General features: G+C 38.0%; 7 protein-coding genes across 9 annotated transcripts; 2 read left to right on the forward strand and 5 right to left on the reverse strand.

Annotated features, from left to right (window-relative positions):
* Positions 1-1,632: 1,632 nt before the first annotated feature.
* On the reverse strand, positions 1,633-8,939 carry LOC147760436 (uncharacterized). 2 transcript variants are annotated; one of them, XM_086993972.1, is made up of 6 exons: positions 8,416-8,939; positions 7,052-7,364; positions 6,452-6,517; positions 5,746-5,835; positions 4,022-4,162; positions 1,633-3,476 (listed from the first exon to the last, which is right to left on the reverse strand). In XM_086993972.1, the coding sequence occupies exons 2-6, from the start codon at positions 7,355-7,357 to the stop codon at positions 3,216-3,218; spliced, it is 864 nt and encodes a 287-aa protein (XP_086850098.1). In that variant the 5' UTR covers positions 7,358-7,364; positions 8,416-8,939; the 3' UTR covers positions 1,633-3,215. The 2 variants fall into 2 exon arrangements, with proteins under 2 accessions (XP_086850098.1, XP_086850097.1); XM_086993971.1 differs by having other exon boundaries at positions 7,052-8,939.
* Positions 8,940-9,479: 540 nt separating this feature from the next.
* Positions 9,480-19,659, reverse strand: LOC147760437 (uncharacterized). Its single transcript, XM_086993973.1, has 6 exons — positions 19,203-19,659; positions 17,725-18,043; positions 17,210-17,275; positions 15,352-15,441; positions 11,621-11,761; positions 9,480-11,272 (listed from the first exon to the last, which is right to left on the reverse strand). The coding sequence occupies exons 2-6, from the start codon at positions 18,034-18,036 to the stop codon at positions 10,865-10,867; spliced, it is 1,017 nt and encodes a 338-aa protein (XP_086850099.1). The 5' UTR covers positions 18,037-18,043; positions 19,203-19,659; the 3' UTR covers positions 9,480-10,864.
* Positions 19,660-22,726: 3,067 nt separating this feature from the next.
* Positions 22,727-24,103, reverse strand: LOC106177261 (D(3) dopamine receptor-like). Its single transcript, XM_013559987.2, has one exon. The coding sequence runs from the start codon at positions 24,101-24,103 to the stop codon at positions 22,727-22,729; it is 1,377 nt and encodes a 458-aa protein (XP_013415441.2).
* Positions 24,104-25,822: 1,719 nt separating this feature from the next.
* Positions 25,823-30,574, forward strand: LOC147760438 (uncharacterized). The gene is made up of 4 exons (XM_086994582.1): positions 25,823-25,913; positions 27,540-27,730; positions 29,214-29,335; positions 30,347-30,574. Exons 2-4 carry the CDS (start codon positions 27,541-27,543, stop codon positions 30,557-30,559), a joined length of 525 nt encoding a protein of 174 aa, XP_086850708.1. The 5' UTR covers positions 25,823-25,913; position 27,540; the 3' UTR covers positions 30,560-30,574.
* A 1,052-nt stretch (positions 30,575-31,626) lies between these two features.
* LOC147760439 (uncharacterized) lies at positions 31,627-45,001 on the reverse strand. 2 transcript variants are annotated; one of them, XM_086994291.1, is made up of 7 exons: positions 44,804-45,001; positions 43,354-43,610; positions 39,493-39,506; positions 39,034-39,099; positions 38,488-38,577; positions 34,169-34,300; positions 31,627-33,434 (listed from the first exon to the last, which is right to left on the reverse strand). In XM_086994291.1, the coding sequence occupies exons 2-7, from the start codon at positions 43,601-43,603 to the stop codon at positions 33,021-33,023; spliced, it is 966 nt and encodes a 321-aa protein (XP_086850417.1). In that variant the 5' UTR covers positions 43,604-43,610; positions 44,804-45,001; the 3' UTR covers positions 31,627-33,020. The 2 variants fall into 2 exon arrangements, with proteins under 2 accessions (XP_086850417.1, XP_086850418.1); XM_086994292.1 differs by lacking the exon at positions 38,488-38,577.
* A 9,929-nt stretch (positions 45,002-54,930) lies between these two features.
* On the forward strand, positions 54,931-59,840 carry LOC147760440 (uncharacterized). The gene is made up of 5 exons (XM_086994583.1): positions 54,931-54,992; positions 56,343-56,533; positions 57,989-58,110; positions 59,121-59,229; positions 59,525-59,840. The coding sequence occupies exons 2-4, from the start codon at positions 56,344-56,346 to the stop codon at positions 59,151-59,153; spliced, it is 345 nt and encodes a 114-aa protein (XP_086850709.1). The 5' UTR covers positions 54,931-54,992; position 56,343; the 3' UTR covers positions 59,154-59,229; positions 59,525-59,840.
* Positions 59,841-60,323: 483 nt separating this feature from the next.
* LOC106174150 (adrenocorticotropic hormone receptor-like) lies at positions 60,324-61,409 on the reverse strand. Its single transcript, XM_013555570.2, has one exon. The coding sequence runs from the start codon at positions 61,407-61,409 to the stop codon at positions 60,324-60,326; it is 1,086 nt and encodes a 361-aa protein (XP_013411024.2).
* Positions 61,410-71,718: the final 10,309 nt, after the last annotated feature.

Below are 71,718 nucleotides of genomic sequence, written 5' to 3' on the forward strand. Positions count from 1 at the left end.
TCCGAGAGTCTGCCTGTACGCAAGTTAGCAGAGTTACCACGCAGCCAGCGTTGGATCGAAATGATCAGATACATTATTTGTCCATCAAATAGTATTTCTATTTTGATGACAGCTGTTTTGGCGTGATAGTGCTACATATACCTGGTCCCGAATCAAAATCAATGACAAATAAGTATTGTGCATGAGTAATATATGTTGATGCGATTTACAAGCATCAATAGACCATACATAACAGAAAAAATATAAAAAGGTTATAAAACTTCAAAAAGATGTGATATCCTGTGCATATTATATTTTAAGTGTTTAACAATAAAACTACATATTATGTTTAATATTATGAAAATAAACACAACTTCAGAGCAATTGAATCTATCATGTATTTTATATTAGCAGTAAAATAAAATTTAGTTTTATTTTGAAAGTCGAGACCTCGAGGTAATGCACAAAGCTCACTTGGTGGAGAACTGTGTGCAACAAGGATTGCACTACTTTTCCGTAAATATTCGCCCCCTCCATATTGTTACTTCCCTTTCCCATGAAAAACCATTTATAATTATTTCACTTTTGCTTGCAGTGCCATTGCCATCACCATGTATTTCACATTGAATATCTCTAAAATCTAAGAATTCTACAGTTAATCCGTCCGAACCTGGACTTTTATCATTTCTCATTTTAGTGAAGAATATCCTGGCTTCAACATTACTTATTAGGTCTTCTACTGTAAGCTTTCCCTCTCATCTGTAGTCAGTTTTGGTACATTAAGGTCTTTCAATTTTATTTGCCAATCAATATCAGCGTACTTTTTATTTTCTGAGTACAATTATTCGTAAAACTTTTGTTTCCTTTAATATTTCATTCTGTTCAGTAATTTATTTATTTTCACCAACCTGTAGTCGCGGAATAATTTTATCTGTAAATCTTCTTTTTTCAAGGCTGAAAAAATATTTTGTGGGTTTTTCTCCCTCAGTCAACCATTTTTCGCGCGATCTAATAATACTACCTTTTAACCTAGCTTGCACTTCTCATCTCAACTAACTTATGTTTTTTTCTTTCTAATTCCAGTTGAAGACGGGCATCACGATTTTCAAAATCTCCTGTTTATTGCTATATTTCTTCCACAACCCCTTTCTTTTTCTTCTTAAAACATGCATACGAAATAGTCGTTCCTCTTAAACGTCAAAGCAAAAGTTTCAGCAACATCTGGTCATTCAACGTAAAATGTAATTCCTGGTCAGGAATGTTGTCAATATTTTCAAGATTATACAATGCAATGTGTATTTTAAAAAATCTCGTATGGATTTGTTAATTTTTGCAACATAGGTTAGAAAACCTGTAGGCCCGCCCCTATAAGCTTCCACAATTAGGCCTGTATTTAAAATGAGAGTTTCAAATACTTTAAGACTGTGTAAAATGAACTTTAGACTGCGTAAAATGAACTTTACTCGAATATTGAATTATATTTTGGCAAAAGGCATTTGAAAAGAAACGAAAGCGATTTAATGTTTCAAGGCAAATGCAAAACATGACTGTGATCAATGTGATTAAACAGTCCTTAACAAAACATACGTTCTTCTGGTCTTCCTGCATGAGAGAGAGAGAGAGAGAGTTAAATTAAATAAATAAGTAAACCCGACACATATATTATGTTTAATTATTTTTAGTTACATCTAAATTATCCACATAGTTGAGCTCACTGAATGCCACACACACATACACATATATATCTGGAATACAAAATATAGTTTTGTGTATATTTAACGCCATTCATGAAAATAAGTCACTGATGCATCTGCTTTAACTGCACAATGCTGCTTTTATTCCACACCAGGGAACGCATCCACGTGTCCAGCCTCGTGGTCTTCAAAAGAGCGACAAAAAGGGCGAAATCCTCTCAACCATAGTCTGTTTTCGGTCTACTCCGGTGTACATGTACATAACACGTATAACCACCACGTGATCGGTTGCCACGTCAGCGTGACCTTTTCAACGGTCCAGCTTAATATAAACCAAGGACAAGAATATTCATGTTGGTCGGTGACCATTTCACGGTTCCTAGATATCATTTCACACTGCGCATGTTCGAGAATGGCCTAGTGGGAATAATTGTGCCAGTGCCCTTTCTTCACATATTGTTAAAATACAATATGGGCTCCAACTAGCCTATCTATAAAACACCTGTCACTTCTGCAGCTGGGGGCGTTCCATGTATTACACATTTATACGAGATAAACTTGAATATCTATATTACAGGAATGTTTGTTTGAGGCACACCACAATTTTAGACTCGATACAGCATGAACGAAAATTAAAAGAAAAGATTATTTTAAACTTCCAAGGCCTAAGAATAGATTTACTTTATCCCTAAAATACCAGTATTCCTCCTCTAAATTGTTGGAAAAAATACGCACACATATACCTTTGAGTTCTAAGTTCCTAATATCAGTGACTTTATATATATATATATATATATATATATATATATATATATATATATATATATATATATATATATATATATATATATATATATATTTAAGAGAGTTACAAGATAATATTGGAACTGAAACAGTAAACGGTGTTAGGCGTAATACAGCAGAACGTCTCGACCTTGTAGGAATTGCGACATTTGCAAAATAAAAGAAGTAGATCAAAGAGTACTTCAGCGACTTATAGGGTGTGTTCCCAATGAAACTATTGTTTTACGCAGATCGATCCGACGCCGCGGGGGGTTTCGAGCAGCTAAGGGGTGATTTATTCGGCTTTAGGATGCTTTTTCACTTCGTTCTGAGTGCGATCGAACGCACACGATAGTTAATCACCCCTTAGCTGCTCGAGGAAGCGTGTCATTCAGTTAATCATATATTGCACTCAGCGAGAGTCCCCGAGGAGTTGGATCAATCTATGTAGGACGATAGTAACATTGGGAAAGCATACATATAAAATACATTAACTGTAAAAAAATTTCTATGTACATGTGCTAATAATTTGATATTGCAAACGCCATATAAGGGTTCTGATTTGACAATGGAATTGACGTTGTCATGACAACTGTCAGAATCCTGCTACTGCTTGGTTTCAGTGGGCGGTGCCATATTATAATCGGCATGAACCGGGGCGACAGCATTTTCTATCTCCTCCTCGATGTCACTGTCTTCATCCTCTAATTTCTCCTTTTCAGTCAGTGCACTCGAAGGGCGCTTAGTGACAGTAGTTTTCTATGTGGACACTGCCTCAGGAAGCTTTGGTTTCTCTTCACTCCAGTTAGCTTCGGCAACAGCTTGCTGGTAGTTTAGAGGATGGTAGGACGGCCCTCCGCCTGGCTGGTACGGGTCATACGGTGGGTAGTATCCCATGGGGGGAGGCGGCGGTGGCAGTTGTTGCTGTTGTTGCTGTTGTTGTTGCTGTTGTTGTTGGACGGTACTTATCATTGTGATGTTCGGCTGAGGCGGCGCACTGCCCGCTATGAAGATAACTTGCTGAAATGACAATAACCAAAACTTAGAGAGCATTCACATCGAGAAGAGCCGAGGTCTAGCACGGCCGAGACCTAATTATGGCGGACCTACATGAAAGGAACACTGCGTAATCCTTTAATGGTCTCTCAATGTAGGTCCGCCATATTTAGGTCTCGGTCTTGCTAGACCTCGGCTCTTCTCAATGTGAATGCTCTCTAAAATGCTAAATGTAATCTCTCTCTCTCTCTCTCCCTCTCTCGTGTGTGTGTGTTTTTGTGTGTGTTTAACTACCAAATATACAGAATGGAAAAAAGTAATCGTTACTTTCAATCAATAAAAGTTCGTCTTAATTCAAAATAAGAATAAAGTAACTTTTCTATAGACAACAGCTTTATGTTGAAATAGTTTTTACCTAAAATATTTATTGGATATATTGGAAATATTGGACGTAAAAACTATTTCAATATTAAGCTGTTGACAGAAGAAAAATTACATCATCCTTACAACATAAAACAGCTGTTAAAATTCTTAAATTAATTATTTTGGAATAGAAAGGCCATACATACCGGTTCTGGTTGGTCTATGGTCGAGCAGCAACAGCAGACAGAGGCGGACACTATGGCTACTATCCACTCAATGAAGCCCAGCCCTCCCGCTCCCGCCCTAAACACGTACAAGTATATATTCCCATAGGTATGGGAAGTAACCTGTAAATAAATTAATGCATGGGTATTATTATCACATGTGTTCAACTGATGCTTGAACGTGAAATATAATGACTTAAACCCGTGGTCAAGATATATATACTGTGTAATGCGATCTGACGCACACCTTGAAAACGGGTAGTGTGGTCTGATCTACCGGTGAATTCAGGATCATTCGGTGCCGAGTCTGGTAGTTGGGTAGGCCTGAAACATGTAAGCGACCAGTCGACTAAATACTGTCAATCGACCGTGCAGTTGCAAGTGGTATGCTACTGGTTATAGCAACCTACTGACAACCAAGAAGAGACCGATAGGCAAACTTCAGGATACCGATATTTTTCATTTTTAGTCGCACTGGTTGTCGGTGCACAAAAAATGGCCTTCATGTGTCAATTAGCAACCTTATGCAACCACTTTAAAACCTATGGCAACCTTCTTGCGACTGAGGTTGCAAAGAGGTTGCCAAAAGGTTCCAAGCGCAGTGTGACCCAGGCTTAAGACAAGAGTAGGCTGGTTATGTGCGAATCGGATCCAGACCCCCAATGGACACCTTAACCCCCAAATCTGAACCTACTTAACAATGGGTGGGATATCCATAAAAATGGATAACTGAAGGATAACCCTGCTAACAAGAATGATCTAATACTATCTTCATGTATGCACCGTTTGTGGAACGCCATCACTCAGCAAAAAGTTATATGACTTTTTGACTCCACTTATAACTAGAAAAGCACTCAGAGAGAACAGACCTCCGCCAAGGCAGCAAAGTCTCCATCCAATGCCGTTTCTCCTAAATTTTCGATATTTTTGATTATTGATTGATTATTGATCCGGATCACCACCAAAAACTAACCATCTGTTCCTTGGCCCACTTTTGACAATTCCTGAAAATTTTATCAAAATCGGTCCATAACTTAGTTTTTTGATTATCGATTATTGATTGATTATTGATCCGGATCACCACCAAAAACTGACCACTTCTAAGATAACCCATTTCTGACCTACCCTGAAAATTTCATCAAAATCGGACCATAACTTTTTGAGTTATGTTGATGATTGATTTTGATTATTCAATTGATTGATTACCACCAAAAATCAATTATCTCTTCCTTGGCCCACATCTGACAGTTTCTGAAAAGTCATCAAAATCGGTCTATAACTTTTTGAGTTATGTTGATGACAGACAGACAGACAGACAGACAAACAAACAAACAGACAAACAGGGGTGAAAACATAACCTCCTTGGCGGAGGTAATTACAGATGCTTTTGGTTTTGATACAGTTAGGTGAGGTCAACTGGATATTTAGTCGGATGTATATTGACTGAGTGGATCGTTTATTATTGAACGTATTTTCGGTTAAGTTTAACAGATCAGTTTTAAGAGTGCAACGTACTCTTATAGTCACCAGCTTTTCTGTATTCTACACAACGACCTGAAGAAGTGGTCCATGTACTTAAAGTTTATATCCTCTGATATCAGGGGTTTGTTAAATAGCATACAAAATTAAGATAATTTTGTAACTGACTACAAGCGAATCCTGTGGTCAGAGAATAAAAAAATGTTGTCACTTTGAGTCATACATACTCTGAACAAAGGCAAAGCTCCGGACATGCCCATCAAAATCGGACCGAAGATAAAGGCAGTGAAGATTGAAAATGTCTGGAAAGAGTTACGCTGAAAGAGAAAGTGAAAGTGAAAGAAGCATACATAATATACATATATTATCATAAATTTTCTTTAGTATAGAAATCTGTTCATACCGAGCGTAATATATCTCAGCGACACTGCTGTATTGGAATGTTTTGGGAGGAATACATTCCGTCATGTTATATGCCGCAGCCGACGATGGATATTTGATTGGCCGTCTTTAGGCCAGCCCGGGGGGGGGGGGGGGGGGGGGGAGAGGGCTGTAATGAAAGATGACTCTCTTACAAGGTGTATGTAAAGACCAGGCAGTAGAATGGCCAGATTATCAGTACAGATGTGTCGCTTAGATACATATGTATATCGTAAAGATGAACAATGCAAGCATCTTTAAACGTAACAATCTGTTTGAGTTAATAAGTAACATTCAGTTTGAGAAGATACGTCTCTCTCTCTCTCTTTCTCTCTCTCTCTCTCTCTTAATCATTATTGCTTAAGCTAATTACTCAACTGATTCTTCGTCAGAAAAGTTCATCTACTTTGTAAATAAGCTATTCAATCGACCAATAAGTTAATTTATATCAATTTATTCATTTAACTATATATCTTTTCATTCATACAGTAAATCATTTCTGTTATCACTCACCAGACATCGTTTGGAACCTTGTCGTTCTCTCGTGATGCAAGCGCCGAAAATACCGGTGAAGAAAAACTGAAAAAAGAGGGCTATATTGAAGATAGAATTTTGTACAACGTTTGGTCTTAGTCTAAGAAAATACAATTTGTCGACCTCTATAAATCAACTAAACCTCTAGCCATACTTTCTAGGCATCAAACTTCAGCACAAGTATCCAACAGCTAAGGAACCGAGAAGAACAGGTACGTTAAGACATAAAAACACTGCTACATGTACGAAATACATGTTCTACCAATAAATCCTTGGACATTCTACAAAGAGAAAACACATCTTCCCTTGCATAAATGTCTGGTTGATAATCTTTCAATAGCTAATTATGCTGATATAAACGTCGTATTTCAATTGCCTTAATTAGACCAGTTGTTAGTCTTGAAAAATTAATTATGCAAATATTAATAAAAATGTACATTCCATTTTTGTCGTTTTTTTCTTCTCGTTATTATATCATGTGAAGTATTTGGAGGGTAGCTCAGACAAGTCTTGGTTAAGGTAAAAAAAAAAAAACGTAGAATAAATTAAGGTTTAGGTTAAGAAATTTATAAAACTTACCCAGGCACCGCACCATATCGGAGCACTCACCATAGTCAAGGTGCGAGATAGACCAGAAGCATAACTGGTGAACGAGTACGAAGTGGAGAACGAGTTGTAGCTGCTATAATAATAATATCTGTAGGCATTTAAAGTCAAATAGTTTTGGTCCGTTTCAAAATGGTTCAGATAGAGGTCGGCCGCGCCACACCCTATTATGAGGAGTCCCAGCGCAATCTGAAATCCACCCAAACATTGGAGGGACCCGTAAGGAAAACGGTCTGGGGGCTCCCCCGCCGGAACCACTTGGTTGTGGCCCACGTGCATTGTGGGTCTGAAAGAAAATGGTGGTGTATTTACAGTGTGCTGTAGATGTTTTATTTCATTTTGATTTTTATAAACTGCCATTATTTACGGTGAACACTATATACACGTATGGACTTAATTGCCACTACCTTAGAAAATTATCGATACCCCAATCTCTCTCTCTCTCTCTCTCTCTCTCTCTCTCTCTCTCTCTCTCTCTCTCCACAAGTATACTGGTGTATAAACAAAAATACAGGTAATACATACAGTGTATGTTTAAGTGCAAATTAAATAATACGTATAAATAGAAAAAAAGTTTATGATATATACGAAAAAATATAAATGAGATTTATTATGAGAAATTACACCTACCCTGTTTTCGTCCTTAAAATTTTTAATTAAAACTATTCAGAATACTACTACTAATACACTATACGCTCAAAGATTTTTTTCACATAAAATTGCACCTATGGCTTACTTGCGACTTAAATAAACGACCTGAAAGATGCTTAAATGAAATCCAACGCTGCACTGTTTTGGTTACTTTTGTTCTGATAGCGCGTCAGACACAATGCGAAATCCGGGGTTCGATAAAACCATCGACAGCAAGGGCAGGTATGGAAAAGCGAAAGTAATTGTCGATATCACACCTGAACTTAACGTTTGAGTTTAGATAATTTTATCTTTCGATTAATTTTTGAAATATCTGATACATGTTTACACTTAAGATATGACCCATTAATTTATCCCCCGTAAACAAAAATAGACTGTAAAGAAAGGTACGTTGGGTTGGCTAGGTGTATTTCAGTTTGATTCCGCCATTTATTATTTTATTTTTTTTATTTTTTTGCATAGCTGATATATTGTTGGATTTTGTCAATCCTACAATGACCATTTTACATCATTTGTAACACCAAAGAGCGACTATTACTACGTAAAATTCGATCAAACACAGTTTTATCAGGAGTCACCACACCCCAACCAAAACATGTCCCATACAACCTCTTATGCAGTTACGCTTTTTTTTCTTGAACCAATTAACTGAAAAATAATACGTGTGGGGATAATAAAACGTTTACCTTAATTCTTCTTCTGTTGCTGAAAGAGAGACAGAGAAAGAGAGAGAGAGGGAGAGGAGGAGAGGGGCGTAGTAGTAGAGATGTCATCTTGACTTTCCTGAGTTTTTTCAAATTTGATCGTGTAGCCGGTTTTCCTCTGCGTCTTAACCGTCTTCACCGCCTAGCCAGCCAGTCAGCGCCCTATCTTCACAGAATGGTTTCAAGTAATACACGACACTTTAAAACTAATTCCCACTTATGAGCACACATGAATGTTGCACCATTTAGTTATAAAGCTTGTCCTCAGCCGTGCCTTCAGTATTCAGCCTCAACCGATTCATAAGACATGACCTAAATCTTTGTTGAATCAATGACTGTCGCTTCGTTGGTAAACATGTCACAAAGGCAATACTGTTTAGTCTCGATGACTTGGAGACATGAAAAAAAGTTGTTCTCGAGATTTGCATCCATCAATCAGTTAATTACATATTCTTGTTAAGAGTTACAAGTATACCGAGCTCGAAATATGGAATTTTTTGTCGTCGGGGTCAATGTTTTGCAATACTAAGCCCGCGCGGTATGAACTGCACATAATGCAGGGCGCGCATTGTATTGAACACTAACTATTACAGGTTACAGAAAGAAGTGCACGTGCACAAGTCCCGAGTGACGTCAAGTGAATATAGGAGTAAGGGCATAATGGCAAAGTCAGCTTGGAAAAACTTCTTGTGAGCTGCTGTGGTGTCAGTGGCACAATAATTGTGCGTACCACATTTTTTTCAGTGGGACCGATTTATGTTAGAGTTCTCGTTAACATTTTACATTTTATTCATTTCGTTCAATTAGGCTCCTCTATATAGCTAAAAGAATTGTATATTTTAACACTTAGGGCGTGTTAATGAAAGCTAAGAAAAACAAGAGATGAGGTGGTTGGCCGAGCTTCAAATAATTCAGTTCCTTAGTTAAAGAAACAGCAGTCTTTATCACTACGTTCGTATATATATATATATATATATATATATATATATATATATATATATATACGTTCATACATAGTAAAAGTAAATAGATAAGTAAGCCCGAAACATGCTTCATGTTTATTTATTTTAACTTATATATAAATCATCCGCATAGTTGAGCTCTCTGAATGCCACACACACATACACATATATATCTGGAATACAAAATACAGCTTTGTGCTTATTTTACGCCATTCATGAAAATAAGTCACTGATACATCTGCTTTAACTGCACAAATTAATGCTGCTTTAATTCCGCACCATGGAACGCAACCACGCGTCCAGCCTCGTGGTCCTCAAAAGAGCGACAAAAAAGGGCGAAATCCATTCAACGATCGTCTGATGTTTTCGGTCTGCTCCGGTGTACATGTACATAACACGTATAACCACCACGTGATCGGTTGCCACGTCAGCGTGACCTTTCAACGGTCCAGTTTAATATAAACCAAGGACAAGAATATTCATGTTAGTCGGTGACCATTTCACGGTTCCTAGATATCATTTCACACTGCGCATGCCCGAGAATGGCCTTGTGGTTAAAATTGTGCCAATGCCCCTTTGTTCACACATTGTTAAAATAAAATTTGAGCTCCAACTAGTCTGTCTATAAAACACCTGTCATTTCTGCAGCTGGGGGCGTTACATGTGTTACACATTTATACGAGATAAGCTTGAATATCTATATTACAGGAATGTTTGTTTGAGGCACACCACGATTTCAGACTCGATAAAGCATAAACGAAAATTAAAAGAAAAAATGATATTCAACTTCCTAGGCCTAAGAACAGTTTTCTTAATACCTGAAGTACCAGCATTCCTCCTCTAAATTGGAAAAAATACGCACACATACCTTTGAGATCTAAGTTCATAATATCACCATAAATGTCACCAGTGACTTTATATACCTGTATATATTTAAGAGTGTAACAAGATAATATTAGAACTAAAAAAGTGAACGGTGTTAGGCGTAATACAGCAGAACGTCTCGACCTTGTAGGAATTGCGACATCAATTACTCATTTGCAAAATAAAAGAAGTAAATCAAAGAGAAATTTAGCGACTTATAGGGTGTGTTCCCGATGAAACTATTGCTCTACGCAGATCGATCCGACGCCGCGGGACTTTCAAGCAGCTAAGGGGTGATTAACTCGGCTTCGGGAAGCTTTTTCACTTGGCTGCTCCAGGAAGCGTGAAATTTAGTTAATCATATTATATTCAGCCAGAGTCTCTGAGGAGCTGGTCAATCTACAAAATGTATGTAGAACGATAGTTTCAATGGGAAGGCATCCATTGAAGTGCTTGAGTGCGCCCCATGTTAAAAATGTATAAAATGTTTAAAATAAAAAGAAATCGCTATGTACATGTGCTAGTAATTTGATATCGCAGACGCCATATAAGGGTTCTGATTTGACAATGGAATTGACGTTGCCATAACAACTGTCAGAATCCTGCTACTGCTTGGTTTCAGTGGGTGGTGCCATACCATAATCGGCATGAACCGGGGCGACAGCATTTTCTATCTCCTCCTCCTCGATGTCACTGTCTTCATCCTCTAATTTCTCCTTTTCAGTCAGTGCACTCGGAGGGCGCTTAGTGACAGTAGTTTTCTCCGTGGGCACTGCCTCAGGAAGCTTCGGTTTCTCTTCACTCCAGTTAGCTTCAGCAACAGCTTGCTGGTAATTTGGAGGATGGTAGGACGGCCCTCCTCCGTACGGGTCATACGGTGGGTAGTACCCCATAGGGGGAGGCGGCGGTGGCAGCGGTTGTTGTTGTTGTTGTTGTTGCTGTTGTTGTTGGACGGTGCTTATAACTGTGACGTTGGGCTGAGGTGGCGCACTGCCCGCTACGAAGATAACTTGCTGAAATGACAAACACCAAAACTAAAATGTTAAATGTATATAATTTCTCTCTCTCTTTCTATCTTTGTCTCTCTCGTGTGTGTGTTTGTGTGTTTGTGGTCGTTAACTATTAAATATACCGAATGGAAAAAAGTAATCGTTACTTTCAATCAATAAAATTTCGTCTTAATTTAAAATCAAAATGAAATGTTTTTTTTTTTTCAGACAACAGCTTTATGTTGAAATAGTTTTTACCTCCAATATTTGTTGACGGAAGAAAAATTACATCATCCTTATAACATAGCTCAGTTGACGAAATTCTTCTCTAACATAAATTAAGTATTTTTGGAATAGAACTGCCACACATACCGGTTCTGGCCGGTCTATGGTCGAGCAGCAACAGCACACAGAGGCGGACACTATGGCTACTATCCACTCAATGAAACCCAGCCCTCCCGCTGCCGCCATAAACACGTAAAAGTATATATTCCCACCGGTGTAGGTAATGAGCTGTAAATAAATACACGGAGTATTATAATCACATGTTTTCAACTTATGCTTGAAAGTGAAATATAATGGCTAAAACTCGTGGTATAGATATATACGCCTCTATCAAAAAGTTTCACCCTCACCATAATTATGTATATTGCAACAAGGGTACTAGTAAATCTAATTTTACCATTATGTCACAACTACGCGACTGGTTATTTTGTAAATGAGATCTGAATAGTAGAACATTGACCTCCATAGCGTGCCTACTGAAATACCCAAACACGAACTATTTTATGTTCGGCTCCTAAGCGAGAGGGATGCATTTTTTTTTAACGTTTTGACCCGATAAATAGCCAATAGCCAGAAGGTTGGGTTGTTCCATGAGTACTATTTCAAAGGGCAAGACCATATACCGGCTATACCTAAACAAACCTTTGCAATACTGCCTGGGTATGGTGTACCGAATGAAACCACAAACAGAGAAGACAAGACGCCTTTCTCGTAAAAAAACGATTCATGACATTTAGAACTTGACTGCAACATTTAACAAGAGCGGGGCAAGCCATGTTTCTGAAGACGTCTGCACAATGACCGTTATTTTGGCAGGGTTTCTGTTAGGAGGGTGAGGTGCCATACCGGAACTCTGGCATGGACACCAACCAACAACTACACAATGCTACTTGACCTAGACGAAAGCAGGTTAAGCGTTTTCAAAAGTGATGGCCGATGAGGGATTTGGAGAACAGCTGCCAAGAAGTATTTTCCAATGTTCGGTCTCTATTCGATAGAACCCCCACCCCGACCCCACATAAGTCATGGTATGGTGTGTATTGCCTACCATGGTATGGGCAAGCTGGCAGTGGTCTGTGTGAACCTTAACGCAGTTCCATGCATCCAATTACTGAAAAGTAACTTAAGGAATTCTGTTAAGAATATCTTTTCGGGCCATGACCACCCATTTATGTTTTAGCATGATAATGCCACTGCACGTACAGGCAATGTATAACAGTAGGCTGGTCATATAGTATATACAAACCAGACCCGGACCCCAAAGGACAGCTCATCCCCCAGATCAGAACCTTATAAACAATGTGTGGGATATCCACGGAAATGGATAATTTAAGGATAATCCTTCTAACAAAAATTATCTCATACTATTTTTGCACCTTATGTGGAAAGCAATCACTCAACAAAAACAAACAAACTTGCAGACGCTTCAGGTACGTCCTCCAACCCAGAAGTTACTGTAATAAATAGTAAAATATGCCTCTGATTTTTTTACAGAGTTTAGCTCATTTATTGGTTATATATAATCAGTAAATTATAAACTAGAGGATCAGAGAGGCGATACCGCCTCCGAATATTGTACCACCAGCTGGAGTAAGCGCGATCATATAGACCCCCACACACACAAAAAAGGGACACCAACACCAGTCTTGTGCTTGACAAGCTGTAAAAAATGCAATCAACAAGAATTCTCAAAATATGCAAAATATATATATAACTAAAAATGGTACAATCAAAGTTCAGTTCATAGTAAGGTAGGTCAAAGATCAATTTCAAGGTCACAGTAAATTTCCAGTATATGACTTCCTATTCAAGCTCAATAGCAACTATGGACCTATCTCTGCCAGTTTTGGAGATAAAAGGGAACCAAAATTTGTAAACTTCAATTCATGATAAAAAGTAGGTCAAAGGTCAATTTCAAGGTCACACTTAGATTGCCAGTATATGACTTCATATTCAAATTCAATAGTAACTATGGACGTATCTTTGCCAGTTTTGGAGATAAAAAGGAACCAAAATTTGCAAAGTTCAATTCATGATGAAAAGTAGGTCAAAGGTCAATTTCAAGGTCACATGTACATTGCCAGTATATGACTTCCTTTTCAATTTCAATAGTAACTATAGACCTATCTCTGCCAGTTGTGGAGATATAAGGGACTAAATGTTATAATTTTGGAGTTACAATAATGTGCCATAAATTTCCTACAGAAAAAATTAATTAAAATAAAGAAAAGGTCATTTTGGTCAAAATTCTTGAAATGGGAGGTGCTCTGAAGTTCCAGATGTTCAAATTTGATGAAATTATGTCATTTTTGACCACAAGTTGTCTGCCTTATGTTTTATTTTTCCGGAGTTCAAAATTTATTATCCATTACCGTACTGCACATTTTGCTTTCACCACCAATATGTACATTTTGATACAGCGTAACTTGAAAACCGTATGGAATACAAAAAAACGGAGACCACTTTTAGTGTTGGGCTTTACATGCTCTACAAAATGCAAAAAAGAATGGGTCTCTAGCATTAACGGTTCCCGAATTAGAGACAGTTTTCAGTTTCGGTATCTTATGGCCGCTACTCCCGTGAAAATGCACCGATTGACCCCAAATTCACGCAAATGAAAGATGACCCAAAGGGTAACACTTTCCAGTAATATTATTGGTTAAGTGTGTGTGGTGTCTGAATAACAGCGCAAATAATTTTTTTTCGTAAAAAAATTCATTTTTTTGAAAATTTGGGCCCGTTTGACCTTGAAATGAAGGTCAAAGGTCAAATCCAAGGGCATATTTGAAATCTACACATATGACATTTGGAAAGTCGTCTGTATAAATTTTTTCCCATAATTCCTTCCGTAGGGTAGATAATTAGCATTTAATTTTGCCATTTTTGGACAAGGGTGCATTGCAATGAGTGCCACACCTAGACCCCAATACCGACAAAGCCCAAATTTTACGTGGAACGATTTGAGATTATAGGTGACCTAAATCCAAGAGATGGGTATGGAGGCCCTTACCGTCTAGGAGGAGAAGCGGTAACGGTAACATGGCGGCGGAGCCGGCGGAACGGACCGGACGGGACTTAAACCATGTGTACCGCCAGCGCCAACGCTGGTGGTACAATAAAAGCTATTAAACAATGATATAATATACAAATTTACAATAATGCAATTGCCAGTAGATGTAGCGGTGTCGTTTAGATCTAGTGCTCATTCCCAATGAAACTACAGGTCTACGTATAACGACCCAGCTCCGTGAGGACTCTCGCCGAATGCAATCAGTTTAACAAATTAACACGCGCCTTTTTGCTTCCAGCGTACTCTAATAGTCACCAGCTTTTCTGTATTCTACCCAAAGCCCCCAAGAAGTGGTTCATGTACTTATGAGATAATAACTGTTTATTTTGGCCAAACAAAAAAATAATTTTCCTGGAGTAAGCAACAATTTTCCCATACTTACCAATGGTTAATGAATCCATTTCTACATTCAAAGTTAGTCTTTTTTAAGAGATTATTACAGAGTATAGCCATCTATGAAGGTCATTTTATCCGATGACAAGCTCAGATATCAGAATAAAAGCTATAACTGCCGTTTTTGTGGTAAAACTGAATATATTAAATTTCTATGTGTTTTTGTAATGTTTTTAATGTGAAATATAGATCTCATACAAAGAGTTGTTATCCCTGTTTAATGCGTTTAATGGTTTATACCCTTGCATATCAGCGGTTTGTTAAATAGTATACAAAATTAAGATAATTTTATAACTGTCTACTAGCGAATCCTTTGGTCAGAGAATATAAATGTTGTCACTTGGGGCATACTTACTCTTAAAAAAGGCACAGTACCCGCCATGAACATCACAACCGGAGCGAAGATCAATGCTGTGAAGATTGAAAATGTCTGGAAAGAGTTACGCTGAAAGGGAAAATGAAAGTGAAAGTAGCATACATAATATATACACACTCTGGACAAAAGAAGTGTCACCCCCTAACTCAGAGTAATATAAGTAGGCAGATGTTACCTGGTCTACTTATAATGTGACTAATGAGTATAAAACCGCTATACCATGGAATTGTATTGTTGGTCTTGTACATGTACAGCAAATGTTATTCCTGTCTTCCTCCAATATGGCAAGAAACAGGCAATTATCTAACAGTTATAGGTGCAAGTTATTAACCTGAAGAGGCGGAATATAAGCAATGTCAGAATATCGATACAATTGAATTGTTCAGTCAGAACCGTGCAGAGGGTCTGGTCTCGGTATAGAAACACTGGATCAATACAAGAGACAAATTGCCTCTGATGGGTCGTCCAAGAAAAAATACCGGCCGTGAAGACCGACGACTGATTTTGATGTCCAGGTTGTCAAAGTTCGACACTGCTTGTCAGTTGACAACACAGTGGAACAATTTCACACATAAGAATGTGTCTATGAAAATTGCTAGACGTCGGTTACATGCTCAGAGAGTGTACAGCAGGGTAGCAAGACTGAAACCTCTTATATCGTTACAAAACAGGCAACGTAGAGTAAACTAGGGTCAACAGGATCTGGAACTGGACAGTTCATGACAATTGGTCCTATATATTTTTTCTGATGAAAGTCGCTTTGACAGACGGGTACTATGCTGGCAAACTGCTGGTAAAGCATTTGAACCACATGCAGTGAATTTTCGAACCCGGAGCAGCAAATTCATCATGGTGTGGGGCTGCATCAGCATCCATGGCGTGGGCGAATTGATAGTGGTTAATGGAAACATTAATCACTAGAAATATATCGATGTTTTGGAGTCAGGCTTGCTACCATCTATTACTAACATGTTTGGTGACAGAAATTATCCATTTGTTCACCAGGATGACAATGCTCCTTGTCACAGGCCCAGAGCAGTTGATGATTGGTCTGACCAACAGGACATTCACAGGGTGATGTGGCCTGCCCAGAGTCCGGATGCAAACATAATAGAAAATGTGTGGAATGATATGTCAAAACTTTTTACAAATGTCCGTCTAACCAGCAGAGAAACTCTGTTATATTCGGTGTTTCATGCTTGGGTGAGCATAAGCCCTGAACGCATCAGACAATTATATGAATCCTTGCTTCGTAGACTGGCACCTATTATTAGGTCACGTGGCTATGCCACTAAGTACTATATTAATTTTGGACTTGATACTGCATATTTTGATAGAATGTATATTTTGTTCTCATTTTGTGATTTTTTTGTGAAATTTGATGTTAATAAAATGATACCAGGAGCATATCATTCCACAGTCATTTATCTCCCCCATAGTATTGGCCCAGTAGGGGTGACACTTCTTTTGTCCAGTGTGTGTACATTGTATATCATCATAAATTTGCTTCAGTATATAGAGACCTGTTCAAACCGAGCGTGACATATGTCAGCGCCACAGCTGTATTGGTATGTTCTGGTAGGAAAACCATCCGTCATGTTATTACGCCATTGCATGGGAGATTACTTAAACAATTCTTCACAGCCGACGGTAGGTATTTGATTGGTTGTCTTTAGCGTGAGGAGGGAGGGGGAGGGGGCTGTATTTCAAGATGACTCTCTTACGTATAGATCGGGCAATAGAATGATCAGGTTCTCAAAGCCTATCAGTTCAGATGTGCCGCTTAGATACAAAAATGACCCTTGCATCTTAAAAAATCATTACTAATATCACTCACCAGACATCGTTTGGAACCTTGACGATCTTTTGTGATGCAAGCGCCGAAAATACCGGTGAAGAAAAACTGAAAAGGAGAGAGAGATTAAAATCAGAATTTTCTACAACATTTAGTCTAAGACTAGAAAAAATAAACGTTGCCGACTGCTTTCAATCAAAAAGGATATAGTTTAATTGATTGATAGTAGATTTTCAAGTTTGCATTGATGGGTATCTAATTTTTTTTCTGTCGGAAGACGGTCAAAAATGGAGGATGGATCAAGAAAGATTTTGGAAAACTGTCAGAAAATAACTCTGGATCCGCCCCTGTAGCCATCAAACTCCAGGACAAGTATCCAACAGCTAATGATCCGAGAAGAGCAGGTAAGTTATGTAATACAAACACTGTTACATGTTCGAGATACCAAGACTTGGCTAAGTTTTGCGTCTGCATACTTTAAAAGTAAGAAAGGTAGAATAAATTAAGGGTAATGTTTAAAATATCAAAGTAAATAAATAAATAAAATAAAAACTTACCCATGCACCGCACCATATCGGAAAACTGGCCATTGTAAAGGTGCCAATCAGGTCAGATGTATAAGTGTAGTACGAGTACGAAGTGTAGAACGAGTAACCGGAGTAGTAGCTATAATAATAAATCCTTTCGGTATTTAAAGTCAAGGAGTTTTGGCTCGTTTCAAAATAGTTGAGATAGAGGTCGGCCGCGCCACACCCTATTATAATGAGACCCAGGGCAATCTGGAATCCACCCAAACATTGGAGGGAACCGTAAGGAAAATTGTCTGGGCGCTCTCCCGCCGGAACCACTTGGTTGTGGCCCACGTGCATTGTGGGTCTGAAAGAAAAATAGTGGTGTATTAACGGTGTGCTGTAGATGTTTTATTGTTTATTTTGATTGTTTATCTTGATTCTTTTTAAACTGCCATTATTTACGGTTAACATTATATACACGCATGGACTTAATTGCCACTATAGCTTAGAAAATGATCGAGGATTCATCCTCTCTCACTCTCTCTCTCTCTCTCTCTCCTCACAAGTATACTTGCGTATAAACAAAATACACGCAATACATATGTTTAAGTACAAATTAAATAATACGAATAAATAGAGGAAAAAAAAAGGATTATGATATAAACAAAAAATATAAATGAGATCTACCATGAGAAATGACACCCACACTGTTTTTGTTTAAATTTTAAATTCAAGAACTATTCAGAAGTACCACTACTAATACACAATATGCTTATTTTTTTCACATAGAATTGCACCTTCGGCTAACTCGCGACTTAAATAAACGACTGGAAAGATGCTTAAATGAAATTCAACGCCGCACTGTTTTGGTTACTTTTGTTCCGATAGCGCGACAGACACAATGCGAAATCCGGGGTTCGATAAAACCATCGATAGCAAACACAGGTGTGGCAAAGCGAAAGTAATTGTCGATATCATACCTGAACTTAACGTTTAAGTTAAGATATTTTTATCTTTCGTTTTATTCCTGAAATATCTGATATTTGTTTACACTTAACAGAAACCGTTAATTTATCCCCCTCAAACTCGGACAAAAATCGACAGTAAAGAAACCCACGTTGCGTTGGCCAGGGGTGTTTCAGTTTGTGTCCGCCATTTTTTTTTCATAGCTGATATATTTTTCAAATGATGTAACGTCAGTATAACATTTTGTCAAGCCTACAATGTCCGTTTTACATCCTTTGCGACATCAAAGAGAGAATATCACTTCATAAAATTCGCTAAAATTCAGTTTTATCAGGAGTCACCACTACCCAACCAATACATGTCCCATACCACTTCTTATTTAATTACGTTTTTTTTCTTGAACCAATTAACTGAAGAATAATACGTGTGTAGATAATAAAACGTTTACCTTAATTCTTCTTCCGCTGCTGATAGAGAGAGAGAAGGAGAGTGAGAGAGAGGGAGAGAGAGAGAGAGAAAGCGAGGGACGTAGTAGTAGAGATGTCATCTTAACTTACCTGAGTTTTTTTTTTTTTTTTTTCAAATTTGATCGTGTAGCCGGTTTTCCTCTGCGTCTTAACCGTCTTCACCGCCTAGGCAGCCAGTCAGCGCCCTATCTTCACAGAATGGTTTCAAATAATACACGACACTTATAAAATACTTCCCACTATGAGCACACATGAATTTTGCGACACTTAGTTATAAAGCTTGTCCTCAGCCGTGCCCTCAGTATGCAGCCTCAACCGATTCATAAAATCTGACCTAAATCTATTAAATCAATAACTGTCGCTTCGTTGCTAACCATGTCACAAATGTTTAGTCCCAAGGACTTGGAGACGAGATAAAAACGTTGTTCTCGAAATTTGTATCCTCTAATCACTCAATTACATACCCTATAAAGAGACACATTTATTCCAAACTCGAGAAATGGATTTTTGTCATCGGAATAGATATTTCGCAATAATAAGCGTGTGGTATATAGGCCTACTAGGCATAATACAGGGCGCGCATTGTATTGAACAATGGCTTTTATGAATAAAAGAAAAAAGTTCACGTGCACAAGTCCCGAGTGCCACCAAGTGAATAAACGGGGAAGGGTACAATGGCAAAGTCAACTTGGAAAAAATCTTGTGAGCTGCTGCGGGATCGGTATGCGTGCCAGGGTTTTTTTTTTCCTTAGTTTAGGAAACAGCAGTCTTTATCTCTATGTTACTTCTTCTCTGTCCTCTGTCATAATTATGATTTGGGGATCCTTTTAATTAATTTTAGCAAAACACAAATAAACAAACTGTAGTTATTTAACGAAAACGGTAAAATAAAATTAACAAGAGGAGTTGGAAGCTCAGTCCTTGAGGCAAAAATATTTGTATAACTTTTAGTTCTTGTCTACTTTTAGAGAATACATGTGCAGTGCAGAAAGGGTGGGGGTAAAAAAAGCATATTATCAACAGAGGTAGACATTTGTTGGCACCGACCTCCCAGTATGTGATATCTTTATCGCACTTGAAGGGAAAATTAAATTAGCTTGGCTGTGATCATAGTGTGCTTGCCAGGCAGAATTAAAATGAGCGCAGAGGGTAATATTAGATGACACCCACTCAACACACGCGCAGGCGCACTTGCACTTTTGACTGTCGTGGTTGAACAGATCAAGCTCCAGGATGAGGGTAACCTGATATCACCCGGGATGAAGGCGGATTTAGTGGCGGATTTAGGGGGGGGATGTCAGGGAGATCCCGACCCCACCCCCTTAGATTTCTGAAACAATTCACACCAATGGTCCCCTCTTGAAATTAGAATTAATTTTGACTGGCTTAATCACCGTTCTCAACCGTTCGCCCTCTCAAATATCTTTTTTTTTTTTGGGGTCCCTTAACCGGGCTTCGAACCCCACGCCAAGGGGGAGGAAGGGTTGGCTTCCCATCCGCAGACCCCCCCCCCCCTTTAAAAAATCTTGGATCCACCCCTGCATTCCCCAGCACCTACCGGCACCCCCCTCCCCTTAATCCTGCACCTTCGTGTACACTTATACATGTATAAAGCGGTTGTGCATAATGTTATCGGGTCAGTTCTTGACACCCCGGGGCCAAGACAGGTGCGCGGAGGATTAAGTCAGTCACCGCCAGGAAATCTTTGTCTAAGACAAGCTTAAGTGCTCCATGTTCTGCGATAAACCCAGTTCAAACTTAAAGGGCGCACTTGTGAAAAGAAATCAAAACATTAAAATGAAAAGACGATATTTCATATTTATTCTAGAGGAACATACAATGAGAACTATAATTCCTTGGTGCATTTGATACGAAACGTACACTGTGACAGCAAACAGTGCGCTATATCGTTATACGGTATACCTGAGGTATCAATTGAGGTAGCAATAAAGCTAGGTAGTAAATGAACATGAATCCTTGAAAACACTTTTTCACGCAACGAATAAAAAATTTCTACCAGTAAAGTGATAATAGATAACATATGAAACTTTATAAAGGATGAAAATCAATTTATCAGACTCACATGTATAGTGCTTTTAGGCATCTCGGGGTCACTGCAGCATGACAAAAATCGAATTATTTCTGGATAAAAGAGAACCAGTTGGGTTTAAAAAAAAAAAAAACAATCAACACACTCATAAATAGAAATTACATATTAAATTAATAGTTAACCCTTAATTTAATGCCAACATTTTTAGCAAAGTTCGGGTTGGCTTTGTATTCGCAGCTCGCCACATACATGTAATACCTGTAAAATGGGTTAACAGACATGCCCTACTTGTCTTGTGATAGATATAAATTATTTTTTTCCTAGCGCTACTGCGTTGCATTTCACAATTTTCCATCACGTTTATAATACATCTGGGTGAACGCATTCAACAGAATGGTTTATTGTTCATAAAATATGCATGCAGTTGTTCAAAATAATTTATTTTCCTCCCCGTTCTTATCAATAACATCCATACAGAACTGTTTGGATGTACTGTATTTCAGTAAGAGATGCGTCAATAAATAATACTGTATACCTTTTCAGCTAAAAACATGTACAATTTTTTTCAAACTTGGATGATCTATTTCTAATGAAATCATCCTAGTACTGGTGGTCTAATAAGAAAGAAGACTTAACATTGCGGTGTTCATGTACTTCATGTTTTCATGTCCTTTTTTATGGCAAACACAAAACAACTACCCACTTTTGAAATTAGACCCTGACAAAACCCTGAGATTCCAGCTAAATAACAGGTGTCTCTGTCTGCAAAACAAGATTGTTTTTCAATGCACAACGGTACACGAAATCATGCTGAAGCGTTACAAGTTCAAACGTCATTGAGCTCTATTAACGACTAGTGACAATAGCGTGCGGGGTTAATGTGCATTTTTGGACGGTCAGGAGGAAATGCTGAATCCCTAGTATTTTGCTAATAATCTCACCTTCATTCATATTCTCTTTTAAATTATTTTTTTTGTCTTTTTATGCGCATAAACTATTATGCTTGAAACCCGTTCCAATACTTGAAACGACATAAGGCAGACAGATTGAAAAATTTCTAGAAAAATAAATACGTTCAAATAAATAAATAACTACGTTTAAATTAAAAAAATAATTCAATAAATACGTTCAAATAAGTAAATACGTTTAAATGAATGAATAATTTAACAGATATTTAGTAAATATATAATGAACAAAGCAAATATATACCGAGTATATAATGTTGGCGTCCAGAGCGGGGGCCACAGTGGGCCACGTACATGTATCATCTCTCCTAGTCTGTGGGGTAAGCGGGGACATCCTCCCCCCCCTCCCCCCCCCCCCCCAAAAAAAAAAAAAAAAAAAAAAAAAAAAAAAAAAAAAACTTATAGCAAATTCAATCATTTTTCCATTCAACACAACACATAGTAAAATGTCCTAACATTCTATTTTATATGTCAAGGCAACCACCCTTGATCTCCCCCCTCCAGCCCCCCCCCCCCCCCCCCCCAGCCAAATTCTGCAACTTTGACTACTGCCGTACATTTGTCTACAGGTGTATGCTGTATATCCCCGGAAAGACTGTTCAGCGGCCACATTTCAACAATTTCAAGAATGCTGTTCTGATCCTTGTATTTAATATGCCATATATGATCGGGTTACTTATGGAACTGAGGAACATTATTTCTAAACTGACGTTATAAAGCACCTCAAAAGTCAGCCTACTGAAATATTTCTCCGTCAAATTGATAACAGAGAAGGGGAGATACAGTACAATGAGAGTCACCACTACCACCACCGTCATCTTGGCGACCTTGACCTCCACGTCGATCTTTTTCGTCTGTGGATCTCTTCTCTGCTGGGAGGAGGAGGCGGGCCCTCCGTTAGAGCGTCCTCTGGCTGCAGAACCCGTGCTCCAAATCCCATTCGGTGTTGGAGTAGCCATCTCGGTGTCTTTTTCTCCGCGGGCTTTTACCCCATCAGTCGTCGGCCCAGCTTTCTGCGATTCTACCGGTGGCAATGATAATACAGTCTCACGGGAGACCTCAATTTTAGCAGAAAGAGTCATACTTTGAGTTGGAATCTCTGTTGGTCCATCAGTCGTCGTCTCTTTCATATTCGTGTCCCTAAAATGGGAGAGTTTCCTCTTCTGTTGTCGCACGTGGTAATAAATGGCAAAGTAAAGGAATAACGCTGCTACAATGCAGACAGGGATGTGGGGTACATGAACATAGCGCATTAAATCTCCTTGCACTTGATTAGCGCGACAGTCCACCCCGGGGTTCCACGTGTTCCAGCCAAATAATGGCGGTAGGTTGATGGCTATCCCGTACATCCACACACAAAGTAAAGCAACAACGAGCCGCCTGTTGGTCAGTACAGCGACGCATTTAAAATGATGACATATCTTCAGGTACCGCTCAACTGCGATGAAGAACTGATGGAGAAAAGACAAACTCACCATTCCGGACACGAAGCCAGTCTTTGCAAGGCAAAAGTATTTGTCCATTGTTAGATACTGCCAACTGGGGACCAGGAACACCAAGTAGGCCAGGACTAAATGGCAAGGTATCCCAATTGATCCGGTTATGAAATCCACGCAGGCTAAGCTCACAATGGCGAAGTTGCTTTGACACCGGATCTCCCTGAATTTCACATAGGATGCGATCATCAGACCGTTTCCAAACATCATGGCCAAAGCCAGTGTAACGTCGATGACGATAAAGGGAACGCACGTGAATCCTGTACAGGAGACTGGCATCACAGTTGTCGTCTGGTTGGACTCCGTTGACGAAGTTAAAGAAATGTTCTTTACCATGTTCTGGTTCTCCATTTCATGCGCTTCTGCTTCACTTTCTTTCAATGTCGTTAGTGATGATATGGAATGTATGCTCCTGTGAGCGTTCCTTGGATTGAGCGTACCTGTCCCCGTTTGCCCTGTTGTCTGACCCTTAAACCCCATGCATAATACCATATACTGAGACAAATATACTTCCAAGAGTGAACCCCTGTTGGTCAAAAATACACCATTGTTATAGCATTGTTATAGCAAAGGTGTTGCGGAGAACAGGTGACAGTGACGGCAAATGCTGTCTGCGAAACAACGAAAAGATATAATGGACTTAAAACCATATGACTGTTATATTTTGCCAAGAAAACGGAATCAGGCCAATGGCTTAAGGCCTGTAATACGCTTTTCATTATTTCATTGGTAATTGGACTGCCACTCTTCTAAAGCCATAGAAATGAAGGCAAGCGGCTGTTACGTAATGGTGCTCTACACGTACGTACAGGGTTTTCGCAACGTATCTGATTGTTTTTTGGACAAAGAAAGGCAATTCCCTCGCGAATTATTGCTCGAACCGACCTTTTACTTTGATTCCAAACTGTGACCGTCAAAATATAGACCGATCATTATTTGAATTTGTATTGTTTATATGGCTTAAATCGAGGAAAATTGACATTCGGTATAAATATAAGTATCAATATATTTTCTCTCTAATCAATGCCATTACGGAAGGTGGAATACCATTAATTCCACTGAAAGAAGATTAAAATGACCGAAAATACACCAAAGGTGCCAATTAAGTATACTGTAGAATGAGAAGATTTAGAACGACAATAATACCATAGAAAGAACATTTAATTAATGGTCTGAATGGCGTGTACTGTGTCCTTAGAAGAGTAAGGTTATGCCAATAGGTAACAGCATGAACAGCGCTCTATACACGCTCTGTATACATGTACATGTACATGCTAATGCCGTGTGGAATGTGTGCTTATTACAACTCTCCAAATCCTTATTAAAACCGTTCAAAAGAAATCAACGGTCAACGGTCTCATTTTTACGTTGCTGCTGTTAATTTGTAACCTTTTTTATTTGCTACTCATATAACAGATAAGCAAAATCATATGTAGATCAGAAGTAGCCCTTACCGCTACTTGCAATATCAATGTGAATTAAAGTTAAAGACACTGAATCTCTACCACACCATATACGGTACGTTTAACATTGGCTGACCCCTGTCAGAATAATTATGCCGTTGGCCCAAAGTTGGCAAATGGGTATGGTTGGGGCATATCAAAATGGATAACTGCAGACATATAATTGGACAACATGTCTAGCTTGGTGATGACGCCATTTTTTGACATTCGGTGTAAAAATCCACGCTGATTGCACAAAGTTATTCCGAGAAACACCATGCGGCGTTAATGGGATAAAGTCTATACCGTAGGCCCCCATCTCCGTGCCCGTGCCCAACAAGTACCCGTGTTTAATTGCAAATAAATTCCGTAGGCGTGTGCCCACGATGTATGTATCATGTTCTGAACAAGTAACTTTGTGCGTAGGCGTATTGGTGTGCGTAAGTTACGCTCAGTTACGTGGCTGTTTAACACAAACGCCATGACAATGTTTTGGAGCAGGCATCTGGATAAATTGCAATGCATTTTAGACTACGCTCCTTAATTTTCTGACGGGTAAAACGAAATTGTTAAAAAGTTATGCATATGTTGGTGGAAATTAAATTGTACCTGATACCGCGTTTCGCAAGTGGCTGACGTATTAATAAAAATTAAGATGATATTCGGAAATTATTCTTCTGCTGATTAGCTATTAATCATCAAAAAGCAATATTTGAAGCTGACACTGCCAATCAGTTTAGAGCCATTGGGGCCTGTATTAATTGTCCACGTGTATTTATACGTGAACGGAACTCTTGGTTCCAGTCGTTACTGCAGCGTCGGATAGTCTTGACATCTTTGCTAGCGAGGTATGTATGCTCATATTGTACTTCAAATGTGTAGCGATATTGTTAAGACTAATGAAATTCTGAATATGTTTAATGCTGCACACGTTTGATACATTATAATATTTTTTTTTTTCAATTTGACACAAAAAGTTCGTAACTTTAGTCAATTCATTTCTTTTTTAAATATCGCTTTGCAGAATCATATATTTCTATGGATTATTCAATTATTTTTTTTCACTTTCTGTGTCCTCTTTTCGCGGTTCACTTGATATTACAAATTCGTGTATCCAATATAACGTTTTACTGACAAATATCATGCTAAATTATTTTCTAAAAAATCATTTAAGGCATTTTAATTGATAATTTATATAAGATGTTTTTACTCGCTTTTTTTTTTCCACTACAAAAGGATTACGATTCACTTGCGTTAGAAAACTATTTCAGCCACTCAATTCTCATAGCACTTTATCTAAACGTGAAAGACGTGTAATGCTCAAGAATGGGGGAGTTTATTTTGTTTATGCAACAAACAGAATATATTAAATGCGTGTCAATACGAACGTTACCAATTGGTTTCTTTAATACCCTTGGTATCGTGACTTTGTATGGTTTCTTCCTTTTCATGATAGCAAACTTTCATGTTTCCATTGATTACGTCCAGAAACTGCGTGGAAAATTTAAAAGTGGAGTATAATGATGGCAACGTGTGTAAAATGTATCTAGAAAGTTGTTTTAATCTAAAGCCATTTTGTCAAGGATAGCGTTTTTAATAGGTTTAAACTTTTGGTATTTTTACGAGCTTTTCGCGCCAAAGCCGATTTTTAGAAAGAAAAAAAAAATTAGTACATGTGTGACGAGGTTACTGACTTTGTCTTGGTGACGCGAGGTAATAACTAAACAAGTTCATGTTTTCCCATATTTTTTATTATCGCTTTCTAACTACGCTATCTACAGTTTATTCCTCATCGTTTCAACCTCTTACATCGTTCTCTCCGTCTACATTACATTCTTCGCTTAAGTACAATAAGGTCGTGTCAATCAACTAAAGTGACACTACAAAACACTCCCCGCTCTTATTCGCTGCATGCTGTCACTTACTAATGTACACATGTTCTTGCAAACCACTGCTTGGATTTAAGCCTGATGTTTTGTACCTATATTAAATAAACAACTAAGCTGTAAATGGATGACCATCCATTTAGGACATCATGTCTCCCTGGCGTTTCAGGAGGAAATATGCTCGTTAGATGCTATAATTTGAGGGATTTTATCGTTTCATATCTCTGAAGTACGTGGGAAAGATTTGCAGTATTTTTGTACATGAAATGATAACCACATGGCACTTTGAAACGCGTAAATCACAGTCTTAATCAAATGTAAATTAAATAATTATAAAAAAAGTATTATGGATGGAGAGCTACATAGTGGTGGAAATGGTATACATAGTATATGCGTATGCTCTAGTAGACACTTTGTACTGAACATAAGCGCTGAAATTGAAACTGATAAATCAAAATACAGAATCGAAAACTCAAGTAGTTTTCTGAGATATTCTATGCCAGTAAAAATCCTTACGAAATTTCGTTCAACTGTTAACCATACATTTCTTTCTCTGGATGACAAAATACTTTTCCTCATGCTGTTTAGGATGGCTTCATTTAGAACACTATCAGCACTGTTGCTGCTGGCTCTGGCAAACCTCGGTTGCGTCTTTTCTTGTTCCTGCATATCACGTGACCCTGAAGAATGGTGGATATTTTGGAGCGGGGCGCCAGTTACAACCGATTCCAAATGGGGCCCATACGACGATTACGAATGCAGGGGAGACTTTGATTTTGGTAAGTTTGAATTGAGCATCAGTTTGGATTTGGATATATGTATACTGTATTTAATATGTGATACGACCAACAGTGGATTGGGTATCTCATCATGATGTCAAAGGCGGATACAAACATCGAGAGAAGGCTTGTGAGGTTTCATCACGAGCACGCAAACATATACTCGGACATAAGCACAAAAAATTAAAAAGTTAGATGAATATTTCGTACAGTTAACGTTGTGGACAGTGCTGCTGATCATAGTGAAGGTCAGCCAGAGCCTGAGTTCTGTCTACTGGTGTTCTAAGTACGCCCAGCGTTATCCTCCCCCCCCCCGCCCCCCCCCCCCCCCCCCCACCTACCCAATACCTTTTGGCGGGCATGCTTTCCGCATGAAAAAAATGCTACAAGTGCATGCTTTTCGTTTTTTTCTACTTTTAAAATGTTTGTTTTCTTTTTATCTGCCATCCAAGTATCATTTCTTAAACCTTATTAAATATTTTGTTCTTCTATATACACTATACTTTCGTCTGGTAGCTTGGTGTTTTAATCTATTTATGCATAACTCCGGTCTCTGGGTCAACACACTGTATAACAACTGGCGTGTCAATGCACTCTGCCCGCTATTTGACTTCTCCAGGCAACGTGTGGACCAAGAATAGAGTTACGTTAAACTATCGGATTTATTTAACGGCATTTTGGAATGGACGTTAATTAAAAACAAAAACAGGTGAGTGTATCGATAATTCACTTGAACGCCACTGCGTAATCCCATACTAGCAAATAATATATTAATAACATGAACTGAGCTTTTAATTTCCGTAGTGTATCGAGAAACCTTCGAACTTAACAAACAGTGATATGAATACAATAACGTGGTGTGACACCAGGGCAAGCTGTGTTATGTCACTGACCCGTCAGTACAGGTATTATTTTGCAACTTTACCGTCATATCGATTGTGTTTGGGTGGTTTCTTTTTCTTTATTCAGTCTTTATATTTCTACTCTCAGTCAAGTAATGAATACTTTATTTACAGTATAAGCGAATAATATATTTTTGTTGTATTATCCTATTAATAATACTTTGTTTATTGATTTGTTTGTTTTAATAATCGTTATTCTTACCATTTCAACCCATATGTCTGTGTATTGTGGTTACTCCACACAAACTGTTATTATTATTGTTATTATTATTATTATTATAACCTCCTTCATCTCACTCTTCTCCATCTTTTAAGCCCGTTTCCCCCAGTGCAATACTATAGGAACACATTTCACAAAACTATCGATCTGTTGAGCAGTGTTTCTCAGTGCTTTAGTTGAAACCGGGCAATTGTGTTGAGCCAAAAAAATGTCGATACATGTATATACATATGTCAGTGAGTATAATATTCTGTTTATTTATTTTGTTTGAGTATTATATTTTTGTTTATTTATTTTGTAATCAGCTTAAAAACGTCTGTGAAACAGATGGTATAATTTATCATTATCAGTTATTAAACAGTTGTAAAAGCCGAGGTCATCAAGTACGTTCACCAGCACAGACAGGGGGAGGAGGAGCCAGCGCCACCAGAGATACAACTACCTGACGCTATGTACAATGTGAATATTCAGGACGTGTTTAAGGTATCAGCACATACCTATAATTAAGTGGGTCCGATTATTATTATTATTTATTATTATTATTATTAACGATCGTTGTTGTTGTTGTAGTTTTTATCATTAGTATCTTGTTTTATTTATTTTAATATTAATATTATTATCGTAATTATAAGTATTATGTTATTATTTCATTTTTTTATCCGTATAACTCACGTCATGTCACATTGCAAGCAACCAGTTCTTCTGTCTCGATGGCAAGTTAATTACTTTTTGAGTACTCGCAGCTGCATTCTTCTGCCAGAATCGCAAACTATTTTAATGCGAATTCGATGATGTTAGAAGTCCACGTTACCATATTTTAACTTGGATTCAGCAGATAATTAAATTGGAAGTTTGTTCTGCAATTTTGTGGCAATTAACAATAACAGTCCCCTCTCGATAAAATTTGTTACATAATTAGTCGCTTTATTTCCCAGTGGATAAGTTGCGCCAAGTTACATTGCCGAATTCATTTATCAGTTTGAACTGCATAGGCATGCTAAAACTATTTTAAATGCAATTTTATACTTATCCACTGGGAAATAGAGCGACAGATTATGTAACAAATCGAGAGGGGACTTTTATTGTTAATGCCACAAAATTGCGGAACAAACTTCCAATTATTATTATCTGCTGAATCCAAGCTTTAAAACATAAGACTTCGAATGAAATTCTTAAGAACCAATGTAGCTCTTTAAGACAGGGGTAATATGTTCTAGCTTTTGGTGTTGTTTTTATCTTTTCTTTACTAATCTAGCTGCTCAATATGGAATAAGGCATTGGGGTAATAAGAGCATGAACTTACTTTGTGGTTGTTTATATATCAATTACGAATCTTGCCCAATCTCCACAGTGAAAAAGGTGCTGACTTACAAATATTGTTAATTTGCCTTTCAAAAAAAAAACCGGCTGAATCAAACAAATACACCTTGGTCTCTCATACTAGCAGTTGGTTTCACAGACACATCAGCAATACGAACGTTTATCTTCTTACAGAGCACAAAGAAGTTCGATGTCGTTCCTGACAAGAGCAGGGTGAAAAAATCTTGTGAGCTGCTGTGGTATCAGTGGCGCAATATTTGTGCGTACCACATTTTTTCAGTGGGACCAACTTATGTTAGAGTTATCGTTAACATTTTACATTTTATTCGTTTGGAGCACGAAGACGACCACAGCTGTTCACACCTCGGCAGTTTTAGTATTGAGTAGTCTTTACTCTTTCAAATGTCGACTGCTGACTTGCCCTGGGTACTGTATGAACATATGAACAGTCTTGAGAAGCAAGTTCCCAAGATATGAAAGGAGGGGCATAAAAAAACAAAACGTGTGCCCGTTAAAAGGACTTTTGTAATCAATGGCAATTTTTAAAAATTAATTCTGGCAAAAAAGAATGACACGGTAGCTGCTGTGACTCGAACCAGCGTCCGAGAGTCCGCCTATATGTACATGTATGTCAGCAGAGTTACCACGCAGCCACGACAGCCCCTTTGGTATAAAGTGATAAGGCTGCCATTACCACTAATTTATAACTTTAAATTTGTTTAATATGTTATTCATGAAAGAGTTCATGAAAGATTATTTTAATTTGTTAAATCGTAATCTTATTCTTTTTATATTCAAATAATTGAATAATGTAGGTAAATTGGTCTTCAACTTCTTATTTGCATTTTTCCTTTTCTACAAGATTATTTGGGAACAGTTGCAGCATTAAAATTTAAAATAAATAGCAATCTGAAAAAATAATTTTGCATTATTATATTAAATGATGATAGGAATTTTGGATTAAGAGATTAGTTAAAACATACTGAGTAGTGATATTGTCAGTCAATTTATGTAGAATCTGATAATATGATTGATAATACTGATTGAATTCTTGGCCTTGCACTGGGCAGTTTCACATTTGTGCCAAGTGCTTTTTTAGACTCCATTGTACAGTGGTAAAAGTTCTTCAATTGCCATGAAAGTTTTTAATCAGACTCTGTATGGTGCTGTTATCTGCTGGTGCTATCGGCAACGAATTAGTTTGCCTTTGTTTCTGAGTGAATCTACCGTCTAAAATCACTATTTCTGAAAATATGTGCGTTTTGCTGAGGGTAGGCTAGGCAATACACGGCAAACTTCTTAGTACGTGTGTACAACACAATTTTTTTTTTAAACCCTAGCGATATTTGGTCAGGAGTTGCTTGAAGCATAGCACAATAATGATGAGTGTATCATTTCAAGAGAGAGAGAGAGAGAGAGAGAGATTTAAATTGAATAAATAAGTAAACCCCACACACATATTATGTTTATTTATTTTCAGTTATATGTAAATCATCCGTATAGTTGGCTCTCTGAATTTCACACACATATACTGTACATATACCTCTGGAATACAAAATATTGCTTTGTGTATATATTTTACGCCATTTATGAAAATAAGTTAACGATACATTTGCCTTAACTGCACAAGTTAATACTTCTTTTATTCCACACCAGGGAACGCAACCGTGTCCAGCCACGTGCCCTCAAAACAGCGACAAAATAGGGCGCAATCCATTCAATAATCGTTTTCGGTCTACTCCGGTGTACATGTACATGTATAACCACCACGAGATCGGTTGTCACGTCAGCGTGGACTTTTCAACGGTCCAGTTTAATATAAACCAAGGACAAGTATATTCATGTTGGTCGGTGATCATTTCACGGTTCCTAGATATAATTTCACATGTCCGAGAATACCCTTGTGGGAAAAATTGTGATAATGCCCCTTTGTTCACACATTGTTAAAATAAAATTTGAGCTCCAACTAGCCTGTCTATAAAACACCTGTCATTTCTGCAGCTGGGGGCGTTACATGTTGTATACATTTATACGAAATAAGCTTGTAGATCCATATTATAGGAACGTTTATATAAGGCACACCACGATTTTAGACTCGATACAGCACGAACGAAAATTAACAGAAAAGATTATTTTAAACTCCACAAGCCTAAGAACAGTTTTGTTAATCCCTAAAGTATCAGTATTCCACCTCTAAATTGTTGGAAAAATACACACACACATAACTTTGAGTTCTAAGCTCCTAATTTCACCAGTGACTTTTTATATATATTCAAGAGAGTTACAAGATAATATTGGAATTCAAACAGTGAACGGTGTTAGGCATAGTACAGCAGAACATCTCGACCTTGTAGGAACTACGGCATCATTTGCAAAGTGAAAAAAAGTAGATCAAAGAGTAAATCAACGACTTATAAGGTGTGATCCCACAGAAACTGTCGCTCTACGAAGATGGATCCGACGCCGCGGGGGGGTTTCGAGCAGCTAAGGGGTGATTTACTCGGCTTCGGGAAGATTTTTCACTTCGTTTTGAGTGCGATCGAACGCACACGATAGTTTATCACCCCTAGCTGCTCGAGGTAGAGTGGTATTCAGTCAATCATATTACATTCCACGGGACTCCCTGAGGAGTTGGTCAATCTACATAATGTATGTAGAACGACAGTTTCAATGGGAAAGTAGCCATTGACGTGTTTGAGTGCGCCGCATGTTAAAAATTCATAAACTGTTTAAAATAAAAAAGAAATTGCTATGTACATGTGCTAGTTATTTGATTTTGCAGACGGCATATAAGAGTTCTGAGTTTGACAATGGAATTCACGTTGTCATAACAACTGCCAGAGTCCTGTTACTGCTTGGTTTCAGTGGGCGGTGCCATACCATAACCGGTATGAACCGGGGCGACAGCATTTTCTACCTCATCATCCTCGATGTCACTGTCTTCATCCTCTAATTTCTCCTTTTCAGTCAGCGCACTCGGAGGGCGCTTAGTGACAGTTGTTTTCTCCGTGGGCAATGCCTCAGGAAGCTTCGGTTTTTCTTCACTCCAGTTAGCTTCGGCAACAGCTTGCTGGTAATTTGGAGGATGGTAGGACGGCCCTCCGCCGGGATGGTAAGGGTCATACGGTGGGTTGTATCCCATGGGGGGAGGCGGCGGTGGCAGCGGTTGTTGTTGTTGTTGTTGTTGCTGTTGCTGTTGAACGGTGCTTATCACTGTGACGTTGGGCTTAGGCGGCTCACTTTCCGCTACGAAGATGACTTGCTGAAATGGCAAAAACCCAAACTAAAATGTTAAATGTATATAATTTATCTCTCTATTTCACTCTTTCTCTCTCTCTTGCGTGTGTGTGTTTGCGTGTGTGTTTAACTATTAAATATACCAATTGGAAAAAAGAAATCGTTACTTTCAATCAATAAAATGTCGTCTTCATTTAAAATCAAAATGAAGTGATTTTTCTTCAGAAAACAGCTTTATATTGAAATAGTTTTGACCTCCAACATTTATTGGATATATTGGAAATATTGGAAGTAAAAAGTATTTCAATATTAAGCTGTTGACAGAAAAAAACATTTACATCACCCTTATAACATAACAGAGCTGACAAAATACTTCTCTAACTTAAAGTGATAATAACTCTTCGTTTCGGCCAAAAAATGAATTTTCCTGGAGTAAACAATAATTTTCCCATACTTGCCAATGGTTAATGAATCCATTTTTACATTCAAAGTTAGTCACTGGTTTTTTTATAAAAAAAATTGGTTTTTTGTGAAAATCTCTTAAGAGATTTTAACAGAGTATAGCCATCAATGGAGGTCACGTGGTCTAAAGACAAGCTCAGATATCAGAATAATAGTTATAACAGCCGTTGTTGTGGGAAAACAGAATATATTATATTTTTATGAGTCATTCACAATGTTTTTATTGTGAAATACAGATTTAATACGAGTTATTATCCCTTTAAATTTAGTATTTTGGAATAGAAAGGCCACACATACCGGTTCTGGTCGGTCTATAGTCGAGCAGCAACAGCACACAGAGGCGGACACTATGGCTAATATCCAATCAGCAAAGCCCAGCAATCCCACTGGCACCATAAACACGAACAAGTATATACTCTCAGCGTCGATCTGTAAATATATACACGTGGTATTATAATCACATGTTGTCAGCTGATGCTTGAACGTGAAATATAATGGCTGAAACCCGTGGTATAGATATATACTCCTCTATCCAAAAGTTCCACACTTACTTTAATTATGTACATTGCAACAAGAGTACCCGTAAATTTTATTTTATTATAATAACAACTAGGCGACTGATTATCCTGTAAATGAGATCTGAATAGTAGTACATTGACTTCCATAGCGTACCTTCTGAAATGCCCAAACACGAATTATTCCATGTGCGGCTCCTAAGCAAGAGGGATGCTTTTTTTAACGTTTTGACCCGACAAATAGCCAATACCCAGAAGGTTGAGTTGTCCCATGAGTACCATTCAGAGGGTAAGGCCATATTACTTTAACAAACCTTTGCAAGACTGCCTGGGTAAGGTCTACCGAATGAAACCACACACAGAGAAGAAAGGACGCTTTCCTCTTAAAAAAACAATTCATGACATTGGAACTTGACTGCAACATTTAGGAGGAGCAGGGCAAGCGATGTTTCTAAAGACGTCTGCACAATGGCCGTTTTTTGGCGAGGTTTCTGTTAAGGCCGGGTCACACTGCGCTTGCGACCTTTTTGCAACCTTTTTGCAACCACAAAATCTGCCGGTCGCTTGCGATCACTTTGCAAGCTAATTAAGAAGCTGTGGCCAATTTTGCTCGGCAAGCAGTCGCAAAACGGTTGCAACAAGGTTGCAGCATGGTATCTGCGACCTCTTATAGACCATCTTCAAGTTATAGGTTACCAGTCGCACACTGTTTGCCGAGCGATACACAACCTGTCTGCAACCACTTGGTGGCCGAAAACCGGTTGCAGGACTGTAGCAAACCCTTGTCAACTGGTAGCAGCAAGGTCGCACAGAATATATATGTTGCCAAATTGTCACAGTGGCTGCTTTCCCATATATTCCCCTCTCAAAAGACAAAAATTTTCTAGTAAAACGATTCCTTTTCAAAAAGTCGGGACTGCTATAATCATTGACTTAGTTGACCTAAGAAGTAAAACGAGTTAAAAAAAAAAACTCGAAAATACCGGGTGAACCCGTGGATTGCAAGACGCCCCTTGTAAGGCGATTACAAACATTTGATGGAGAAACTTCGACTTGAAAATCAGGAAGTTTTCATTTCTTTCCTGAAAATAGAACCAATAATGTTTTGTGAACTTTTGAAAAGACTACACCCTCGCCTAACGAAACCAGTGCTGTAATAAAAAACATAAAATTGCATACGTTTTAATATTAGTTATCTCATAATGCTGTTTAATATTTTCTTGGTCAAATAATTGGTCTCTTTGAGGTCGCAAGGCCTGTGCAGTTACGGTCACACTGAACAAAAAACCTCTTTGCGACTTGCAACTGTCACCGGTTGCAAAAAGATCAGAGACCGGTTGCAACAACTCGCAAAGTGGTTTCCAAATGAACGCTGGGTTAATATCCAGTTGCGCCGGTTTTCGGTGCAGCACCGATAACCTCCTGGCGACCGAAAAACCTACTTGTGGTATCCAACCGGTTACTAACAGGTCGCCGACTGCTTTGCAACTGATTTGCAACCGAATGTGTGGTTTTCTCTTTGTCTTTTTTACCCTACGCGTTTGCCACTTACAATACAACGTAATTAAATTGTGACAAGTCATGCGCATCGTGTACTTTTTACACTCTCATCTTTGTAGTGAGGATACCAAGCACTGGGAAGATGTTAAATTATTGTGTTGAAACTATTATTATTTAAGTCTATTGGACACATTTTACGATTTGTTCATTTATTTGTGGATAATTTTGATTTTTGAAATTATGATATTAAATAGCAGTTATACCTTGCTGATTAAATTGCTTTTATTTTCCGTTTTCTCTGCATTCGTGTATTTGTTTCATTGTTTACTCTGATAATATGGCTTTGCAAATTTGAAATAACATACAGCGATATGTAATTGAGGTTTTCGGCATTTTACCTATGATTTTCGCAAAATCATAAAATAAATAAACGCAGCGTAAAAAAATCGTACATTGCTTTTATCATCACATTTTTTTTTTTTTTTTTTTTTTTTTTTTTTTTTTTTGGTTTCGTAGGTGTGAAATACCTGGTATATGAAAGCCTTGGCAATCTGTATAAAATATTGCCAACAAATGCAATTGATGTTTTCTTTTTCTGAAACTTTATAATTTATGACCTTGATATTTAGAAGGCTTACATAACAAGTTATGAAAAAGTCTTTGCCCAAATAGACCACCATCCTACGCCTATTTCATTGCAGTCGCTTGCAACCTTCCTGCGACATATTTTCGAACGCCTGCCATCGGTAAAAAACCTGTTAGCGACCAAGATATTAAAGACCGTCAATCGACCATGCAGTTACAACTGCAACCTTCTTGCGACCTGCTGCCGACTATTTGCGACTGGTAAAAAACTTGTAAGCGACCAGTCGAGTAAATACGGTCAATCGACCGTGCAGTTGCAAATGGTATGCTACTGGTTATAGCAACCTACTGACAACCAAGAAGAGGCCGATAGGCAACCTTTAGGATACCGATAATTTTCATCTTTAGTCGCTCTGGTTGTCGGTGCACAAAAATGGCCTTCATGTGTCAGCAATCGCAGGCGACCTGTTAGCAACCTTATGCGACCTCTTAAAAACCTATGGCAACCTCCTTGCGACTGAGGTTGCAATGAGGTTGCCAAAAGGTTGCAAGCGCAGTGTGACCCAGGCTTTAGGAGAGTGAGGCGCATTTTGCAACTGAACGCATTTTGCAACCGGTTGCAAAATGCGGTCGGTTGCAAAATGCGGCTCTACAACACCAACCAACAACTTCACAATGATACTTGACCTAGACGAAAGCAGGTTAAGCGTTTTCAAAAGCGATGGACGTGGAGGGATTTGGAGAACGGCTGCCAAAAAGGATTTTCCAATGTTCAGTCTCTATTCAACAGAACCCCCACCCCCCACCCCACATAAGTCATGGTATAGTGTGTATTGCCTACCATGGTATGGGCAAGCTGGCAGTGGTCTGTGTGAACCTTAACACAGTTCCATTCCGGAAGTAACTTAAGGAATTCTGTCAAGAATATCTTTTCGGACGATGACCACCCATTTATGTTTTAGCATGATAATGCTACTGACGCACAGGTAATGTATAATAGTATAGATTGGTGTTATGCCAACCAGACCTTGACCCCATGTGGACAGCTCATTCCCCAGATCGGAACCTTATAAATAATGTGTGGGGTATCCACGGAAATTGATAATTTAAGTATAATCCTGCTAACAAAAAATTATCTCATACTATATTTGCACCGTATGTGGAAAGCAATCACTCAACAAAAACAAACAATCATGCTTCAGGTACGTCCCCCAACCTAAAGGCTACTGTACTAAATACTAAAATATGCCTCTGATTTTTTTTACTGACGTTAGTTCATTTATTGGTTATACACAATCAGTAAATTATAAATAAAAGCTATTAAACAATGATATAATATACAAATTTACAACACTGCAATTGCCAGTAGATGTAGCGGTGTCGTTTAGATCTAGTGCTCATTCCCAATGAAACTACAGGTCTACGTATAACGACCCAACTCCGTGAGAACCCTCGCCGAATGCGATCAGTTTAACAAATTAACCCGCGTCTTTTTGCTTCCAGCGTACTCTTATAGTCACCAGCTTTACCGTACTCTACTCAACTCGCCCAAGAAGTGGTTCATGTACTTATGGGATAATAACTGTTTATTTTGGCCAAACAAAATAAAATAATTTTCCTGGAATAAGCAACAATTTTCCCATACTTACCAATGGTTATTCAATCCATTTCTACATTCAAAGTTAGTCCTTGTTTAAGAGATTATTACAGAATATAGCCATCTATGGAGGTCATTTTATCCCATGACAAGCTCAGATATCAGAATAAAAGCTATAACTGCCGTTTTTGTGGTAATGTGTTATATATATTATATTTCTATGCGTTTTTGTAATGTTTTAATGTGAAATATAGATCTCATACGAAGAGTTGTTATCCCTGTGTAATGCGTATGATGGTTTATACCCTTGGATATCGGCGGTTTGTTAAATAGTATACAAATTTAAGATAATTTTATAACGTGACTACTAGCGAATCCTTTTGTCAGAGAATAAAAATGTCGCTTTGGGTCAGACTTACTCTAAAAAAAAGCTCAGTACCCGCCAAGAATATCACAACCGGACCGAAGATCAATGCTGTGAAGATTGAAAATGCCTGGAAAGAGTTACGCTGAAAGGGAAAATGAAAGTGAAAGTAGCATACATAATATATACATCGTATATCATAAATTTGCTTCAGTATATAGAGACCTGTTCAAACTGAGCGTGACATACCTGTATGTCAGCCCCACAGCTGTATTGGTATGTTCTGGTAGGAAAACCATCCGTCATGTTATTACGCCACTGCATGGGAGATTATTTTAAAAATTCTTCACAGCCGATGGTAGGTATTTGATTGGTTGTCTTTAGCGTGAGGAGGGGGGGAGCTGTATTTCAAGATGACTCTCTTACGTAAAGATCAGGCAATAGAATGATCAGATTCTCAAAACTTATCAGCTCAGATGTGCCGCTTAGATACTTGTGTAAAAAGCAAAAATGAACAATGAGAAACCGTTTTAACTGACACTCCATTGGTGAGCCATAAAATTACCCTTGCATCTTAAAAAATATTACTAATATCACTCACCAGACATCGTTTGGAACCTTGACGATCTTTTGTGATGCAAGCACCGAAAATACCGGTGAAGAAAAACTGAAAAGGAGAGAGAGATTAAAATCAGAATTTTCTACAACATTTAATCTTAGACTAGAAAGAACGAACATTGCCGACTGCTATCGATCAAAAAGGCTAGAGTTTAATTGATTGATAGTAGATTTTCAAGTTTGCATTGATGGGTATCAATTATTTTGGAAAACTGTCAGAAAATAACTCTGGATGCGCCACTGTCCTTCAGGACAAGTAGCCAACAGCTAATGATCGGAGAAGAGCAGGTACATTATGTAATACAAATACTGTTACATGTTCAAGATACCAAGACTTGGCTAAGTTTTGCGTCTGCATGCTTCAAAAGTAAGAAAGGTAGAATAAATTAAGGGTAATGTTTAAAAAATCAAAGTTAATAAAATAAATAAAATAAAAACTTACCCATGCACCGCACCATATTAGTCGAGTCGCCACTCCCATAGGCCCAATAGTCGAACCCTGCAATTTTCTTTCCTGTAAACTTTTTTTGCTGAAATGCATTCTTCAGGCCGAGAGAAGCAAAATTAGCTTGGTTGCTATTTCCGAGACCTTGAGCATTTTTCAATATGGCCGTCAATTTATGACGAAAAATAGAAAAACGACCAGAAGTCGCCGGGTAAACTTTATTGACAACTTTCTTGAACGTGTATCCTATCAGGAGAGCACAACAGTACTAGTGAATACGCTTTATCGCGTACCACTAAGCAAAAAACCAAAATGGCCGTCAAAACATAAGGCAGAAAATGATAAAAGCTGCAGAATCAGTTTGTTTTTTGCATATTTATTTTTATAAAAAACATATCCCCTTTTTATATTTATGTTAATTATAATATTTTGTTAGTCATGACCCGAAACTCTTGGAATAAGCTTATCTGACAGTTCAGTAACCCCCCAAGAGTCTGTTTGCTACTTCTCCGGGTCCCATAGTCAAATACTTAGAATGTTATTCCCTGAATTTAACACTTTGGAGGTATAAAAGCCAATTTAATTTGGGCTTGCTTGGCAGTGGCTAGATATGGAACATTGATCAATTTTCAAAATTCAAGATGGCCGTCAATAATATAAAAATATATTATAATATCATTATATTATAAATAAATAATTGTGTAACATATCAAAGAGTCGGGTTTAAAGTGCATGATATTCCACATTTCAAATGACCGCTAAAACATGCCCAAAAAAGGTAAAAAGCAGTTAAATTACGTTTTAAACTGATATTCGGCGTATAATAAAATATATCTAACCCTGTTATTTATTGACAAAGTGAACTTGTAAGGTACAGTTATACTAAGACTCTATAAAAGAGGATAATTGATAGGACTGACCATTACGTAAGTTCTCTTTTTAATACAGAAAGTTTATCAAGGGCCAACAGGGGGTTCTACAGGAATTTGGGCACAGTCCAAAATGTTCATCTGCAATCGGGACTCTTATATTTACATGGAGTCCAACCAAGTCCGTTGGTGGGGACGGGGTGGGAGGGGGGGGGGGGTGAGCGTAATTTAATCTAACTTTTGTAAAAATATTAACCTTATTATTTTTTTTCGTTTTTGTTTTTAAATTGATCATACCTTAATATTTCAATTTTATATCTAAATCATAACTTTTTCAGTATGTACATAAAATTTAGCTTTAAAACTTCCCATTCTTTTTATTGAGATTGGCACGTGTAAGAATATTTCATCAGTATATAACAGTATTTCTAGTTTTTCTTATTACTGCACTTTTTTAACTTTGCATTTTTAAGAGTCAATAAGCAAAACATCTTACAAATCTTTTGGTTATATACTGACAGCCATTAAAATCTTTGAGGCCATATTTTTCAAAATAATTGTTATTTTGAAGCTCTAAACTGGATTATTTTCATATGAATCATTTGTTTAGGACATTGGTATACAGAACCAAAAATCTTAAGTTTCATGAATAGTTTCAAAACAAAAATGGCACCAGCCCAACACAAAGTTACAACGGTCAATAGCCGGTACGATCTCCGCTTGCTTCGATGCAGGCGGCGATCTGTTGGTGCATGCTCGGGCAATAAATGTGGATGGGATGGTGTCGTGTGGAATCCTATTCCAGCCTTGTCGTAGTGCCTCGACCAGCTGCTGCCTTGGACAACGGACGGCCAAGATATATGTTGTACCACAAATGTTCAATCGGATTCATATCCGGAAAATAGACAGGCCGGGGTAGGACATCCACCCCTGGGATGTCCTACCCCGAATGTGAACGGGTCATGTCCTGTTGGGAAAAGGTGATATCAGTTTTCTGCTGCATTAACGAGGTTATGTGAGGTTGCAGGATCTGATCTACGTAGTGACGAGCAGTTACTGGTATGTTGCCAACAACGACCACCATCGGTTGACCGCCAGCAAGCGTCGACGCACAGTGGGGCTGCTGCTCCGGTTGTTGTTCCTGCCGGGGGCTTCTTGTACTGTACGACTGACATGGCGAAACTGCTCCCGTAGCTGATGCAACCTGGTGTAGCGATCCTGGTCTGGAGTTGACACTCTCTCGCCCTGGCTACGGTATATCGCTAACATAGCCTGGCATGTTGTGGCATTCAACCAGGTTCCTGATTGTGGGGTGGGAACAAATCAGACTCCCCTCACACCCAGTGCCCAGAGATGTAAGTTGTTCACATGATAGACATGACATGATTCCGTTCACTGGACTAACAACATGGGTGACCTTTTTTGGGCCTTTACAGGCCTCCAAAACCAATCCTCAAAATGTGCAGATGCCCACTGAGTATTGCTCAATGTGTATTTGGTCCATTTTTGCAAAAAAAGCTTACCCATGAGCAATGAACCATGGCAACATGACAACTCATCATTATCTTAACTACCCGAGCACTAAGTCATCAATAAATGCACAATGGATAATTACATCTGCCCTACAAGTAGAAAAATGCATACATTACTATCTCAAGGCTTCCATTATCTGTAAGTATATATTGGCAAAAACAACATGATGTCGATGGATAACCCTCGCATATCCCCGTACTATGTCACGTTGTCCAGAATAGCTGACTTCATGGGCCCTAACCTCTGGGTTTGTATACCCCTGCTTGGATCTCGGTTATTTATAATAAAATTCATTGTTAAACAACAAAAATGCCTTTACCCATCGCTGTTAAAATATTTAAAACGTTTACAAGAAAAGGATAAGAATAATCCAACTTGAAGAAAACGATTTGACGCATTTTTTATTTCAAAATGATTTAGTTTACACATGTTTGGATTGATCATAGAGCAGCATTGACGGTCATATTGGTTTTCCTTGTTTGTATCATTTAACCTAAAATATGTTTTATTGTGTGATGTGTCTTGAACGCAGGTATATCGTTTTTCACTTTCTATATGTATTTATATTTGTTCCAGTTAAAGTCTATTTCAGTTAAAAGCCTTGTAGTTTTACAGTTGTTTCTTTGCCCTTCCATTATGTTTTGGAGGCCATTTTTATTAAAATAACTTGCAAAAAAGAAATAAATGATCGCACTTTGCATGGATATAAATATAAATATGCAATGATGAACAATGGAGTGAAGCATTAATTTTTTTATTTGAATGTATGGCTCTCGCTATTCACATAACAAATTGACGGCCATCTTGAATTTTGAAAAATTGTCAATATCTCCTACGTATCAACTGGCAAATAAAGTCAAGCTTATAAGCTTCTCTATGTTTTGTAGCCCAGATGAAACAATTTCTTTTAAAAAAGCTTGCAAGATATAACATAGCAAGCTTTGACTATGGGGCTCGTCGGAGTGGCAAATGGACTCTCAGGAGATGGCACCGTCTGCCACCATCTGATTAATGTCAAATAAGCTGTTTCTGAGAGTTTAGGATCATGACTAACAAATTATCATAATGGACATAAATAGAAACGGCGGAAATGTTTTTAATAAGAATTTATTTGCAAAAAACGAACTTATTTTGCAGCTGTTTTTACTTTCTGCCATATGTTTTGACGGCCATTTTGGCTTTTTTGCTATATGTAACGGGCTTAATTGTATTCACTAGTACTGTTGTGCGCTCCTGATGGGATACACGTTCAAAAAAGCTGTCAATAAAGTTTACCCGGCGACTTCTGCTCGTTTTTCTATTTTTTCTCATAAATTGACGGCCATATTGAAAAATGCTCAAGGTCTCGGAAATAGCAACCAAGCTAATTTTGCTTCTCTCGAGCTAAAGAATGCATTTCAGCGAAAAAAGTTTACAGGAAAAAACATTGCAGGGTTAGCGTTCTGGCTACTCGACTATATCGGAAAACTTGCCACTGTAATGGCGAGCATTAAGGCAGATGTAGTGTAGTCCGGGTCCGAAGTGGAAAACGAGTTAGCAAAGGTTTGGTCCGCTTCAAAATAGTTGAGATAGAGATCGGCAGAGCCACACCCTATTATAATGAGTCCCAGGGCAATCTGAAATCCACCCAAACATTGGAGGGAACCGTAAGGAAAATTGTCTGGGCGCTCCCCCACCGGAACCACTTGGTTGTGGCCCACGTGCATTGTGGGTCTGAAAGAAAAATGGTGGTGTATTAACGGTGTGCTTTAGATGTTTTATTGTTTATTTTCTTGACTCTTTTTAAACTGCCATTATTTACGGTGAACATTATATACACGCATGGACTTAATTGCCACTAGCCTAGAAAATGATCGAGGATTCATCCTTTCTCTCTCACTCTCACTCTCTCTCACTCTCTCTCTCTCTCTCTCTCTCTTCACAAGTATACTTGTGTATAAACAAAATACACGCAATACATATCTTTAAGTGCAAATTAAATAATACGAATAAATAGAAAAAAAGTATTATGATATAAACAAAAAAAAAACTAAATGAGATTTACCATAGGAAATGACACCCACACTGTTTTTGTTAAAATTTTTAATTCAAGAACTATTCAGAAGTACCACTACTAATACACAATACGCTTAATTTTTTTTCACATAGAAATGCACCTACGGCTAACTCGCGGCTTAAATAAACGGCTGGAAAGATGCCTAAATGAAATTCAACGCCGCACTGTTTTGGTTACTTTTGTTCCGATAGCGCGACAGACACAATGCGGAATCCAGGGTTCGATAAAACCATCGACAGCAAGTGCATGTGTGGAAAAGCGAAACTAATTGTCGATATCACACCTGAACTTAACGTTTAAGTTTAGATATTCTTATCTTTCGTTTTATTTCTTATATATCAGGTATATGTTTACACTTCAGACATGACCCGTTAATGTATCCCCCTCAAACTCGGACAAAAATCGACTGTAAAGAAAGCTACGTTGCGTTGGCCAGGGGTGTTTCAGTTTGAGTCCGCCATTTTTATTTCTTTTCTTTTTTTTTTTTTTTTTTTTTTTGCATAGCTGATATATATTTCAAATGATGTAACGTCGATGTAACATATCTTTTTGTCAATCCTACAATGTCTGTTTTACATCCTTTGCGACATCAAAGAGCGAGTATCACTTCATAAAATTCGCTCAAATGCAGTTTTATCAGGAGTCACTACACCCCAACCAATACATGTCCCATACCACTTCTTATTTAATCACGTTTTTTTTAACAAATTAACTGAAAAATAATACGTGTTTAGATAATAAAACATTAACCTTAATTCTTCTTCCGTTGCTGAGAGAGAGAGAGAGAGAGAGAGAGAGAGAGAGAGAAAGCGAGGGAAGTAGTAGTAGTAGAGATGTCATCTTAACTTACCTGAGCTTTTTTTTTTTTAATTTGATCGTGTAGCCGGTTTTCCGCTGTGTCTTAACCGTCTTCACCGCCTATCCAGCCAGTCAGCGCCCTATCTTCACAGTTTGGGTTCAAATTATACAGGACACTTATAAAATACTTCCCACTTATGAGCACACATGAATGTTGCGCCACTTGACCTCAACCTTGCCCTCAGTATACAGCCTCAACCGATTCATAAAACATGACCTAAATCTATTGAATCAGTAACTGTCGCTTGTCGCTTGGCAACCATGTCACACGGGCACTGTTAAGTCCCAGTGACTTGGAGACATGATAAAGACGTTGTTCTCGAGTTTATATCCTCTAATCACTCAATTACATACCCTGAAAAGAGTAACATTTATTTCAAACTCGAGAAATGGATTTTTTGTCATCGGAGTTGATGTTTTGCAATAATAACAGTGCGCGCATTGTATTGCACAATGGCTTTTATAAATAAAAGAAAGAAATGCACGTGCACAAGTCCTGAGTGCCACCAAGTGAATATAGGGGGAAGGGTATAATGGCAAAATGAACTAAGAAAAACATTTTGTCAATACCTATGCGTGCCAGAGATGTTTTATAAGTGGGACGACTTAATGTTAGAGTGATCGTTAACATTTTCATTCATTTCGTTCAATTAGGCCCATGTACTTTTTTTAACGCTTAAAGCGTGTTAAAAAAGGAGATGAGGAGAATATGTGAGCTTCAACTAATCCAGGGAACCGGTGTACCATGAAAATCTGACTCCCCAGTCAGATTTTCTTTATGAAAATGTGACTCCCCAGTCAGATTTTCATGATGAAAATATGACTCCCCCTATGAAATTTTGACTCCCCCCCCCAAAAAAAAAAACATTCATTAATCTCATTTTATTTGAGTAAATGACTATGATTTTGTAGTTTGCATAATGGATGATACATTGGCACTTTTTTGTAGTTCACAGGCGAAAATTTTCATAAAAAAAAGAAAAATTAAAAATGTGCACATAATGAAAATGTGGTTCCTCTATGAAAATTTGACTCCCCTACAAAAAAACATTCATTAATCTCTAATTAATTTAGTATACGACTCTGATCATGTAGTATGTAAAATGGTTGATACATTGGCATATTTTTTGTAGTTTGCAGTGAAAATTTTAATAAAAGATTAGAAAATTAAAAATGTGCACATAATGAAAATCTGACTCCCCCATGAAAATATGACTCCCCCTCTACAAAACTTCATAAATCTTATTTTATTTTGAGTGTATGACTGTGATCTTGTAATATGGAAAATAGATGACACATTGGCACATTTTTTTGTAGTTTGCAGTGAAAATTAAAAAAAAAAAATGAGAAAATTAAAAATGTGCACATAATGAAAATCTGACTCCCCCATGAAAATATGACTCCCCCTCCACAAAACTTCATAAATCTTATTTTATTTTGGGTATATGACTGTGATCTTGTTGTATGGAAAATGGATGATACATTGGCACATTTTTTGTAGTTTGCAGTGAAAGTTTTAATGAAAAAATAAGAAAATTGAAAATGTGCACATGGTTAAAAAATTGAGAGAAAAAAAGTAATAAAACACATGAAAATAAGAAAAATTAAGGATTTGTTATATAACACCCAATGGCTCCCCTATAAAAAGCCATTTGTTTGATGTTTGATGATCATTCTGACAACTTTTCTTTTATGATACTTTATGAAAAAATTTATTGGAAATATTAAAAAGTTTTATGGTAAAATACTGCGTGAAAATAAACGAAAAATGGATAATAAATTTGCATTCTTGTACCCGTAGGATTTTGACTCCCCTAGTTAAAAGCACTTATTTCATATTTAGCACACATTTAAATGTTTCTACTTTTTAGTTTTCTTATGGAGAACATATGTGGAATATTTAAATTTTGCGGGTAAAATTTTTTTGCAATAAGTGTTTGAAATTTAAAAATAGTGAGAAATTCAGTATAATATTTATTTTACACCCATGAAAAGGACAATTACTTTTTATTCAGTCATTATATCACTATTTTCCACATACTTTTCATTGTATATATAATGATAAATCTACACACTAAGCTATATGAAAATAAAAATTGTTTTGTGTCATATCAGAAAAGAATATTTTTTCAATTAAGTGCATACAATAGATGAATGTAAAAAGGATCCACTGAGACAAGAAAATTCTGCTTCTCTTCAATATTTTACCTTGTGGCAGTGAAAACTTAATGATTACTTTGCACACTAGGCTAAATCAAAATGCTTTTGCCCCTTAACTAAAAAAATCATATTGTAATTTAAGAACACAATAGTAAGGAAATATCACCAACATGTTAATAATGCTGCTAAAAAAAGAAACTTACAAATTTCCCATAAATTTGCTTTACAACTATCACATAAGGTTATTCTCTTTGTTAAAATGAGATTTAAATATCATAAACAGGCTGCCTGTTGTCTATATAGATTACTCCACTTTTCTTTGACTTGTCTGACAACTTAGGTACTGGACTATACTTCAACCACTTATAAATTTGTTTACTCTGTTTGTCTTGACCATAGGGTGAATAAACCATGATATCAGTACAAAGTAAAGTTGCAGCTGCAAAAACCTCAATTTCGGAGGCCCACTGGCCAGATTTGCTGACATTGCTTATGGCAGAATAATCTGAATATTGTGCGAGCTTGCTAAAAGATTCATTGTTGTGCTCCAAATAAGTAGTGATTGCCTTTCTGGTTTCTCTATGATAGGTCTGACAACCTGTTATAATGTGGCTGAGTGTGCGAAAAAAGCAGTTGCCATCCCCTCGAATTGATGCAGATACTTTGGGTGGATCTGTGCGTTTGCTTTTATGCGGTTTACCATTCAAATTTACGCCATGCACTGGAATCTCCAACTGGTTAGCTTTTTCTGTTTGCCACTGCTGGTCAACAGGATTGTACTCAAGGGCTGTCTCTCCAGTTGTGTTCACCAGCACTTGCGGGATGTCTTTCGGCAGTTTGTTTGGCTTCATTCTGGAGGCATTAGCTAGGGCTTTCTTGTTTTTCAGCTTGTAAACCCCTTTTGAACGTACCTCTTCCACTTTGAATGGTCCCACCCACTTTGGCTGTAGTTTGTCTCTCATCCTTGCAATTCGCCGTGCGTTATTCAGCAACACTGCATCCCCTACTTTGAAACTTGGAGCCTCATGGCGTGTATCGTACCCTTTCTTTTGATGGACCTGGGCCCTGGAAATGTTCTCTTGGGCTTCAACCAGCTTGGAAAACATTCCTGATGCTTTGTGACAACGACTGTCAAGGGCTTCTTGCTCTGTTACCTCTGAGGTGGGGTTTCCAACGGGGAATTTGTCTTCAATTAGAAGGGTGGGTTCTTTGCCGAATGCCAAAAAGAAAGGTGTTTTCTTAGTTGAAGAGTGTTCTGTGGTTCTGTATGCAAGCGCCAATGTATCCTCCATTTCACAAACTACAAGATCACAGTCTCATACTCAAAATAAAATAAGATTTATGAAGTTTTGTGGAGGGGGAGTCAAATTTTCATGGGGGAGTCAGATTTTCATTATTTGCTCATTTTTAATTTTCTTACTTTTTCACATAATTTTCCACCTGCAAACTACAAAAATGTGCCAACGTATCATCCATTTTACATACTACAAGATCACAGTCATATACTCAAATAAAATAAGATGTATGAAGTTTTGTGGAGGGGGAGTCAAATTTTCATGGGGGGAGTCAGATTTTCATTATGTGCACATTTTTATTTTTCTTATTTTTTCATTTGAATTTCCACTGCAAACTACAAAAATGTGCCAACGTATCATCCATTTTACATACTACAAGATCACAGTCATATACTCAAATAAAATAAGATGTATGAAGTTTTGTGGAGGGGGAGTCAAATTTTCATGGGGGGAGTCACATTTTCATTATGAAAATCTGACTGGGGAGTCACATTTTCATAATGAAAATCTGACTGGGGAGTCACATTTTCATGGGGGTCCTTAGTTTAAGAAACAAGTCTTTTATCCCTATGATCCTTCTCTATCCTTTCTTTTTTCTTATATAAATAAGGGTCAAATTACTAATCTATAGTGCATGGCCTATGATTCATATTGTCAGTAGCTTCCAATCATAATGATGATTTGGGGATCCTTTTAATTTTTGCAAAACACAAATAAACAAATTTTAGTTATTTAACAAAAAACGCTAAAACAAAAATAACAAGAGGAGTTGGAAGCTCAGTCCTTGAGGCAAAAATGTCTGTATACATTTTAGTTCTTGTATATATCAAGAGAATACATGTACAATGTAGAAAAGGTTGGTGTGTAAAAAAAATCATATTATCAACGGAGGTAGATATTTGTTAGTACCAATCTCCCAGCACATGATACCTTTATCACACTTGAAAAGGAAATTAAACTAGCTTGACTTCGATCACAGTGTGCTTGTCTATGTATGATACATGTATGTCAGGAGCGAATTAAGCACATTCTACAGTGTACACTGGTTTGGGGCTTCCCAGTCAGATATAAAATGAGCGCAGTGGGTAACCTTAGATGACAACAAAAAAAAAAACGCGCGCGCGCGCTTGCGGGCGCACTTGCACTTTTGACTGTCGTGGTTGAATAGATCAAGCCCCGGGATGAGGGTATTCTTACATCACCTGGGGTGAAGGGGTGCACCCCCTCCTAGTGGCGGATTTAGGGGCTGTCAGGGAGGTCCTGGTCCCTCCTTAGATTTCTGAAACAATTCACACCAATGGTTCCCTCTTGAAATTAGAATATTGTCTAGCTGAATCAGAGTTCTCAATCGTTCGCCCTCTCAAATACCATTTTTTTCAGGTCCCTTCACCGGGCTCCGACCCCACGCCAAGGGGGGGGGGGGGGGGGGCTTCCCATCCATGGATCCCCTCCCCCTACAAATAAACTTGGTTCCGCCCCTGCCTCCCACAGCTTTTACTGGCACCACCACCCCCTCCCCCTGAATCCTGCACCTTCGTGTACACTTATACACGTATACAGCTGTTGTGCATAATGTAATCGGGTCAGTTCTTGACGCTCCGGGGCCGAGACAGGTGCGCGGAGGATTAAGTCAGTCACCGCCAAGAAATCCTTTTACAGGACAAGCTTAAGTGCTCCATGTTCTACGATAAACCCAGTTCAAACTTAAAAGGTGCACTTGTGAAAAGAAATCAAAACATTAAAATGAAAAGACGATATTTCATATTTATTCTAGAGGTACATACAATGAGAACTATAATTCCTTGGTGCATTGGATACGAAACGTACACTGTGACAGCAAACAGTACGCTATATCGTAATACGGTATACCTGAGGTAGCAATTGATGTAGCAATAAAGCTAGGTGGTAAATGATCATAAATCCTTGAAAACATTTTTTCACGCAAAGAACACATAATTTCTACCAGTACAGTGATAATAGATACCATATGAAACTTTATAAGGGATATAATCAATTTATCAGACTCACATGTAGTGCTTTTAGGCATCTCGGGGTCACTGCAGCATGACAAAAATCGAAATATATATTTCTGGATAAAAGACAATCAGTTGGGCTAAAAAAAAACAAAAACAATCAACTCACCAATAAATGAAAATTACATATTGAATTAATGCTTAACCCTTAATGTGATGCCAACATTTTTAGCAAGTTCGAGTTGGCTTTGTATTCGCAGCTCGCCACATACCTGTAATACCTGTAAAATGGATTAACAGACATGTCCTACTTCTCTAGTGAGAGGTATAAATGTTTTTTTTTTTTTTCAATCGCTACTGCGTTGCATTTCACAATTTTCCATCGAGTGTATAATACCTCTGGGCGGACGTATTCAACAGAATGGTTTATTGTTGATAAAATATGCATGCAGTTGTTCAAAAGAATTAATTTTCCTCCCCGTTCTTATCAATAACATCCATACAGAACTGTTTGGATGTACTGTATTTCAGTAAGAGATGCGTCAATAAATAATACTGTATACCATTTCAGCTAAAAACATGTACAATTGATTTTCAAACTTGGGTGATCTATTTCTAATGAAATCAACCTAGTACTGGTGGTCTAGTAAGAAAGGAGGCTTATCATTGCGGTGTTTATGTACTTCATGTTTTCATGTCCTTTTTATGGCAAACACAAAACAACTACCCACTTTTGAAATTAGACCCTGACAAAACCCTGAGATTCCAGCTAAATAACAAATGTCTGTGTCTGCAAAACAAGGTTGTTTTTCAATGCACAACGGCACACGAAATCATGCTGAAGCGTTACAAGTTCAAGCGTTATTGAGCTTTATTTACGACTAGTGACAACAGCGTGCGGGGTTAATGTGCATTATTGGACGAATAGGAGGACATGTTGAATCCCTAGTATATTGTTAATAATCTCTCCTTCATACCTATTCTCTTTTAAATTACTTTTTTGTCTTTTTATGCGCATAAACTTTTATGCTTGAAACCCGTTCCAATATTTGAAACGACATAAGGCAAACAGATTGAAAATTTTCTAGAAAACAAATACGTTTTAATAAATAAATAAATAAATAAATTCGTTTAAATTAAAATATAATTCAATTCAATAATAAGTAAATACGTTTAAATAAATAAATAATTTAACAAATAATAAATAAATAAATAAATAAATAAATAAATAAATAAATAAATAAATAATGAACAAGGCAGATATATACCGAGTATATAATCTTGGTATCCAGAGCGGGGGCCACAGTGGGCCACGTAGGTCCTACATGAACTGTATCACCTCCCCTAGTCTGTGGGGTAAGCGCGGACATCCTCCCCCCCCCCCCCCCCCCCCAAGAAAGAAAATCCTTAAAGCAAATTCAATCATTTTTTCCATTCAACACTACACATAGTAAAATGTCCTAACATTCTAATTTATGTCAAGGCCCCCCCCTCCCCAGCCAAATTCTGCAACTTTGAATACTGCTGTACATTTTTCTACAGGTGTATGTTGTATATCCCCGGAAAGACTGTTCAGCGACCACATTTCAACAGTTTCACGAATGCTGTTCTGATCCTTGTGTTTAATATGCCATATATGATCGGGTTACTTATAGAACTGAGGAACATTATTTCTAAGCTGACGTTATAAAGCACCTCAAAAGTCACCCTACTGAAATATGTTTCAGTCAAATTGATAACAGAGAAGGGGAGATACAGTACAATGAGAGTCACCACTACCACAACCGTCATCTTGGCGACCTTGACCTCTACGTCGATCTTTTTCGTCTGTGGATCTCTTCCCTGCAGGGAGGCGGGCCCTCCGTCAGGGCGCCCTCTGGCTGCAGAACCCGTGGTCCTAATCCCATTCAGTGTCGGAGTAGCCATCTCTGCGTCTTTTTCTCCGCGGGCTTTCACCCCATCAGTCGTCGGCCCAGCTTTCTGCGATTCTACCGGTGGCAATGATAATACAGTCTCACGGGAAACCTCAATTTTAGCAGAAAGAGTAATACTTTGAGTTGGAATCCCCGATGGTCCATCAGTGGGCGTCTCTTTCATATTCATGTCCCTCAAATGGGATAGTTTTCTCTTCTGTTGTCGCACGTGCTAATAAATAGCAACGTAGAGGAATAACGCTGCTACAATGCAGACAGGGATGTGGGGTACATGAACATAGCGCACTAAATCTCCTTGCACATGATTAGCGCGACAGTCCACCCCGGGTTTCCACGTGTTCCAGCCAAATAATGGCGGTAGGTTGATGGCTATCCCGTACATCCACACACAAAGTAAAGCAACAACGAGCCGCCTGTTGGTCAGTACAGCGACGCATTTAAAATGATGACATATCTTCAGGTACCGCTCAACTGCGATGAAGAACTGATGGAGAAAAGACAAACTCACCATTCCGGACACCAAGCCAGTCTTTGCAAGGCAAAAGTATTTGTCCATTGTTAGATACTGCCAACTGGGGACCAGGAACACCAAGTAGGCCAAGACTAAATGGCAAGGTATCCCAATTGATCCGGTTATGAAATCCACGCAGGCTAAGCTCACAATGGCGAAGTTGCTTTGACACCGGATCTCCCTGAATTTCACATAAGATGCGATCATCAGACCGTTTCCAAACATCATGGCTAAAGCCAGTGTAACGTCGATGACGATAAAGGGAACGCACGTGAATCCTGTACAGGAGACTGGCATCACAGTTGTCGTCTGGTTGGACTCCGTTGACGAAGTTAAAGAAATGTTCTTTACCATGTTCTGGTTCTCCATTTCATGCGCTTCTGCTTCACTTTCTTTCAATGTCGTTAGTGATGATATGAAATGTATGCTCCTGTGAGCGTTCCTTGGATTGGGCGTACCTGTCCCCGTTTGCCCTGTTGTCTGACCCTTAAACCCCATGCATAATACCATATACTGAGACAAATATACTTCCAAGAGTGAACCCCTGTTGGTCAAAAATACACCATTGTTATAGCATTGTAATAGCAAAGGTGTTGCGGAGAACAGGTGACAGTGACGGCAAATGCTGTCTGCGAAACAACGAAAAGATATAATGGACTTAAAACCATATGACTGTTATATTTTGCCAAGAAAACGGAATCAGGCCAATGGCTTAAGGCCTGTAATACGCTTTTCATTATTTCATTGGTAATTGGACTGCCACTCTTCTGAAGCCATATAAATGAAGGCAAGCGGCTGTTACGTAATGGTGCTCTACACGTACGTACAGGGTTTTCGCAACGTATCTGATTGTTTTTTGAACAAAGAAAGGCAATTCCCTCGCGAATTATTGCTCGAACCGACCTTTTACTTTGATTCCAAACTGTGACCCTCAAAATATAGACCGATCATTATTTGAATTTGTATTGTTTATATGGCTTAAATCGAGGAAAATTGACATTCGGTATAAAAATAAGTATCAATATATTTTCTCTCTAATCAATGCCATTACGGAAGGTGGAATACCATTAATTCCACTGAAAGAAGATTAAAATGACCGAAAATACACCAAAGGTGCCAATTAAGTATACTGTAGAATGAGAAGATTTAGAACGACAATAATACCATAGAAAGAACATTTAATTAATGGTCTGAATGACGTGTACTGTGTCCTTAGAAGAGTAAGGTTATGCCAATAGGTAACAGCATGAACAGCGCTCTATACACGCTCTGTATACATGTACATGTACATGCTAATGCCGTGTGGAATGTGTGCTTATTACAACTCTCCAAATCCTTATTAAAACCGTTCAAAAGAAATCAACGGTCAACGGTCTCATTTTTACGTTGCTGCTGTTAATTTGTAACCTTTTTTATTTGCTACTCATATAACAGATAAGCAAAATCATATGTAGATCAGAAGTAGCCCTTACCGCTACTTGCAATATCAATGTGAATTAAAGTTAAAGACACTGAATCTCTACCACACCATATACGGTACGTTTAACATTGGCTGACCCCTGTCAGAATAATTATGCCGTTGGCCCAAAGTTGGCAAATGGGTATGGTTGGGGCATATCAAAATGGATAACTGCAGACATATAATTGGACAACATGTCTAGCTTGGTGATGACGCCATTTTTTGACATTCGGTGTAAAAATCCACGCTGATTGCACAAAGTTATTCCGAGAAACACCATGCGGCGTTAATGGGATAAAATCTATACCGTAGGCCCCCATCTCCGTGCCCGTGCCCAACAAGTACCCGTGTTTAATTGCAAATAAATTCCGTAGGCGTGTGCCCACGATGTATGTATCATGTTCTGAACAAGTAACTTTGTGCGTAGGCGTATTGGTGTGCGTAAGTTACGCTCAGTTACGTGGCTGTTTAACACAAACGCCATGACAATGTTTTGGAGCAGGCATCTGGATTAATTGCAATGCATTTTAGACTACGCTCCTTAATTTTCTGACGGGTAAAACGAAATTGTTAAAAAGTTATAAATATGTTGGTGGAAATTAAATTGTACCTGATACCGCGTTTCGCAAGTGGCTGACGTATTAATAAAAATTAAGATGATATTCGGAAATTATTCTTCTGCTGATTAGCTATTAATCATCAAAAAGCAATATTTGAAGCTGACACTGCCAATCAGTTTAGAGCCATTGGGGCCTGTATTAATTGTCCACGTGTATTTATACGTGAACGGAACTCTTGGTTCCAGTCGTTACTGCAGCGTCGGATAGTCTTGACATCTTTGCTAGCGAGGTATGTATGCTCATATTGTACTTCAAATGTGTAGCAATATTGTTAAGACTAATGAAATTCTGAATATGTTTAATGCTGCACACGTTTGATACATTATAATTTTTTTTTTCAATTTGACACAAAAAGTTCGTAACTTTAGTCAATTCATTTCTTTTTTAAATATCGCTTTGCAGAATCATATATTTCTATGGATTATTCAATTAATTTTTTTCACTTTCTGTGTCCTCTTTTCGCGGTTCACTTGATATTACAAATTCGTGTATCCAATATAACGTTTTACTGACAAATATCATGCTAAATTTTTTTCTAAAAAATCATTTAAGGCATTTTAATTGATAATTTATATAAGATGTTTTTACTCGCTTTTTTTCCACTACAAAAGGATTACGATTCACTTGCGTTAGAAAACTATTTCAGCCACTCTATTCTCATAGCACTTTATCTTAACGTGAAAGACGTGTAATGCTCAAGAATGGGGGAGTTCATTTTGTTTATGCAACAAACAGAATATATTAAATGCGTGTCAATACGAACGTTACCGTTTGGTTTCTTTAATAAGTTTGATATCGTGACTTTGTATGGTTTCTTCCTTTTCGTGATAGCAAACTTTCATGTTCCATTGATTACGTCCAGAAACTGCGTGGAAAATTTAAAAGTGGAGTATAATGATGGCAACGTGTGTAAAATGTATCTAGAAAGTTGTTTTAATCTAAAGCCATTTTGTCAAGTATAGCTTTTTAATAGGTTTAAACTTTTGGTATTTTTACGATCTTTTCGCGCCAAAGCCGATTTTTAGAAAAAAAAAATAGTACATGTACTTGCAAATCATTGCTTGGATTTAAGCCTGATGTATTGTACGTATATTAAATAAACAACTAAGCTGTAAATGGATGACCATCCATTTAGGGCATCATGTCTCCCTGGCGTTTCAGAAGGAAATATGCTCGTTAGATGCTATAGTTTGAGGGATTTTATTGTTTTATATCTCTGAAGTACGTGGGAAAGATTTCCAGTATTTTTGTACATGAAATGATAACCATATGGCACTTTGAAACGCGTAAATCACAGTCTTAATCAAATGTAAATTAAATAATTATAAAAAGTATTATGGATGGAGAGTTACATAGTGGTGGAAATGGTATACAAAGTATATGCGTATGCTCTAGTGGACAGTTTGTACCGAACATAAGCGCTGAAATTGAAACTGATAAATCAAAATACAGAATCGAAAACTCAAGAAGTTTTCTGAGATATTCTATGCCAGTAAAAAATCCTTACAAAATTTCGTTCAACTGTTAACCATACATTCCTTCCTCTGGATGACAAAATACTTTTCCTCATGCTGTTTAGGATGGCTTCATTTAGAACACTATCAGCACTGTTGCTGCTGGCTCTGGCAAACCTCGGTTGCGTCTTTTCTTGCTCCTGCATATCACGTGACCCTGAAGACTGGTGGATATTTTGGAGCGGGGCGCCAGTTACAACCGATTCCAAATGGGGCCCATACGACGATTACGAATGCAGGGGAGATTTTGATTTTGGTAAGTTTGAATTGAGCATCAGTTTGGATTTGGACATATGTATAATGTATTTAATATGTGATACGACCAACAGTGAATTGGGTATCTCACCATGATGTCAAAGGCGGATACAAACAGCGAGAGAGGGTTTGTGAGGTTTCATCACGAGCACGCAAACATTTACTCGGACATAAGCACAAAAAAATTAAAAAGTTAGATATTTCGCACAGTTAACGTTGTGGACAGTGCTGCTGATCATAGTCAAGGTCAGCCAGAGCCTGGTTCTGTCTACTGGTGTTCTAAGTACGCCCAGCATTGTCCTCCCCCCCCCCCCCCACACCTACCCAGTACCTTATGGCGGGCATGCTTTCCGCATGAAAAAAAATTGCCACAAGTGTATGCTTTTCATTTATTCTTCTACTTTTAAAATATTTGTTTTCTTTTTATCTGCCATCCAAGTATCATTTCTTAAACCTTATTAAACATTTTGTTTTTCTATATACACTATACTTTCGTCTGGTAGCTTGGTGTTTTAATCTATTTATGCATAACTCCGGTCTTTGGGTCAACACACTGTATAACAACTGGCGTGTCAATGCACTCTGCCCGCTATTTGACTTCTCCAGGCAACGTGTGGACCAAGAATAGAGTTACGTTAAACTATCGCATTTTGGATTGGACGTTAATTAAAAACAAAAACAGGTGAGTGTATCGATAAGTCACTTGAACGCCACTGCGTAATCCCATACTAGCAAATAATATATTAATAACATGAACTGAGCTTTTAATTTCCGTAGTGTATCGGGAAACCTTCGAACTTAACAAACAGTGATATTAATACAATAACGTGGTGTGACACCAGGGCAAGCTGTGTTATGTCACTGACCCGTCAGTACAGGTATTATTTTGTAACTTTACCGTCATATCGATTGTGTTTGGGTGGTTTCTTTTTCTTTATTCAGTCTTTATATTTCTACTCTCAGTCAAGTAATGAATACTTTATTTACAGTATAAGCGAATAATATATTTTTGTTGTATTATCCTATTAATAACACTTTGTTTATTGATTTGTTTGTTTTAATAATCGTTATTCTTACCATTTCAACCCATATGTCTGTGTATTGTGGTTACTCCACACAAACTGTTATTATTATTGTTATTATTATTATTATTATAACCTCCTTCATCTCACTCTTCTCCATCTTTTAAGCCCGTTTCCCCCAGTGCAATACTATAGGAACACATTTCACAAAACTATCGATCTGTTGAGCAGTGTTTCTCAGTGCTTTAGTTGAAACCGGGCAATTGTGTTGAGCCAAAAAAATGTCGATACATGTATATACATATGTCAGTGAGTATAATATTCTGTTTATTTATTTTGTTTGAGTATTATATTTTTGTTTATTTATTTTGTAATCAGCTTAAAAACGTCTGTGAAACAGATGGTATAATATATCATTATCCGTTATTAAACAGTTGTAAAAGCCGAGGTCATCAAGTACGTTCACCAGCACAGACAGGGGGAGGAGGAGCCAGCGCCACCAGAGATACAACTACCTGACGCTATGTACAATGTGAATATTCAGGACGTGTTTAAGGTATCAGCACATACCTATAATTAAGTGGGTCCGATTATTATTATTATTTATTATTATTATTATTAACGATCGTTGTTGTTGTTGTAGTTTTTATCATTAGTATCTTGTTTTATTTATTTTAATATTAATATTATTATCGTAATTATAAGTATTATGTTATTATTTCATTTTTTTATCCGTATAACTCACGTCATGTCACATTGCAAGCAACCAGTGCTTCTGTCTCGATGGCAAGTTAATTACTTTTTAAGTACTCGCAGCTGCATTCTTCTGCCAGAACCGCAAACTATTTTAATGCGAATTCGATGATGTTAGAAGTCCATGTTACCATATTTTAACTTGGATTCAGCAGATAATAATAATTGGATGTTTGTTCTGCAATTTTGTGGCAATTAACAATAACAGTCCCCTCTCGATAAAATTTGTTACATAATTAGTCGCTTTATTTCCCAGTGGATAAGTTGCGCCAAGTTACATTGCCGAATTCATTTATCAGTTTGAACTGCATAGGCATGCTAAAACTATTTTAAATGCAATTTTATACTTATCCACTGGGAAATAGAGCGACAGATTATGTAACAAATCGAGAGGGGACTTTTATTGTTAATGCCACAAAATTGCGGAACAAACTTCCAATTATTATTATCTGCTGAATCCAAGCTTTAAAACATAAGACTTCGAATGAAATTCTTAAGAACCAATGTAGCTCTTTAAGACAGGTGTAATATGTTCTAGCTTTTGGTGTTGTTTTTATCTTTTCTTTACTAATCTAGCTGCTCAATGAGGAATTAGGCATTGGGGTAATAAGAGCATGAACTTACTTTGTGGTTGTTTATATATCAATTACGAATCTTGCCCAATCTCCACAGTGAAAAAGGTGCTGACTTACAAATATTGTTAATTTGCTTTTCAAAAAATACCGGCTGAATCAAACAAATACACCTTGATCTCTCATACTAGAAGATGGTTTCACAGACACATCAGCAATACGAACGTTTATCTTCTTACAGAGCACAAAGAAGTTCGATGTCGTTCCTGACTAGAGCAGGGTGTACGTAGGCCGCACACAGTCTTCTTGTGACGTCAAACTACGGGAAAGTGAGGAGTATTTATTAAGAGGTATGCTAGGGAGAAGAGGAAGAGGGGGACATGGAGCGTATTTGGCAACTCCATCTCCGTTTTACCATTTGAAAATCAATTACTCGTTATCCTGCACACTCAACTATTGGAGCAAAATTATTTATTTATTTATTATTTATTGAATTGTGTATTGATATATTTGTGCTTATTCATTTGTTCATTTACTTGATTGATTGTTTATTTATTTATTTGATTGTTTATTTGTGTTTCAGAAAAAAGTTTGTCGAAGCATCTGTTTCATTATTATTATTATTATTACCATTATTATTATTAGGGCATGTGCGTGGCGGTCGCCTGCTTCTCCCAGGCTTCTGTAGCTTTGGAAAGCCGTGGGGTCTCGTGAAGTCTAAAAGGCAGGAATACCTGAGAGAAGAAGGCTGCGACGGTCGTAAGGAAGTCAGAAATTGAGAAAGTGTAAATAAAGGAATTGCGTGGGATCGTAAGGAACAAGGATAAGACGGACATTGTTCAAAGGACAGGCGTTCGATTAATTGCTTATTGATCGATAATTTATATAACCGTTTATGTATGTATAGCTCTGCTTATCATGCATTTTCAATATAATCAAACAAAAATACTTAATCCAATACGCCCTGTCTGATTTGTTTTTATTTTACTAAGAACTATAATACATTTCAAGCTTATAGAGATCAGAAATAAAAAATAAATAAAAAGCAATTTGGCAGATTATAAAAATAACTTTTCAGAATAACCATTCCTTTTCTCAAATATAGCAACATGCTTTATGGTGACAAATTTTATAGTGACGTAATAAAACGTTAGGATAATGCTGAGTGAAAACGTAGATCTACAAATTTCTAATGACTTAAAGCTGCAAGTTCTTATTTACGTTACGTTATTTATGTTCATTTTTTTTCTTGTGGTTTTAGGGGGTGAATCATTTTACGTCTTCTTAAAGGAAGTGTTCTGTTATAAAATCCATATCCCAAATCATGAATGAACGAAAAAAATTGCCTTTGGTATACCAGGTCCTTTTACATTTTAAGTGTTTTCTGCCAACATTACATGTGCACGTAAGAGTTAAACGAAGCAATGCAATTTGTCTAAATTGACTACGAGCATCGACTGGGACGGTCAGTAGTCTTCGGTGTAAAATGAAGAGCGTGGAGTTCATGGGTGGAAGTTGAAACTGGACGATTCCTTCGGCGAAGACTGGACATTATCCTAAAGTAGCCTTCTTGCACTTCGGAAAGCCGCAACCCGTACACTACAAAGTCACAGATTGGGTTCAAGAGGAAGAGAAGATTGCTGATGCGATGGGCGAGAAGGGACTCGCTCGCCACTGGACCTGGGTGCCTCCATGTGATGAATAGTGCGTCCAAAATCCCCGGCGTCCAAAATACAATGAGGGTACCAACAAGCAGACCAATGGTAGTGCTTAGTCGCTTTTTCTGCTGGACAGCTCTCGCGCTTAATGGCGGTGCCTGGCATGGAGCCTCGGAATGAAGTTTGTGGCCCTCGGTTGTGTTGAACTCACTAGCATCTGCCAGTGACACCGAGGCTATCAACTGTTTCCGTGCGACGCGATACGTCAAACACAACATGGAGCATGTGAAAATAGAGAAGATGACGAAAATAACAGCGAACATCGGTGCACGAATAGCGAGATAGTTTTCAAAATAATTATCACACACGTGAATGCAGTGACACGTGACCGAGGTATCGAAGTGGTGTGTAGGCTTTGCCGCGATGTGCAGAGCCACTGCAACAGTGAAAACTAAGCCCCATGATGCAGAAATAAGGGCAAACGCCTTTCCCTTTGTCACCGTAGTTTGGTACCTCAATGGTGCCAACACTGCAACATATTGGTTGATCACAATGGCCACGGTAGCAAACAGCGGAAGCAAGTGCGATACGTAGGAGAGTTCAATAATCGTATAAGCTACGCACAACTCTTCATACGTCGTACCGGCGTAAATATGGATTCCGGTTCCGACTAGAATGAAGGCGTCCAACGTCATATCAGCGATGGCAAGGTTCATAAGCAAAATGTGCAAAGGCTGAAAGGGTCGCTTCCCGTAGATTAGCGCAAGGAGGGACAGGGCACCTGCCAAAAAGCCCACCCCGGCCAGAGTGTGACCGGCGATGAAGAAAGCTGTGTTCGACTCGTCTCCGTAACCGGTCGTAAAGTTCTCCATTATCGCTGCTATGTTGCGCTTTTCGACAGTAATTCTTATGCTCACGTTGGGAAAAACTGTCATTGTTTTCATACCAGCCATGAGTCCAAATAACTAAAATGCTGCTCAGGGTTTGTGCAGGATAATTTGCTGCTATATATGCTACACCCCTGTAGTATTTATAGAACCGAAGGGCATAATCTCACCTTACCCATTGAATCGTCTGCAATCTCTAGATCTGGAGAATAATACGGAAATTAATCCACGAAAAAAGTCCATCGGAATTTTTGTAATCCCTTCTGTGTATTAAGCATTCTCTTGTACACTGAAACCCACAGGACTTTGCAACTTTGAGCATTGTTTGCCGCCCTGGGCTTTTTTTATCTGAAATGAGTCACGCAATCCAGTTGTCTATTTTATATAATGCTTCCATTGAATTTCACCAGCAGAAACTTATTGTTAGTTTGGTAGTCCTGTTACCCCATATAATATTTCCAATATCAGAGGCGACACTATTTTCTCTTGTGAGCCATTCAAACTGCTATCAAATATAATCAAATCCTTGATAAGCCTACTGGTAATAACATTACATCCTTACTGTTCAAAACGTATTTCCTCTTATCTCATTTCTCTTTCCAATAATATTCTCTGACATATAAGAGAAAAACAGCTTTATGAAGGCGGCACTATTCCTGGATGTTGTAAGTTAAGGAGATTCCAAGATACAAATACACATGCTAGATACACATCATCCTGAAGTAGGTGTTAAAAAGGTTAAACCAATTCCGAATCATGTCACTGTTCATCAAGTTCCAATAATATTCGATGCACTGGCATCAACGAAAGCCCGGTTAAAAGGAATAGCTCCCACTAGTCCTGCTAGTATACAATTTGCTAAGTCACTAAATATAGAAGACTAGAAATCGGCTACTTCCATAGCCGACGCTTACCTTATTAATGCCAGACTGATTAATGTTTCAAATAACTTGTATCCGCAGATTTAGTTCCTTGGCAATGCCCCAGTTGGCTTTGTCCGCTGCAGGCAGATTTTGCGTTAATGTCTTTATTGAAGCAGCGTCCCTTCTTTGGCTGGTGGGTTGAATTGATTCTGGTAGTCGCACTTAATGACTCAGGGAGAGACATTAAGCTGCAGGTCTACTTTGACCGTGACAGAGCTCTCTTACACAACCCTAGTTCCTCTTTTCCTAGTGTGAACATCCGGTTTTTCGGAGTGTAAATGCAAACATATGGAATAGTAGTAGTTTTCACCCGGGATGCTGTCGCTTTATACACTTGACTACTTGTACTTGCACTTCCGCAGTACGTTAGAATCCACTTGCTATTAAAAGTATTTGAATACTTGAACTTAATTATACTTCCCATCTTCGGTGAATTTCAGGGAGACGGCACACAAGACATAACCCTGCATGAATACCAGAGGAATGACGATGCCGCTTAGAGCATCATTATGTCCAAGAGTAGAAGGCAATTATTTCCTCACTGGTTTAACTTGAAAAACTAAACTGTACAGATCCTTGTCACCTAATATTAAAAACAGAAACAATTTCTGCAGGTTTTTAAAAAACACAATGAATTCATACAAGAAAAGCGAATACAAGGACAAACAAATATTTTAAACATTGCATGCGGATTGGATGACATAAATTCCACGTGCTCATGTCGTGAAATAGATTACTGCCAAACAAATCAAGACAATGACTTAATGTTTTCACGTGGGACGTACTACATGTACGTGCGCAAAGCAATGCGATATCATTATGAGTGTGCGCCCATACGCAGGCAAAAAATGCTTCCAGTTTGAAATTCGGTCGAAGGAACATTGCATTTTCTACGAAATGAAGAGCAGGGCACCGAGCAACGCACGTGTCCCAGAAATGAGAAAATTTACTAATGATACAAAGTGAAAAGCAACTACTCATGTCTCATAAATATTTCACGGTTTACATGGCACCTGCATGCATCATTCATCAAACGCTTATTACATTCTAGGAAAATCTCAACCAGCGTGGCATATACTACATGATGTTTAATTATCATTTTTTAAATATATTTGAGAATTAACAATTCCGTTTGAACCAGAAGTTAATCATACTCAGGGTACAATAAGTGCGGATTGAACCAGACTTGATTGAGGATGTCATTAATCACCGTGGTCGGATTCCAGAAGGATTTCTAATTTAGAAAAATAATAGCTCATTTCATGGCTAATCACCCCGTCTGATTATTGTAGTCCCCTTAATTAACGTTGACCACGGTTTGGGTGATTGGTGATTCCAGCTTTCCAAATGCGAGACAGAATCATAGTATATGCGGTTACAGTTTGGTCATTTAAAATCCGGCCATTGGCTCCAATATTGGAACCAGGTACTGACACCCTTCAAAGATCTATTTGGAAACACGCGCAGCTTTGAAAACCTAAGAATCATCACAGCATGGTATTCTTCGCAGGCTTTACCGACTCGTTGCTTTCATGATATAGTCATGTGTACCCGGCAAACACATGGCGTAATAAGAACGCTACTATGACGTTTATGTGTCCAAAAACGCTATGAAAACGTTATGGAAACGTTACACAACACTCTGTGTTTGATGAGTATTGAGATCCCACATCGTCTGTTGCCACTGGATATATATTCAACGGTTAATTACCATTTGTTGCAGTCTTACCCCTTTCTGTATGTAACGATTACTAAGCCTTGGAAAACATATTTATTACGATATAAACGAGCAGTCTAACTGGTCAGATATTTACGCTGTTTGTCAACTGATCGCGATTCCTTCGGCCGTTCAGCCAGTCCACAAAAAAGAGTAATCTACCAGCTGACATTAAGATAGCATTTACATATAAAAAAAAAGATCAAAGAAAGTGAAATATCACAACTGGACCCCATGTGAATGTTTCTTTTTTGTTTGCCATTGTGTATCGATTTACATCAAATCTGACGACATTTAATTTGATGAGAAACTCTGGAAACATGCTGATTCCGCCCCAAGGTGGGATTTTATTTCTGATCAAAATCTGCTACCTTATTCAGACGAACACCTTTTCAACATCAATTAACATCAAATTTGACGACATTTGATCTGATGAGCGAAGCTGGAAACATGCTGATTTCGCCACAAGGTAGGATTTTATTTCTGATCCAAATCTGCTGCCGCATTCATGGTGGCAAATTTTCTGGTTAATTTGATCGCTGAAGAGCTGTTTGTGTCTCAGATGATTGGATAAAGTCTCGAGAGTGAAGGAGTCGGTTTCATCCAGTTCTGCTCATAAGCGTTGATTTTGTTTGTTCTGAAGATCAGATAAACATCAGCGTTAACTTTAAGAGCATTTGCACGATCAGGCATGTTACCATATTTATACTTTTTCCATCTTTCGTATATAAACCGCACTATAACTGACGCTACACAAAAGTAGCTTTGCCTATATCCAACTAAGAAAAAGAACAGATGATTATCATCTTTTCACTATTATGTTGAAGGACAAAGTCTCCCGGTTAATCTCACATGTATTTTAGGAAAAGAAATGCACAAAAACGTAACATCAGCTTTCAAAGTCAAACAGCACACTTAATCATAAAATACCGATTAATTAATTTTTGGGAAAGTTCAGGAATTTTTATTTAGCACATATAAATAAATTCTGTCCATAAAAAAACGAGATCTTAAATCTAAATGTCTAATTCTACCGTAATTGTAATTCTACCTTACTTACGAGAGACACTCGACACTAGAACCTAAGACCTCAAAAATGGGTTCGTATGTCTGAATTTTTTCAACGGTATTGGACATAGTTATTAAGGGAAAATCTCAGGGAAATATATATGCTTGCTAAATAAACGCCCAACAGCCATAGTGTTCTTTTGAACTCACTTGCCACTCAGACAGGTTGCATCCTCTACATCATTCATCTTGGCGCTGCAATTGCCCAGAGGTGATACTAGACACAGGAATGAGCCATTATCAAGGGTTTCTATTTCTGCCCGGTAATGAAGTTACTTCTTCAGTCAGTCAATAGCTTTGATAAGTTGAGCTGAGGCTCATTAAATGTTTGCGAAGGCTTTATTGCCGTTCGATTGATATGACTCCGGACTTTCTGCCGGGTTTCATCACTTATCTAAGTCAATGAATCGAGATTAATCTCATCCACGCGGCAGAGAAAATGGTAAAAGAAATGTCGTTGAATTACTGAAATTGCATTTTTACCCTTTAATGTATATATTGTGTAATCACTTCTAATTTTTGTCAACTCATTTAAAAGACAAAAGGTCGTCAGGAGGTAGGGTGTTTTTGATTATTTATAAACATTTTTTCTGTCCATTAATGTATTCTATATACAGGTAAATATGACCTTCGAAATTTTCAAACTGCGTCAAAAAAGCAATACGAGAGTCACTATGAATTCTAGTTTTTCATGATATCCTGATAGGATGATAAATTGTAATTATTCTTTTTTCCCACAGGGAGCTTTTAAGAATTTAAAAATGGTGATTTCGCAGCCGTTTTTGACTGATGTTATTTATTATATTAGTAAGTGTAGTCATACTACACGTATTTCCAGCTAGTGATAATGTACAGGGATAAATGGTAATAAATAAATAAATGAATGAATAAATGATAAAAAATAAATGAATAAAAATGAAAATAACACAAATTAATAGCAACAAAATTGCATACAAATATACATGTGCATCACCATTTCATATGCATATAAATATGCATAAGCATTATCATTTCACATGCATATGGAGTTTTTCATTATCATAAGCTAGGTGCGGTTTTAAATAAAAATAGTACTATTCTATCAGTACACTACGAGCTGCAGCAGTACATCAGTACTGAGTAAGACACCATTGTTCTCATTCCAAACTAACACAAAATAAAGGTGTCAGATATTGGCATATTGGCAAATATTCCTTTTATTAAATGCTGTAGCGGAGTATTCATCATTTCGTTCCACGTTTATGTTTCTTTTGAAGTACGGTGTGCCTGGGTAATTATAATTATCATTATGACACGGTTAGACCATTTGATGCATCATATACCTTAATAATCCAAACAGTTATCACAGCAATGACGGGAAATGACATACGAAAGTCTTTCTCTGGTTTTCCACCATCAACATCGAGATAGTACCATAAACTTGCAGTGGCGGAGGGAGTCGGGGGGGGGGGAGGGGTTTGACAACCTCCCCCCCTTTCGATTTCTGAAAAAAATACACCAGTTGTCCCCTCTTGAATTTATAACTTTGACTAGCTGAATCATAGTTCTAAACAGTACCAAATGGCACCGTTCGCCGTCTAAATTACCCAAGATTTTCGGGGCATTTCGGGGGGGCCCGAGTCCCACAGCCGGTGGGGGGGGGGAGGTGAGGCGAGGGGTGGCTTCACATCCGTGGCCTGTCATTCCTAAAAAACGGACCCCATTCAAATAATCTTGGATCGGCCCCTGAACTTGGTCCTTTGACAGTCCATATTTTCTGTGTTTATAATTGGGGAAAAAAGGAAAAATTAGGCCGTGGTTAGATATCGTAAACTTTTTTTTTTCACAAAAGCACTTAACCACTGGTCTTAGGAAATTATGGTCAGAATCTTAGTCGGTCCAGGGTTAGTTTCGAAAGGGTTCTATTGGTCGCTATTTATCTTATACATTTTCATTTATTCACCATATTTATTGATACTTAGATTTAACCAAAAAGTCTCCTTTTTGTTGAAAAATATCAAACCATTGCCACATACACGTACATGTATTTGTTTGACCAAGGAGTTAACTGCTAGTACGTGGTTTGACTGCCTAGAAAACAGATTCTTGTTCCTGAAAGAAGTTTACAGTTACAACACAAAAATCGATAATCTTAAGCATAAGCCATCTTTACAAAATAATCAGATAATAACTGCATACTTGGTATTTTCCGGAATCTCAGTTATGGCAATAAAACGTCAACAAGCTGTCTACTTTGGTTTTGATTATGACACACGCTTGCGCACTGTTGATCGGTTATTCGCTCACTGAATGCCGTTATATCAGTACATGTATTTGTATATGGTTTATGATTGATTCAGTTTTGTCGGTATATGATAAGTCTTACAGGTTTTGGCCAATGATAAACTCAGAAGTGATTACTACTCATTTATTTAACCCTCAAGAGACCGAGCTATTTTATTGACTGAAATGACCAAGTGGGGTCATCTATGACCCCATTGTGCTCTGTACAGGGATCCTTATTATAAAAGGCTGGTTGGGGGTTTATCACACCTATACTACTCCCTGTATTTAAGACATGTGTTTTATAATGATTTAATGTAATAAGTATTTGGTAATAATACTTTTATTGCAAGAAATAACCAAACAGATTTTAAGAACAACATTACGTTTATTTAAACAGTCCTTGTCAGTTCCCACTTGCAAAAACATTTTTTTTTTGCCACACTAAATGAAAATGTATATTATGAAAAATAAATTTGAGTAAAATTACATTGAGCTAGCATCCTGCTAACGTCAAAAAAAAAAAAATAAATAAATAAATAAATAATAATAATAATAAGCCGACTTGCTGACTGGGGAATACGCTAATACTGGTAAGGATGCCATCCTACTCAGCCTATGTTACTACCAAACCTGTGTATCAAACAATGATCACACAAACATCTTGTTTGTATATGTGTAATATGATATCGACAAAATTCATAAAATACCTGAAAATTATAACTGTCAAAATGAGGGTCCCAGTTATGAAAACAAGTTCCAAAAAAGCCACTGAAATTAGATTTAGCGACGCATTTCAAACACAATCTTCACAAACCACTTGTTTGTGGCTATGTTCTGGGCACGCTGGCTGGTTGCACGAAGCACATGCATGTGACACTTTCCTGTCAGTGTTGCGTGGGCAAAACGAACAGCGCTTGGGTTTGCTAGGTACTGCAGCAACTGCGGGCTGCTCTGCACGGTTAGCAGGACCAACACCAATGCTTGCCATTGCTTCCCTAGTTGCTGAATGGAGGTTTGGAATCTGTGACCTTTTCTCTACATGTGGCTTTACCAGTTCATACCCAAGCTCTCTGAGAAAGACACGACGCCTGTGGGAGCCCTCTGAAGATTTCCAATCAGGGAAGTTTCCGAGCCAGATAATGAAGGCAGCGATTCCTGCAATGTCTACCATGTTGAAGAATAAGACCATTGGCCATCTGTTGATCTTGCGTCGAGAGGTGTGCATTCTTGCCAAGTGGTCAAGGTTGTCTACCCCGCTCTTTGTGTTATTATAATGCAGGATGATGTCTGGCTTTTGCTGATCGCCACTAACACTGTTGTCATGGTGCATGGTTGAGAGTGCCAAAACTGCCTTTCCTCGAGCTGGTACATAGGAAACTAGGGTAAGCTGGTCATGGAATCCGAACATTGAGCTATGCTCCTCTTTCCTGTTGTTTGCTTTCATTTCATCTGGGACATGGGGTTTGTTTGACCTTATAGTGCCCACATAAGTAAGCCCATCATTCAAGAGCCCTTCAGCAAGGGGGACTGAGGTAAAGAAATTGTCAGCAGTGACATTTCTTCCACTTTTGTACCATGGAGATGTAAGATCTTTGACAACTCTTGCCCCTTGGCCAACCTCTCGCTGTTCACCTGGTTGCCTACCTAGGTATATGTCTCCTTTCAAGGGGTAGCATGTTTCAGCATCACAGTTCCACCAGATCTTTATGCCATACTTAGATGGTTTAGAAGGGATGTATTGCCTGAAACTGCACCTGCCTCTGAAAGCTACTAACTGTTCATCTACACAGAGATCAGTACCAGGGATGTAGTATTTGGGTAACTGAACTACAAACATAGTCCAAATGTCTCTGAAAGCAGCAAGCTTATCAATGGCCTGTCTGTCTGCTCTGGTTGCTCTGTTATCAAATCGCATGTATTTCAGAATGTCTCTGAACCTAGTTCTGGACATTGTGGCCTTGAAAACTGGTCTTCCATCTGACTGAGACCAAAGAGAGGCCTGTGGTTCATGGTTATTTTTGTACAACCCTGCAATAATGCAAAGCCCAATAACTGCCTTGATCTCAGTACCATCAACTGGTTTCCATTGTTCCTTTTGATTCTCATGGTGATTGTCATTCCAGTCTCTTATCTTTTGTCTAGCCTCTCTGTTGGTTTCCAGAGCAATAAGATCTACCATCTCAGGTGTAATGAAGAATGAAAACACTGACGGTATGTTATCACATCGTGCTGCATTAGTTATGCCCGGTGTATTGCGGATGATGTCCTGCATGCGGCGACGACCTGCTGGAGGGGGATTTCTCTCCCAGATTGTTCCATTTTTTCCTGTGTATGGCCTACCCTGGTCAGGCATATCATCGTTTCCCACAGGCTGATCATCTGGTTGGAGTGCTTGTGGCAACGGGTTTTGGCCACGGCCTCTTCCACGGGCTCGCCCACGTTCTCGGCCACGACTTCTACCTCGAGCTCGTCCCCGACATCTACCTGCCCCCCTTGCAGGCAAATCTTGATCATCAGCATGAGGTGCTGCAGCTACTGGAGGGACCTCAGATTCTATATCAGAATGGTCTGACATCTCAGAGATATGATCATCATCATTGTCAGATTCCGGCTCATCTCCATCAATGGAGCTGTTTTCATCATCACTTTGGGCTTGAAGTATTAGTCGCAATGCTTCAGCACCTGTAAATCTTGCTACCCTAGGTCTGTTGGCCATGTTTCATTGCAGTACAATGTCAAGTACTTATTAGAAGTGTAGCATATGAATAAAATTTAAAAAGCAATGTTTAAAAACCAATGCTTCTCTTTGGGGTCATAAATGACCCCACAAGAGTTTGTGATGTATACGCCACACTAATTGGTTGATCCCTACAAAAAACTGTGAAAGTGTGTAGGATTAGTAGACTGACAAACTCATGTGAGGAAAAAAAATTCGGATAAAGAATAAAGAGATGGCACATTAAATCATATGGCTGGGGTCGTAAATGACCCCACACGGTCACTTGAGGGTTAAACGAGGTCTCCTTATATAAGCTGACGTTATGAGTTACTATTCATTCAGCCAAGAGTCAAACTAGTAAACGTGTACAGTGTATAACGATCATTGTGATTTTTATTTTCGGGGTTGTAGTTTTTGATATTATTTATTCACATATACTGTTGGAAATGTGTAAAAAATATGTTAAAATATGTTATTGAATTGGTGCGGAAATTACAATAAAAGCCACAGGGTGTTAACACGCTTACTTCAGTTTGGCCTCTGTGGCAAGTAGTACAAGCTTTAATTGTTGTTGTTTTTTATTTGAATCAATAGTGAAGAATTTACAAATTGTTTATGTTCGTTTGAATAGATGAATAAAAACATAACGAACATTTGGCTTACAAATGAGCATAGATGTTGTCGGTTAGCCAAATTCGAAGCAGATATTTGATATTAGACTAGAATTTCTTCGCATTTTTGAATCGGAGTCATATGAATAACATCCAACGTGTGAATACATTACGTTAATAATTCACACACACACGCACACACACACACACACACACACACACACACACACACAGTTCGGCAAGGGGCAGTTTACTCACAAACCATGGCGATGCGAATTGTCAGCAGGGGGAAAGGTTTAAGTACAGGTCTTTGTAGCAGCGAGAGCTTCATGAAGAGAAGTATTTCAATTAAAGAGCTATATTGTAGCATGGGGGCATTTCACCTTGTTAAAACACATTATTATGTTGTCAAGGTACACTTGGATCAAAAAACAAAACAAACATTTCTTCAATTCTCGGTTACAGACATTTTTCCTCCACCGAGAACGTGTTATTTTATTTAATCGTTTGTTAATAAAAAAAGTCAAAACAAATATAAATATATGAACAGATCTAATTAAAACTTTTAATAAATATAAGAAATGGGCAAGCTTAAATTTTATAACATTTGGTGATAATCAATGAATTAACAGATTAATTAATTATGAGAAAAGAATACCATAGAGGAGGTCTCTAGTTAATATATATATATATATATATATATATATATATATATATATATATATATATATATATATATATATATATAAGGCTAGCCGAGGGACACAGATCCGTAGACAAAACGAACATTGAATAAATTCACAGTTAAAAAAAACGCACTGTATGAATGCATTTTAATATGTTCAACTAACGTATGGTCGCCTCTCCATAGCACCCCACAAGCCGGTAAAGAATTTCAAGATGCGCATTCGTTTGGCTACTTCAAGAATTCTTAATTACCTAGTTTTCATGTGAGCGAGGAAAGAAGGCGTTGGATGATAAATTTACACTT

This window comes from Lingula anatina, chromosome 8 (assembly GCF_051362555.1).
Source record: "Lingula anatina isolate TDL-2025a chromosome 8, LinAna3.0, whole genome shotgun sequence".
In the NCBI taxonomy this organism is placed as follows: domain Eukaryota; kingdom Metazoa; phylum Brachiopoda; class Lingulata; order Lingulida; family Lingulidae; genus Lingula; species Lingula anatina.

Bases quoted from the DNA above. Each gene is read 5' to 3' on its own strand.
- LOC147760436 (XM_086993971.1), bottom strand. From the start codon at position 7,438: ATGGCAGTTTATAAAAATCAAAATGAAATAAAACATCTACAGCACACT. The intron at 4,163-5,745 runs GTATGTATGACT...ATTTATTTACAG, and splicing joins GAGCTTTGCCTTTGTTCAGA to GTTACTTCCCATACCTATGG. The intron at 3,477-4,021 runs GTATGTATGGCC...TTGTCATTTCAG, and splicing joins CCATAGACCAACCAGAACCG to CAAGTTATCTTCATAGCGGG.
- LOC147760437 (XM_086993973.1), bottom strand. From the start codon at position 18,036: ATGCACGTGGGCCACAACCAAGTGGTTCCGGCGGGAGAGCGCCCAGAC. The intron at 11,762-15,351 runs GTAAGTATGCCC...ATTTATTTACAG, and splicing joins GTACTGTGCCTTTTTTAAGA to CTCATTACCTACACCGGTGG. The intron at 11,273-11,620 runs GTATGTGTGGCA...TTGTCATTTCAG, and splicing joins CCATAGACCGGCCAGAACCG to CAAGTTATCTTCGTAGCGGG.
- LOC106177261 (XM_013559987.2), bottom strand. From the start codon at position 24,103: ATGGGGTTTAAGGGTCAGACAACAGGGCAAACGGGGACAGGTACGCTC.
- LOC147760438 (XM_086994582.1), top strand. From the start codon at position 27,541: ATGGCTTCATTTAGAACACTATCAGCACTGTTGCTGCTGGCTCTGGCA. The intron at 27,731-29,213 runs GTAAGTTTGAAT...GTTATTAAACAG, and splicing joins CAGGGGAGACTTTGATTTTG to TTGTAAAAGCCGAGGTCATC. The intron at 29,336-30,346 runs GTATCAGCACAT...ATCTTCTTACAG, and splicing joins ATATTCAGGACGTGTTTAAG to AGCACAAAGAAGTTCGATGT.
- LOC147760439 (XM_086994291.1), bottom strand. From the start codon at position 43,603: ATGCACGTGGGCCACAACCAAGTGGTTCCGGTGGGGGAGCGCCCAGAC. The intron at 34,301-38,487 runs GTAAGTCTGACC...ATATATTTACAG, and splicing joins GTACTGAGCTTTTTTTTAGA to ATCGACGCTGAGAGTATATA. The intron at 33,435-34,168 runs GTATGTGTGGCC...TTGCCATTTCAG, and splicing joins CTATAGACCGACCAGAACCG to CAAGTCATCTTCGTAGCGGA.
- LOC147760440 (XM_086994583.1), top strand. From the start codon at position 56,344: ATGGCTTCATTTAGAACACTATCAGCACTGTTGCTGCTGGCTCTGGCA. The intron at 56,534-57,988 runs GTAAGTTTGAAT...GTTATTAAACAG, and splicing joins CAGGGGAGATTTTGATTTTG to TTGTAAAAGCCGAGGTCATC. The intron at 58,111-59,120 runs GTATCAGCACAT...ATCTTCTTACAG, and splicing joins ATATTCAGGACGTGTTTAAG to AGCACAAAGAAGTTCGATGT.
- LOC106174150 (XM_013555570.2), bottom strand. From the start codon at position 61,409: ATGGAGAACTTTACGACCGGTTACGGAGACGAGTCGAACACAGCTTTC.